Raw genomic sequence first — 72089 nt, 5'->3', positions numbered from 1 at the left:
TAATTCGTTTCCACAATTTCCAATATATTCTCCTATTAATTAGCTGCCACCTTTTCCAAAATATTCTCCTATTAATTAACTGCCACCTTTTCCAAAATATTCTCCTATTAATTAGCTGCCACCTTTTCCAAAATATTCTCCTATTAATTAGCTGTCACCTTTTCCAAAATATTTCTATTACTGCTAATGAATTATTCGTGCTAAGAGGCTTGCTTTTCATACTCATATAAATAATCTTCTTACCTCCAAACAAGGTTGGGTTAGGTTAGGTTTGGTTAGTTTAGGCTCGGTTGGGTTAGATTAATTTAGGTTTGGTTTGAATGGATTTGGTTAGGTTAGGTTTGGTTTGAATGGGTTGGGTTAGGTTAGGTTTGATTTTGTTAGGTAGGTTTGGTTTTGTTCGGTTAAATTTGGCTGGATAAAAAATGCTGAAGGGGTGATAATTTTTTTAAAACGAGACTTTCGTGTCCAGAGACCAATTTGTCCCGAGACCCAATTGTTCCAGGACCAATTTATTCCGAGACTCAATTGTATCGGGACCAATCTGTCTCGAGACCAAAGTGTCGCAAGAGCCATTTGCCCCAAGACCAAATTGTCCTGAGACCATTTTGCCCAGAGACCCAATTGTCCTGAGACCATTTTGCCTCGAGTCCCAGTTGTCCTGAGACCATTTTGCCTCGAGTCCCAGTTGTCCTGAGACCAATTTGTCCCGCGACCCATTTGTCCCAAGACCAAATCGGCGAGACCAAATTGTCGCGGACCGAAGAATGAGGGTCTCTATTAGAGAATTCCACTGAGGTGGTCTGAGTTCAACGCCGAAATTCGACAATCTTCCGAGCAGTCTAATATGAACATATCAAAGAGGAGTAGAACAGCAATCTGGTGAAACTTTTTTCGATCTTTGCCTCTGTACTTTAGTTATGCGCGCTCGTCTTGTTTTGCCCTCTAAGGAGTTGAAATATGCGACCAGTCCATATTTAATCGCATAAAGGCACAATTATAGGGAGAAATCCTAAAATACTTTTCCTAAGCTCCATATAATCCTGTTGGCATAAATAAATATAGTATTACATTACAATGTACACAAAGCGCTTCGACTTAACTGAACCTGTCGAAAAAACCGCTTACATTGATGTCACTAATATCCGCCTTAAACGAAATGGGAAAATAAAAACCTGTATTGAGTAGTGCGAAATTACTCTTAAGCCTCATCAGTGTAATTTGGCAGATGGGCGTTCCCAGAAACCTTGGACTTTGCTGTTTGAGTAGGCTTTATAATCAAATACTACAACTAATATCTCGATTAGTTTGCATTGCTAAACAGATCTTCAGGATAACTAACGATGGCTTAGTAATAAAAATAGTATTGCTATTTACAGTTTTGGACCCAACTTTAAAGCTAGGTTTCTTTAAAGATATATCAAGCAAAAGTTAATTAAAATAAATCAAGGCTGGTGTTCCTAACGTTTTCAACTAGTTCTACGATTCGAAAGACGAAACGACTGTGGATGTGGCTGTTGCGCCCACTGACGAAATATTTAGTGTTTACCCTAAGTGTCCTCGAAGACTGAACTTCCGAAGTATTTAAAAGATGATTAACTTCCTACCCAGACAAACGTTTTCGAATGGTGAATGTAACAAAAGGTTTCACCGTTCGTCTTTCAATATCATTTTTTCCTATTATGTACACAGGCAAATTCAATCAATTACCCATTGGCTAGTAAATTTGCGAAGGACTACCTATGCATTCAAAGTTCCTCAGTTGCTTCTGAAAGAACGTTTTCTAGCGGTTCGAACACAGAAACGTGGTTCTATGAAACCGGAAATCATATCCAGCAGCATGTGCCTGAATTCATGGTGATATCATAATTACGAAGGAAAATGATTTATCTTTAAAAAACTTAGAAATAAAACATGTGTGCATTACGTAGCTGTCCTTTTTCACTCGCTTCCTACTACTCATACCCCTGCTTATTGTGTTTACATTCTTAAAGGAAGGTTGAAAGAGTTGAATGTCAGAAACGAACAGACCTTAATGTTTTCACCATTTCTTTTATTACCCAACCAATCCAAGGGAGTTCTGCGGTCTCTATTTTCACATCTCTTGCCATGTCTTTTTATAATATATATACTATAACAAAAGATTCTACCTATAACTATTTAAGCCATCATTCACAAATAATGTGTTCCAGTTATTTCGAAGAAAAATTGACCATGTTTCATATCATCACCTTATCTAAACATTTAATTAATATATTTGTATGCTATGATGTTTTTTGTTTCCATGTGTCGAGTAAACAATTAACTATTAGACTCGGTGCAACGTATTTCGAGATCCATTACGGCTAGCAAAACTTTGAGTAATATAAACAATACGATATTTATCCGAAACAATAAAACCCAGTAATAAAAAATATAAGCGTATAATATTGTTTCCATGTTATCCGTTTCATGTAAAATCTATTAACATTTGTTATGCTTAGTCTATAAGTAAACCATCTGAAAAGGAATTGTCGATTAAAAAACGGTTAACCTAAGATAATGCGTATCCGATTCCGAGCCCCAATTATTTTTAACATTCAAAATAACCCATTCAATCTATTTGGTTGTTTTCAAATCACAGACCCATGCGGAAAATAATGCTTCAAAAATAATCTGAAATCTTACACTATGGGGCATGTATTGTTTACTTTTCTGTAAAGACCAATAATACAGCAATCACGATGATGGCGAATAAATCGCGAAATCCCCCAAAACGTCACCCTTTAAAAAAATGCAATGGTGATTCATATCTTTATATTTTTAATTAAATTAATTTAAAAGCACTAACTGCTTGAAATTTTAGACCCTCATACCGTGGCTTATGATTTAAAATAAACATACAAAAGTGGTGGTCTTGTCTTTTAACAAAAAAAATTGAAAATATCAAAAGTCTTAAGTGTAGCTCTGAAAAAAAATCACGAGCAACAGATGTTGTTGACCTTTATAATGTCATCGTGCTTTCAAACGGCTAGTTTAATTTCCGGATTCAAAGTATTTTCGATATTGGAATAACAAAATGTAACATATTAGGCTTAACAATTTTCAAGAATTTTAACCTCTCAAAAGCTAGTGATAGTTATAATCGTCTCTTTAAAACTGAAAATTTAATATCTGATCTGCAGATCACTTATACCCTACATTTTCGGTATCTATTAGCAATATTATTGAAAGGTCAATATGGGACATTTTCTTTCCTTTAAGGAAACTGGTAATTTCAATTTAAATATTTTGTAGGTGAAAGTCAACAGAAAACTACAACTTCCCTGTTATGGCGATGTTAGTACATACCGCTGAAAATTACCGTTTACGGCTTACCTATTTTTATTATTCTTAAATAACGCTATATATTTCACGATGCCTTTTTTCACACAAACAAATATATTTTAATTTACCTTTTAATGTTTCCTCGTTTTCTACTGGAGGACCGAGTTCCCTTCGTTAAGAGAAGTGAATTGGAAATAATTCTGTTCCAGTTTCTATTTTTCCGCTTATTTTTCAATTTAAACGTATATTTAATGCCTCGATGCTTCCATTTCGCAATATTCTATTTTAGCTGTGCGTGTGAAACTTTAATTTTATTCGTTTAAGTTAGTTTCCGCATTTTAAAGCTTTCTGTGCGTGATGAAATGCAAAAATAGTATTGAAAATATGAGTAAACGCTACTTGATTTTAATAAAGTTTTGTTCAAGGTATTTAGTTTTACTGAAAACTTTACGATTGGAAATTTTGCAAAAGATTGAAATTGTTTCCTCTGCTCATTTTCACAATATTTTCTCGAACTGGACATATTTTCCAAAATCTAGATCTTATTTAGTTCTTCTAATCATTTTCATCTAGGCTTGAATCAAACGACCATAGACCAGAGAATTGTTTCTCTGATGATGTGCGGAACAGAGGGAAACGGTATTATGGAAATAAAAAGTGAGAGAATAGTACGGCAGTACAGGGAAACGATCTCCCCTGCGACCCCTCTTGCCGACCCCCATTTGTATTATAGGGAAAACTCCCCCCTCCCCTCCCTCCATTTTTGTACTCTTTTTCTGCGACCCTCCTTGCTGACCCCCATTTGGTATTATAGGGAAAATCTTTTTCGGGTTTATAGGGAACCTGGACGACCATATTTTCATCCACCCCTCCCCCCATTTGTACTACAGGGAAAGTATATATTTTAGAGGCGAAACTCTTTTGGGTTTATAGGAAAAGGTATTTTTTTCACCGCTAGATGTCGGTATGGTCAACCTTATTTAAACGTTGGTAAATTCCTTTTCATTTCACCTTGTTGACAACCAATAATTAGCTGTCCTCTTTTATTCAAAATTCCCCTTTTCTTAACACGTAGAGAAGAAGAGTATTTTTGTTTATTTTACTAGGCTAAAGTTCTTTTTCTGAATTAGAGACGCCCTAAATACCGGTACATCCCTTTGGTTACGATTTGTTCACAACCAATAATTACCGGACCTCTTTAATTTCAAGTTCCCCTCCCTTATCTTCACTGTTTACTACTGACAAATTCGAAAGGGGCGTATTTTTAAGGGCTAGTAATTTATCGTTTGAAGGAAACTGTTGCTTCTACACGAAATAATAACGTATTTACTTTTTTTATTGTTGACATGATGGTAAATTCAAAGAAAGGTGTTATTAGGTAATTAATTTTGCCAGCTTCAACATGTAAGGAGTCGCCGTAGAGAGTGCGAGGGAAGGGGAAGTTATGAGACGCGAGTTGTTGTTTTGGACGGTCAGTTTTTCAGTGAGCCCCCAACTGGGCGATCACTTTTTCATACCAATTGATACTACAGGGAAAATATATTTCAGAGCGAAAATCTTTTTGGGTTTATAGGGAAAGATATTTTTTGCAGCTAGAGGGTGGCATCGTCACGATTTTCTTCGGGGTGAGAGGGTACTCTTTAAGCTTAGAATTTTTCATTTCGGCTCTTGTTTAAAAGGGTATGTTGTAGTGGAAAAAACAAGATGGTCAAGACCCCAATATAATTATCCTTTAGAAAGAAAATAATGCTTTTAATTCTTTTCAAATTTTTATTTGGGTAAACATTGAATAGGATACACCAAATATATATTTTGAAGCATTGAAATTTAATTAGATTAGAGATTACGTAAACACCAAAATATTGTTGTACACAGTACAAATATAAATAAATAATAAAATTTCTTTGTATTAAATACAAATATCAAGACGTAATAACTTTCATACAACAATTTAAATATCAAGACCTAATAACTTTCATATAACAATTTAAATATCAATACCTAATAACTTGCATATAACAATTTGAAGTAAAATCGTCACCTTAAGAAATACAAATGAAAAAAAAAATGCTTTTCAACAACAAACCTTTTACGAAAAAATAAATATATTATAGACATAAAATACCATTAAAAACTAATAAATCAAAAAAACTTTTAGGCGATTTTTTGATATTTACTCGATACGTAACCCCTCTCCTCCTTATTTAGTTTATACACGAGTTTGTGTCTTGGGCGACTCACCATTACGATTATAAAAAAATGTCTTGGTTTGGACCAAGGCCGAAACAACAAACGATATGTGTGAGGTTTATCAATTGACTGAAGTTTCAGATATTGAAATTTTTTTCTAGTTATTTCTATCCACTCAATCTTTAATCAATATTTAATTCAATCAACTGATTTTACTGTTAATCGATCTAGTCCCTCTAAATTAATTGAAAAAATTACATATCTACGCTTTTTCAAGAACAATTACATTTTCCGAAAACATTTTATCATGAAATTAATTATTTTGAAGGGAGTACGTGTTGAGGAATTAGTATTGAATATTTGAAATGTTCTACTGGATGTCTAAAAAGAGCAAGCGAACTTTGGTATAACTCGAATGGAAAATGTAAATATTTAAAAGATGCCAAACCAGGGTGTTGCGCGAATTTATACATTTAATTTCGTATATAGAAATTCTTCATTTCTATTGCCGCCTCTATGAAGGTAAAGTTGCACTGGAACTTCCATTTCCGTACTTTCAGCGCACTTTTCTGTGAGGTGCGTGCGAGTTTTAGCTGTTTTACCTTGTCAGGTGGTGTGGTTGCCATGTTAGCAGCAGATTGGGCCGCTTTAATTGAGGTTTGCGTGTTTCTTTTGTTCTGGTTATTTCCAGAGGTAGTGGAGGTTGACTGTTTGGAACCAGCGGAACTTTATTGGTTACCTTCAGTGGTGGCGGAGTTAGTTTCCTGGTTATTTCCAGGGGTGAGCGCGTTGTTTGCGTCCGGCATACGTATCGCGTGGTTTCGCGCGCGGTTTTATCTAAATCGTCCCGATTATCCCGGGTTTCGGCACCATGTAGAAAAGCGCTTGGGAGAGCTAATATTTTTTCCATCCACCGGACTGAAACAATGGATGAATATTTATGGTTTTATTGTTGGTAATTGGTAATTAGTTCTGGTTAGTTTAGTGATAATTATTTAGCGACTCGTTTAACTAAACAATAAATTTAATAGTAAATGATAAAATTTTAAGGTATTACATGACCATTCGGGTCCAACGATAAAAAAGGGGTATAATTTTAAAGTTTTAAAACTTGGAATAATTTTCCGCTTAGGCAGTTGACCATTCGGGTCCAGCTACAAGGTAAAAGTGAGGTATACTTTTTAAATTTACAAGGTATTTTTTATTCTGCAAGATCTCCTCTCTCTAAGCTAGCCAATCATCTTCGAGCTTTTTGCTGTACACGTGCATTCGGTTTTTGGGCACTTGGTGTTTTTGGGTTTTTTGGGGACGTTCCCCTTTCGCTAGCTCGAGAGAGAAGATCTTCCAGATTACATTTGACAAGGTTGACAAGCTCTTTTACAAATTTTTCTTATTGCTACAATGGTTATTTTTGTTACTTTAAAGGGTTGGTGGTTTCTTTTGAAATTGAAAGTTCAAGGTTCTTATTTTTTTTTTGTTATATTTTATTTAAGGTATTTTTTGGGGTTAGATGGTTTTTTTTTTATTATTATTTATTTCACTTGCACGTGATATGCTTAAGATATACAGGTTTGATAGTACTTATACAAATTTAAATTTAATCAATATCTTATTTTAGAAACGCGAAAATTACTTTACTAAATTCTCAACAGTATGTGTTCTTTTGGAAGCCAATTTTAGGCTACATGTCGTAGGAAAACAAAATGATCAAGAATCTAATAATGTATTTTCTTGTTATTTGATAACTATTTTACTTAGTCTCATGAATTTTATTTAATGGTAAATGTTCTAGTTGAAAACAAAGTGGCCAAGACCCAAAATATTAGATTTAAAAGAAATTTATTTAAAAAATATTTAGAAATCTTTTTACAGTTTAGTTTTAAAATATATTTGCTTGGAAACTAAATATATAAATATAAAATGGCTTTAAAGTATAAGTAGAATTTTTTCTTTGCTAATTTTTCTTTAAATTTCACATATGGATAATACAATTCATAATGAAAAGTAATTTTTAATTGAAAGTGTAGTGGAATAATTTTAGATTACGTATTAAGGGGTCGTCTTGCAATTATATTTTGTAAGCTTATAAATAACAACAAATATAGGTTCAGTCATGCATTGAATAATTAAGGTATTAGAATAAAAAAATTATAGATTTTTGGATATTTTAGTTATTTGTCGGTTTTAAGTTTTACTTCTTTAGGGGGTATTCCAAACTAAAAGTCTTCGTCATATCGAAACCTGAAGATTATTTCGTCGATAGATAAAGGATGTTTATATTTAAAAATATAATCAGCGCTCTAGTAAAATCATAACTTTTAATAGAAAATAAGGCATTAATTGTTCTAAAATTTATTTTAGGATGTTTAAAAACTCATACAGTAATCCTTAAAAGTTACGGCTAACTTAGGTTTGCCAATTCGTTTTGTCTCTTGGATAATGATTTCTATGCACCGAAAAAGATAAACAAGCCACGAATACTACAATATTTGTCTTTCTCAAAGAAGGTATTGTTAAAAAAAAATAAATGAATTTTGGAAGTTTATACATGGAAAATATTTTTGGAACATATGCCATCTTAAACAAGATGGCCCCGGCCATAAAACTTTTTGCCTAGGCTAGCTAAATTTATTGTAAGGTGACCCGGCCTAAACCTTACAAAAATCTCATAATTTTTGGCACTAATATTTGTGCCAAAAAAGTTAATTTAACAACTATTTTATATGCTTAAATGCATTTATCTTTTTTGGTTTAAAACCATTTAAGAATTAGAAATGGAACGCTCAGCCAGCCAGCCCGCTAGGGTCGGACCTATATTTTGCAGAACCTCTAAAACAGGCAAAAGTAAAAACCTGGATAAAGGAAGCGCGTGAGGAAATTTTTTTTCACGCTTAGTGGATAGGCAACTCCCTATCTTCGACGGCGGCTTATTCGATATTTAATGTGTTACAGCTTTTGTTCTGCGTGCTGACAACATACGAAAGAAATATTTCGAGACAACAGACAAAAAAATACTCATCTTCAGGATTTAAAATGTCGAGGTTTTAAATAATGTAAATCAGTATTTCCTTTGTCTGTTGTCTGCACGCACAAAGCTGCCGTCGGAGATAGGGAGTTGCCAATCCTCTAAGCGTGAAAACAAATATCCTCACGCTCCTCCTTTATCCCTGGTGAAAACATCACTGAATTTTTAAAAAAAATTCTTCCCTCTCGTGGAACCCTTAATTAGTATTACCATCATTAAATTTACTATTTAAATTAAATAAAATTACTATTTAAATTAAATAAAATTACAATTTAAATTAAATAAAATTACTATTTAAATTAAATAAAATTACTATTTAATTTAAATAAAATTACTATTTAAATTAAATAAAATTACTATTTAAATTAAATAAAATTACTATTTAAATTAAATAAAATTACTTAAATAATAAATACATTAGCAATGTATAATTATTTAACTTTAAATCATCACGATCAATTAATTTAAATTATAATGCTAAAAATAGCTAAATTTGAAAATTTGATCTTGCTGAGGTTGCATAGTTTACAGACTAGGAGGATTCATACCATTTACGCGAGGAGGCCCAGCTTTAAACTCACCCAGTGAGTCAGGCCTCCTTGTGTAAATAGTATGAATCCTACTAGTCTGTAAACTATGTATTCTCCCTAATTATCTTAATGTTCTTTTTTTTGAGGAGCTTAAGTTGTAGATTTTTTATTTGATTTATAAATAGTAACGTTATTTTAACCTTCAATACCCTTTTATTTATAGTTGAGTAACTAAGTTTTTAGAATGATAACTTAATTTAAATCAGGGATAGATAGACTTTTTTAAGACTTAAAAAAGTCTATCTATCCCTGTTTAAATGTTATGTCAGTTTGTAAATCTAGCTAATTGAATTCCCCCTTTCCCACAGAGAAGGTCTGAAATTTAAATCACTTGGCAGAGACTAGAGGTCGTTAACGTTTAGTTACAGATTCTCAATGGGTATTTTAAAAACTAGGTTTCATTAAAATTGAAATTCTAAATTATAATTAAATACTTTTTGTTTGATACGTTCTGGGGTTGGCAACCAGTGTGGGTGAGTATGGGGCTAAACTTTACTTTCGCTCGCGCATTTTAAATACAGTTTTTTTAACATTTTTCAATAAATATCATTTATTCAAAGTTAATTATAGGCGAATTTGTTAAAATTAAGGTGCGGAAACTAATTAAAATATATATTTTCCATGTTTTTTAATATTTTACCCTTCATATTATAGATTGGTTTTGGTTAGATTATTTTAGTTTTCCAAATAATATCACACCTTTTCCATAATATTGTTGTTTATCTTCATTTACTTCCCAAATAATATTACGCCTTTTCCAAGATATTGTTTATCTTCTTTTACTTACCAAATAATATTATGCATTTTCCAAAATATTGTATTTTGTTATCTTCATTTAAGTTCCGAAATAATATTGCCCCTTTCCAAAATTTTATTAGGTTCAGGTTAGGTTAGGTTAAGGTTTGGTTTGGTTAGGTTCAGGTTTGGCCGTCATTTAAAGTGTTAGTGCCACGTTTTTTGAAAAGTGGCTAATTTTCGATTTAAAACATCAACTGGGTTATAATAACAGTAGATCCAAGGTAAAAAGTCTTATAGAAATTTATTCATTTTGTAATATGAAAAAGAAAATTGATATTTCACATACCTCATTAAGACAGAATAAATTATAAATATACCCCTGGTGACGTCATAAGAGGTTGACCAGCGCGAGACAGATTTCATTACGAGAGCTAAGCCTAGTTTTTAAACATCGCGCGCGCGTCAAATTCGATCACTTTTGAAAGCACCACCTATCAATTAAAAAATAGGACTTGCGGAGTCGTGCGTGCCGCACCTGCCGCGTGCTCACGCGCGCTCTAATCGTGACGTCACCAGGGGTATAAGGAGTACCGCGAAATTTAACTGTCAAAATAGTTTGAAAAAATTCTGCGAGTAGGTTCCGAACACCGGGGTTTAAATAATATTTGAAAAATTATAATGCATTATATAAATAGATATTCTGAATCAGAAAGATTTGATCTTTCAGATGGGAATAAAAGCTTTTAGTTTTAAAAATAGCGATTTTTTGGTGACTCTAACATTTTAAGGGTTATATTTTCAGAAATCCTTCTAATAAACTCTGCCGATATGGGCGACAAAAGCTATGAAAATATTGATTAAAATAGTTTCCGCAACTTAAATGTAGTTAATTAACATAAAACTGGGTCCTGTAAATAGATACAGTGCAATTGTACCCTAATATCACACACATCCTGTGAACGCTGGCCAACATTTCCTATCACTGGTTCATTTTCAGCTTCAGAGCAAATCTCTTCTTCTAACAATACATTATCAGCTTCAGATGTAGAGTCTAAATTACGAAGTACCAAAGAGTTTCAAAATAAGCTAATAATATATGACAAAAATCAGTATGGAGTAACTGATCTTACCAATAATATTTATTATGAACCAGTCTGGGTGAGTATGGTCAAACAGTGTTGAAGGACAACCTATCAAATGAATTTTTATTTTTATATGTAACATCATGACCAAAAATATTATTCTAAATTGGTATTATCATAAAACCATTCTACTTACCCGAGACGAAATGCATTGAACATATTCTAGTCTGTTCTCTTAAAGGGAGGGTGAAGTGGAAAATCAAGTGATTTTTTATCGCTTCTTCCACCAATTTTAAGACCAGTCTGCATAGTGAAACATTCAGGAAATACTTCCGAATGATTTTAAAATTCAAATGAGGTTCAGATTTTAAGGGTAATTTTAAACAAGGACTGCCGACCAATCGCGTAACGCCCTACCTTTTTGTTAAGAAAATTCTCGTGGCACGTTCCGTGTTGAATGAAATTTATCACGAGATTTGATAAAATTAGGCACGAGACACGGAGCGTGCCACGAGAATTTTGTTGACAAAAAGGCAGGGCGTTACGCGACTGGTCGGCAGTCCTTGTTTAAAATGATCCTTAAAATCTGAACCTATTTGAATTTTAAAATCATTCGGAAGTATTTCCTGAATGTTTCACTATGCAGACTGGTCTTAAAATTGGTAGAAGAACCGATAAAAAATCACTTGATTTTCTACTTCACCCTCCCTTTGAGGACTCAGGTCCAAGGCCCAACTTTTGTAACCAAAGGTTACGTCGCTTAGCGGATAATTTGTGCGATGCTTCTCCTTGGATTTTTAAAATGTCCGGTATTCGAAAGAAGCGCGTTTTCTGTTTTACTTGAGCAGCTTCTACAACTCTTCAAAGAACAAATTCTAACCGTTTTATTCTTAAAAACTGGGTACACAACACGTTAAACCGACGACCCTATATCTACCAAAATGGCGTCGGTACAAGACGAAGGGAAATCGGAGCTGGGTCAGTGTTAATGCAAAACCGAACTGAAATGAATTTGAGTTGATAGTGACTCTATTTATGACATCTCATGTTGCCCTCTATTGAATCTCTCAACAACTATCGATAAATTTATTACTTAAATAATATAATTTTTTTAATTATAATAATCATATTAGCTAATTATAATTATTTAACTTTAATGAGTATGTTTCATTGATTTAAATTACATTGCTAAAAATTATTTCGCGCGCGCTACGCAGCCTACGGAAAATTCTCTCTACTCTCTCTCCTCTCCCACTTACAAAATCCAGTTGCAGCTGGTTTTCGCGCGTCGGGAAGGAGAGGGAGGGTGGGTGGGTGGGTGGTGGATCCACATTCTTCTACCTCTCTCTTCTCTAGACTCTAACTTTTTTTTTTTTTTTTTTGTTCCTTTAATAAAAGTCGAGCTAGGGCTGAGTCAGCCATACAGCTCCCTACATACAAAACAGGTTTATATCACATTATCGCATATCACATTGTCATATCGCAGTAAAAAATAGGTAGTTAATTTTTTTTTTTTTTTTTTAAATAGGTAGTGAACTCTTAAAGTTGCAAGTGAGCCCTTAGTCGGGTTTTAAATAGAGCAATGGACCGGACTGATATCACATCCTCGGGGAGGGCGTTCCAAAGGGGAATTGTGCGACGGAAGAATGAATGTTTTAATACATCGGTCTTGAAAGGTTTCAGAAACAATTTGCGGGAGTGACCTCTAGTGTTAATGGAACGGGGTGCTTGAATAAAATGAGATTGGGAGGGGTCAATTAAAATTTTGAATAGACTAATAAGGTCCAGGTAAGAACGTCGAAGAGTAAGGGAGGGCCAACCGAGGGCTGACACGCGTTGTGCCCTTGGGCGGGATTTCAAACTGTAAGGAAGCCGAGAAGCACGGCTTTGGACCCTATCGAGAGACGCTATATCCTGGATGTGGGAGGGGTTCCAGACTTGGGAGCCAAATTCTAGAATAGGGCGCACATAACAGCTAAAGAGGCGAGAGATAAGAGCGGGTGAAATATTGGGGAAGTTAGCATTGATTACAGCCAAAAGACCATTAGCTCGCGCACAAGACTTCAAAATGTGAGAGTGGAAGGACAGGTTATGAGTAAGATGCACTCCGAGGTCCCGACAATCGTTTACCCGTTGGATGTTACAACCGTATAGAAAGTAAGGGGAAGGGGCAGAGAGATCTGAGGGTTTTCGTTGCATTGTAAGAACTAGGGATTTTTCTTCATTGAATATGAGACCATTTGATAGGGACCAAGCCTCTAGTTGAGAAAGGTCCGCCTGAAGAAGACTAACATCTTCGTAAGTACGGATCTCCCTAAACAGTTTGAGGTCATCCGCGAACAAGCGAAGGGAGGAAGAGACTACCCTTGGGAGATCATTAATGTATAGGATGAATAATAAGGGGCCTAGAACACTACCTTGGGGGACACCACTAACAACTTGAAGGGGTAAACTTAAAGAATTACCGACACGTACAGCCTGGTAGCGGTTGGATAGGTAGCTTTCAAGCCAAGCGTATATATTGTTTGTGATTCCATAAGCGCGAAGCTTAGCCAAGAGACGCTTGTGTGGGACCGAATCAAACGCCTTAGCGATATCGAGGTAAATAACATCTACTCGGCCGCCTTTATCAAGAGCCTCTACCCAAACGCTAAGAGCAGACAGTAGGTTGGTCTCCACTGACTTATTGGAAAGGAAACCGTGTTGATAATCGCTGAGATACGGGGTTACATGACGAAGTAGGGCAACTCGGAGACTTTTCTCAAGGACCTTACATACGACTGAGGTGAGACTTATAGGCCTATAGTTTTTGGCATTACACTTTTCCCCTTTCCCTTTATAAATCGGTGTTACATGAGCAAGCCTCCAAGCCCCCGGGACTGAACCATGCACGAGAGTGTTAGTGTAAATTAAGTTTAAAGGAAAGGCTAGAGAACCGGCACAGTTTTTAAGGAGACGAGAAGTGATGCCATCCGGTCCTGAGGCACTCTTAATATCGAGGGTCTTAAGAGAATTCATAATGTCCTCAGTTGAAGGAAAGAAGTCTTCCATTTCAGGGGCGATAGTGGGAAAAATGTCATTTAAATTTGTAGGAGCTTAGTTAAAGTTTTTGACTAGTGTCTCATTAAGGCTCTGAGCCATGAGGAAATTAGAGTCTGTGCTGTCACCGTTTGGCAGTTTTACATTAAGACGGGTTGGTAGCGATTTAATTTGTTTGCGAACAAATCGATAAAACGCGCGAGGATTTTTCTTTAGGTTTTTGAATTTGCGATCCGTCATATTAGATTTGGCACGAAAGATGAGGGATTTTACACTGGATACTTGGGCTTTGTACTGGGGCTGGAGGTGAGAAAAAGTGCGGTGGTCACCAGTGGAGCTAGCTTTACGGAGCTTTTTCCATAGTCTTTCTTTCTTCCGCATTGCACGTTTAGTGGATAAAGGGATCCAAGCACGCTTATCACAAGTCGAAGTATCGTAGATAGGCACATGGCGCGAGATGCAATCAAATAGATTGACCGTAAAGAGAGTCCATGCCTCATCAATGGGGAGAGAGCCCAGGGGGGACCAGTCTATTCTGGCAAGAGCGGTGTTGAGGGCCGGGAAGTCAGCTCGTGTGTAGTCATAATTGTTTTCAAATGGAATTGGAGAATCAAGAACGCACTGCAGTGGGTAGGCAATTTGAAGTATCACATGGTCACTGCCTCCAAGAGGGGGTAGATGGCTAATACATGGCACGACTGTTGCGGAGGTAAGGACGAGATCAAGTACATTACTGCCCATTGCCTGACTCTGGCTAAACCTGGTAGGAAAGTCTACGTGCTGGGTAAGGGCGGAATTGTGGATGAGGTCGAGAAGGAGCTCATGTTCTGGTGATGCGGGCCGATTTACGGTACAAGTTGACCAGACAATTTTTGGGAGGTTAAAGTCGCCCACTATCAGAAGGTTTGAGGTAATTGACGAGCGATCGCGAATATTATTAAAGAGATTAGTAGATTGCATAAGAGGGGTGTTCGGGGCACGATATATACATCCTAGAGTTACCCATAGCGAGGAGGTGGGTAGGTAGAGTTCCAACCAAAGCGATTCTGGGAATTGATCTGGTAAACGTATTTCATGAAAAATAATGTCGGATTTGAGGTAGATCAATATTCCACCACCATGACGGTCAATTCTATCCTTCCGTAGGAAGGTGTAGCCGGGAAGATTAAAAACAGCGTCAAGCTGGGAAGGAGAGGCCCATGTTTCCATGACGCAAATACAGTCTGCATCCCAGGTTGACGATATCGTGATAAGTTCGTTTCTTTTGTTAAATAAACTTTGGGCATTGAGGTAGAAAATCTTGAGTTTAGCTTTAGTTAGTGGAGGCGCATTTGTTGCTACCGGTAGTAAGGATGTGGAGGGGCAGAGAGGCTGGTCACATTTTTTGAGGCCTGATTTCCTGGACCAGTGTTGGTGGAGGCGGGGCCCGAGTTTGCGACTTGGTAATAATCATTAGACATGGGGGACCCATCGTGAAAGATACGGCCCTGACGAATATAGAGACCAGTTTCACCCCTCGCCTGCCTCTGGCGGAGCTCCGCAACTAGAGATTTATGCCGCTGTCGTTGAGGAGCCGTACGATCAGGGGATACTGGGTATGCGAACTGGTACCTCACGCGCCAGTCCTGAATACATCGGACAAAGTATTGTCTGTGACTGACCGAGCAAAACTTAAGACGTAACGGACGGGGCCGGTCTTGCCTAAAGGAACCGATGCGGTCAATCCCGATTTGACAACAGTCAGAGTAGGTAAAGTCCATATCCTGTAGTAACCCAAAGACATAGGAAGTATCGCCGTTGAAATCGTCATAGTCCGGTATATGGAAAAGGAGAGCATTAAGCTTTCTGGTATTGTTTTGGGGTTGCACAGAGGCGACTTGGGAGCTCTCAGTGGGATGACTGGAACCAAATTGGTCCGTTGCTGGAAACTGCTGGTGGTTAACGGGTGCAGGTGCATTCGCCATATCATTTGTATTAGGAGAAATGTAGACAGATTTGGGTAAAGTTGTTTGTGACTGAGTGGGGTAACTAATGGCTCCCGATTCCGTTGAAATTGATTGTGATTGAGCTTGAGCCATGGGCGTGGCAGGTAGAACATGTTCAGTGTTTGGAGAGATAGTTGGCAGCTTAACTTCGCTGCGGCTGGAATCGCTGGATAGTCTATCAGATAGAGATAATTGTTGCACTCTCAACTTAACTCGCTATATATTCTAAGCGAGCGTGGGTCGATTGGTAGAGTGTTTGGCGTCTTCACTGGCGTCAGAGTATGGATCGGGACGTCGCAGGTTCGCCTCCCGGCACCGACAGGAAAATAATTTCAATTGAAATAAAATACGTTACGCCACCTACGATGTGTAACGTGAACTACGGGTGAATTTCGAGTTGAAAATACGCGGGAAATTTAAAATTCGAAATATTCATTTATGACAAAATTCATCAGGTCACAACATTTCCAGTCACAACATATCCAGCCAGCCGTCCAGCCATCTGAGGACGGAACAATAAGTTTTTCAGCTCTAAAGAGCGGCAAAACTTAAAAAGGGGGATGTTTCGGAATCAACCGAGATTGCGCTAGGGTTTAAGAAATGTACTTCTCTCTGCATGTATAAGATCTACATGTATTTTTGTAACGAGTCTCAACTCATTTTGTTAACCATTAAAAGGTACTATTAATATCTCCAATAAACTTAAATTCATTATAACAAATAAGATAATGAAACAAGCCCCAACCCCGCTGACGGGTATCGAAGAGAAAGAAAGACAAAAAGTGAAAAAACCAACAGCCAGAGCGCGACTCGCCCAGATCGGGGCCAGGGTATAAAAGGACCGGCTCGCCTGTAAAAAGGGGACTTTTTCGAAGGGAGTCTTAGTGGGAAACATTTAGGCTGAAAAAGCTAAGCCCACTAAGACCTAGCTGACTGGGAAGAATTAAGCTGAAAACTAATATTGACGTTTGAAATGTAGGATACGCCTGTTGTTTTGCCATACTAAAATCGGTAGTATATAAAGGTCTCAAGTCTTAGCTGAGAATAAGAATAGCGAAACTGCGTGCAGCTTTGGTGGAAGTCCAACCATTGGGAGGCTAGGCGCGTACATCTTAACCGTAACGATGACGACGGAGATAGAAGCCAGTAAGTACAGACTGGTGTCCATGTGGGATGGACAAAAGACCAGATGATGGTGGTGTTAGAGTGACAATGGAGTAATAGCCAGTGTAAGAAGGATACAATTTTACAAATTTTCGGGAGATTGATAATACATTTGCTCCGATTAGCAAACAGCGAACGCGGTCCCCATGGGGTGCAACAACAGACAGACAAACCCACAGACAGAAACGTTGAAATTAGAACCTCTCCGTGACATACGTCACTCGGAGAGGTAAAAATCGAATGGTAAATTCTCAGGAAAGAAGACTGCGAAAATCGGACCGCGATTGGTAAATAATATTTTTACATATTTTGAACAGCCATGACGATATTATAAAGTCTGTGTTGTTAAATAGAGACGGGGGGAAATCAGAGTTGAAAGGCACTACTCCCTTCGGCGTCTATGCTTGCACCCATGGTGGATAGTACTTTACATTATCGCCTATTATAAAGTGACTTTTAGGTTATCCCTTAAATTATCTTTTATATTTTATTTCAAATGTGGGTGGGATAGAAGCGTTGAAAGCGAGTAGCCTGGAATTATATCTCAGATGTAGAACACTAGCGTTAACCAAGGTCTGCAGTACAGAGGCTTTTACATCCTTCCTCTACGCACTGTCACTTTTTATTCCAGAAAGTTGAAAACGTCAACTGCTTTGAAAAGGGAGAATTTTAAATGCTGGATGAAATAATCTCGATAAAATTAATTTTTAAAGTGAACCATTTTTCTGGCTTCTTGGCTATTTTGTGGAGAGAAAGACTATCTGCTCAGTTCCTAATTACCCATTATCCGCAGTAGGCACGTGACCAGGGCCACCGATTAATTAAAACTCACCACAAAAGCCAAGTTCTCACTATCATCAATTGAGGTCCACTGTTTTGGATTTTATTTAAGAAGAGCTGTGTATTCTTTACAGCCTATACGGCCTTAACATAGCTTAATTCTTTGTAACTTGAGATTTAGATCTATCGTGTCTTTCGTCAATTTGAAATGAATTCTTCTATTCATTTGAGGACTAGACTATCTTTACAAGGATAAATGGTTCAATAAATTTTACTCGTTAAGTTTGTATAGTCTGTAAAGACTGTAATCAGCAATTCAAAGATTATAATATAATCTTCCCTACGAATAAGTACAAAATGTACAATTAATAAAAGAACGGTTTTATCTCTCATTTTGTTATTCAGCTCCAGTGTAGAGGTATTTGTTTAATAAAATCACTTTTGTTTTGCGAGCGACACTCGTTCAAGGTCTTTGAATGTACACTGTACCGTTTCGAAACATTACCATAACGCTTTACTTGGAAGGATTTTATACACGCTCGGTTTAAGCAGATTGCTCAAAGTTAGTGCTATTCATCTTCAAATGGGTTCCTTCATTTTGGATGACTTTTGTAAATCTCCATTTTGGGTATGTTACGTGGTTATTATTTTACCAAGGATCGGATTATATTAATTGATAGCGTGAGCAATTAATTATGAAGTCTGCAATTATTTTTAATAGGACGGCAATTTAACATGGTACACTGATAATCCAGATTTAACTCCGTGCTTTCAAAAGACCATCCTGGTCTGGGTTCCATGCGCTATACTCTTGTTCTTTCTCCCATTGGAAATTGCGTTGATTGCCAAGTCGGAGCGGCGAAGCGTCCGTTGTTCTCATCTTTCCATTACGAAAAGTGTAAGTCCTGATTGAGCGAGGATCATCGTTGTATGGCAAATGCATTGTCAAAACGAACTTGTTGTAACCTTCCGTAGTAGTTTAGGGACCTCCCAAGTTTCAACTCCAGGGGTGTAAGGTTAATATAGAGGATTAGCACCCTGTGTTACCTATAACCTTTACCGAACTATACAGGGTGTTTCTGGAAAGTCTGGCACAAATTAACAGGCATGTTCCTTGGGTCAAAAGGAGTCCGAAAGGTCCTATGACGTTTTGGGGTAAAGCGCTCCGTTGCGACGTTATGGGCTCTCAAAAGTAGACCGAAAAACAAGGAGATTTTGCAGAATTATAGCACTAGTATTATGGTTTTGACCCAATTGTTTTCGATTATTGAGCATAAGGTAATGATCGAAATAAGTTCAAATGTAGTGGAAGACCGTGAACGTGTTAAACGGCCAAAAGCGTTAATCCCTTTGTTCTTATTAATGATTGTAATTAAAGGTAAGGAAAGTAGCTCAGATATCGGTTACTTGTTTGTTCAGATGTACTGGTAACTGACCAGTCTTTTATTCTTTATTTCAATTAGACGCATTACTTTTACAATAATTCGAATGAACCCCTTAAATTTTACCATAATTCGAATGAACCCCTTAAATTTTACAATAATTCGAATGAACCCCTTAAATTTTACAATAATTCGAATGAACCCCTTAAATTTTACAATAAATCGAATCGATTCCATTAATTTTACCATCATTTGAATCGAACCCATTACTTTTACAATAATTCGAGTCGAACCCCATTACTTTTACAATAATTCGAATGAAACCCTATTACATTGTTCTACAAAAATTGTTCAAAATGGGCACCATCAACGTTTAAGCATACTTGCGCGCGGCGTTTGAAAGATTCACGAACACGTTCGAAGACCCCTGGCGTGTTACGGATGCTATCACATCCATCAATTATCCTTTGTCGTAAGTCTTCGACATCGCGAACTTCACTTTGGTATACCAAGTCCTTGAGATGGCCCCAAAGAAAAAATCGCATGGGTTGAGATGGGGAGATCTTGCTGGCCACGCAACAGTTCCACCTCGACCTATCCACCTCCGGGGAAACACGACATAAAGATATGCTCTAATTTGAAGACTTTAAATGGGGCGGTGCGCCATCTTGCATGAACCACATTATTTGTCGCAGTCGTAACGGTACGTCTTCTAAAAGGTCCGGTAAATTGTCACGCAGAAAGGTCAAGTACGCCTCTCCATTTAGCCTCGGTTGCAAAACGTGAGGCCCAATTAAATGATCTCCTACAATTCCGCACTAGACGTTCAAACTAAACTGAACTTGATGTTTCATGACAGTGGTCGCGTGCGGGTTTTGTTGCTTCCACTCGTGATAGTTATGTAAATTAAGTATCCCGTCACGCGAGAAATTGGCCTCGTTGGAAACTAGCAAAGTACGCGGAAAGTCTAAGTCATTTACCCGTGCCACAAACCACTGGCAGAAATCGACCCGTCTCGGATAATCAGCTTCGTTTAAAGCTTGTACCTTTTGCAAATGGTATGGTTGGAACTGATGTCCTCGAAGGATTTTCCAGACGAGTACATGGTTAACGCACAATTGCCGCCCGACGTTCCTCGTACTGGTTGTTTTATCTTCTTCGAAAATTGTCAAAACGGTGTCCTCTACATCCTCGGGAACAATCGCCGCACGAGGTTCAGTTCAGGTCCCGACGGTTGAAGTTTCCCGGTTTCTCTCAAGCGTCTGTCGACTGCAGTAAATGTTTGTCGATTGGGAACTTGTCGTTGAGGAAAGTGCTCCTGGTACAAGCGCCGAGCTTCCACCGCATTTCCCCGAGCCAGTCCATACATAAGATATCTGAGTACTTTGCATTCGTGAAGTAGACCATGATTAGTTCCAGATAAGCTTCCAAATGTGCACGTACGCAATGCAGCACGTTAAGGTACACAAATTTAAGCCGTCTGTAAAAAACCTACAACTTCTGACCTTGAAAACAACCCTAATGTTTAGAGCAACACAGCATAATTTGTTTTTAACGGAGGTGGATAGGTCGAGGCGGAACTGTTGCGTGGCCAGCAAGATCTCCCGATCTCAACCCATGCGATTTTTTTCATTGTGGCCATCTCAAGGACTTGGTATACCGAAGTGAAGTTCGCGATGTCGAAGACTTACGACAAGGATAATTGATGGATGTGATAGCATCCGTAACACGCCAGGAATCTTCGAACGTGTTCGTGAATCTTTCAAACGACGCGCGCAACTTTGCTTAAACGTTGATGGTGCCCATTTTGAACAATTTTTGTAGAACAATGTAATTGGGTTTCATTCGAATTATTGTAAAAGTAATGGGGTTCGATTCGAATTATTGTAAAAGTAATGGGGTTCGATTCGAATTATTGTAAATGTAATGGGTTTGATTCAAATTATTGTGAAATTAATGGAATCGATTCGATTTATTGTACAATTTAAGGGGTTCATTCGAATTATTGTAAAAGTAATGTGTCTAATTGAAATAAAAATAAAAGACTGGTCAGTTACCAGTACATCTGAACAAACAAGTAACCGATATCTGAGCTACTTTCCTTACCTTTAATTACAATCATTAATAAAAACAAGGATTAACGCTTTTGGCCGTTTAACACGTTCACGGTCTTCCACTACATTTGAACTTATTTCGATCATTGCCTTATGCTCAGTAATCGAAAACAATTGGGTCAAAACCATAATACTAGTGCTATAATTCTGCAAAATCTCCTTGTTTTTCGGCCTACTTTTGAGAGCCCATAACGTCGCAACGAAGCGCTTTACCCCAAAACGTCATAGGACCTTTCGGACTCCTTTTGACCCAAGGAACATGCCTGTTAATTTGTGCGAGACTTTCCAGAAACACCCTGTATATAAGGGTCGACTGCTTATGATAATAAGTCAGTCATTATCCACTACTAAGATGTAGTAGTTCGCTCGATCGTAGGGCTTTGACTCTGGTATTGGACTTCATCTTCGTCATTAGTAATTATGCTTAAACTCTTAGGTTCCTTAATTTGTACTAAATACAAGTCGGTATTAAGTTTATTATTTGATTTAATTATTATTTAGTTTAATAAAAGTATGAATGAAACAAAGTAACGGGAGTAGTTTAATTTTAGTCTTAGGCAAAGCTTTTACGACACCTGGGGCGAGTTTGCACGACCGGACTAAAGGGGTCCGAGGGGGCACTGGCCCCCGGGCACAAGGCGTGTTGCGGGCGCTTTGAGTTAAACTATTCCCTCTGAGCACATTTCTCGGCTTAAGGGGGCGCTTACTATCTCGGCACCCGGGTGCAAAATAGCTTAATCCGGCCAAGGGGCGAAGCTTTACAATTCCCCAGTTGGTCTATATTTCACTCTGTACAAGGGGGAAAACCGCTCCACGTAAAGTAGCAAAAGAATTACAACAAGTTGTCAAACCAAAATAAACCTCTCCAAGTCGAGAAGAGGGCTATTTACCCACTTAAGAGGTGTTTCTTGAATAATTAAATATAATCAGGAGTCTATCACAACTAAGTTGGAGTACAAAAGTAAGGCGAGGAGGTCAATCCCCCTATGTGCAAAGGATGTGCGTACTAAAACTAAAAACAAGTTAGTTAAAGGTTTTGAACCTAACTTAATGGATTTTGAATACGTGTCTCTACGTGATAATCGTTCGTTCTATAATTGTTTCTAAATCGAATCAAGTGTACTATACTTATTATTTCGTGAGTTCCAAAAACCAAACCAAGGCTCAACGAAAAGGTAAAAGAGATAGATTGTGGAAAACATAGAGTAAGATAAAATATTAAGTCCCGCCTTGGTTTCCGGCATCCCCACACCCATGAGGGGGGATTGTCGACTATCACGCGCGCAGCAGACCCCTTTTTAGGCCTTCTTAAAGTAAATCCCTTCTTGGTTACATGGATGAAAATTTATTCATTCTTTACTAGTCACCATACCTCCATTTCTGAGCGAAGTGTAATGTAAATATTAACTTAACAGTAGAACTCGCAGCAGACAGCGCGCAGTCTAGTTACCTTTTTTAGTGGTATACTAGAGTTCGTTCTGGTGTAGTCACCAAAAAAGTGTTTACTTTAAAAAAAATCGAAATCGGATGGGGATGAAAAGCCCAGAACACACGATTCCGGTCTCCATCCATTGCCAAAGCTAGGGTAGAAAGACCTTGAAAAGCCGGCACAATACTCGTGCGATAGGGAGATTCTCCCCGATCGAGTAAAAAGGGAGAAATAATTCCATATCTAGGTAAATAAGTTAGTATAGTCCTCTTGACTCGGAGAGGTAATATTTTGTTTTTCCCAACATGTCTTTTTAAATATGAAAAAACCATATTGTTAATTTAGTCATCGGAATATGAGCGATATATTAAAAATGGACGGCAAGTTAAGGCATTTTAGTCGAGATTCATTTATATAAACCATTCCTGTAATTACTTGTAGAGAAACCAACGCGCAGGGGCGAAAGGTTTCTTCCCATTCGCCAAGAGGCAACGCCAGATGGAGCCAATGTTTATTCACTCGCATTGCCTCAAGCGGAGCCCCTTGACGGGCCCCTATGCCTAGTAAAGTTCCCTCCACCATTGTCAATAATGGAATGATCTATTAAAACTTAAGAGACCAGGTTGAAGGGCAAATGGACGGTGTGTTCAGGAAAGCTCACCGCGGAGTCACCAATCTTAGCCGTGTCTAACTGAATGGGATTTTATATCTAGGGTGTTCACGTCACGCCGCTCATTGGTTAGGCAGCGCGGTCAGCAACAAAATAACTCGTTTTTTAAACCGCGTGACGTAAAACTCGTAGTTCTCAGTTTGGCGAAATGAAAAATAAAGGAATTATTTCATATAGCTCTTAATTATTCTAATGGGACAACCTATTTAATTGCCGTGAAACCAGCTGATCACGCGAGAATTTTAAGAGATATGTTTGTCATTCTAATTTTAATTACAAAAGTTGTTGTTATTAATTCTAGAAATATGAATTCATCAAAGTTAAGCCTTGGTAACTTGCACGCTTTATCACGCCGCCATCATTTTCAAAACACCGATGACTGGGGGAAAACGTTCATAGCTTACACAGAAAAAAAAGTGTTCAGAAACTAAACACTTGCCTAATCACGACAATGCAAACCAAACCAAACCTAACCGAACAGTAACGTTTTGGAAAAGGCATATTATTTGAGAAGTCAGTGAAGATAATCATCAATATTTTGGAAAAGGCGTAAAAATGTTAAATGATTTATAAAATATTATTAACCTAACCTGGTTTTGAACAAAAACGTTTTATTGGACGAAAGTGTTTTTGTTTAATGCTTAACCCAAGTCCAATTTTCACTTTTTCTGTATAATATTATATTATATACAGTATTTAGAAGACACGGTGTTGAAAACTTCCCGAGGTCGTTTTTTATTATCATCTTGTTGCATAGTCGTCAAATAGTGGCGCTTCCAAGGCAGTAAGAATGTATTGAAAACGTTAGCATTTTTGAGGTCGCTTAATTCGACAAATAGCGTCGTTTGAATTGTAAATACCAAAACCGCGGTTGGGCTAAATTCATTCGAAACTTTGACGGGATTCGGTCTACTGGAATTCTGTGCAATGGGAATATGCCTATTTAAACCAATCTAGCCGACCTGTTGGAAATATTGTTCTATTATTGAAGCCAAGAAAGCTTATTTATTTTTCATGTCGAACCATCACTTTAAAGATATATTTTGCTCAAAATTTGAGTAAAGGAAGTCCTTTTCTCAATATAAAATGAAAGTCATTGTGGCTTACATTATGAATATAGCCACAAGGTGTTAGATTATTCACCTTGTGGTAAAATATATCTCCACTTTTTAATTGTTTTTCTAAAATATTATAATTCTTCATAAAATAAAGATTTTAAAATTTAACCATAAACCAACGTATTAAAAGCATGTAACATTAAATAGCACCTGGAGAGCGTTGATGTTTAGCTTACTGTTAAGATTATTCTGTGTTTACCTCTTAAACGTGATAAAATAAGAAGTGTTTCTATTTGGAAGACATTTTAAGGATCCTTAGAGAAACAGAGATGTAATTAGACATCAACATTGAAGCAATAAACATTACCTCAAATCAATGTTTAACTTCAAAACATGTTTACACGTTGAAAACATAAACACCCTTTTTTCTGTGTACCGGTTAAAATTTTTCAATATCCGGTTTTTTACTGGGTGAGCTCTGCTGAACGTGATTTTTTTACCAACGTGCCGCAATTCATCCACTCGTAGTGCATTCTTTTTTTTAAATTTTATTTCCCGCCCCCAAACTAGCGTTCTAGATCGTTACTAAACCTCATTGACTGTCCCTTTAAAGGTGAATATCCGTAAAGTTCCAAGAACATTTTTTTGTTTTGTGTTTTCAGTTCCTGGTTTTGATTCTTGCCGCAATTTGCGCCTTAAAATTTGGAAAACAAATATACTACGGCGAATTCCAAGTCGTTGACAATTTGGCGGTTGTTCTTCAATTTGGAACTTACGTAAGACAAATTAAAAAATCCGTATCTAATGTTTTGATGAAATAAAACTAAGTCACATGTTGCAGACCTGGATTTTATTCCTCATACTTTGCGGCAGAGGGGGTGGGACTGTGTTATCGGGAATCCTGACAATGTTTTGGTTCCTTTTAACACTAACACAAACTATAACACTGAGATCCACTATCATGAAATACTATTTACAAGTAAGAGATTGTTTATTCTACATTTTAAATTTGTATTGCGGCAAAATAAAAACGTTATTTCAGAACGACAAAGATTACTATTTCGAGTTGGTAATTGATTCGGTAACTTACCCTTTAGTATTGGTTACCCTCGTTTTACACACACTCAGTGACACCGCTCCGCAGTTCGAAAATCAAACGTACGCAATCGAATGCAAAATGGTAATACCCAACACTTTTTTGTTTATGAAATATAAGTTCGACACTGAGGTTCTTGCCTTCTCAGTAAGGTTTTAGTGCCATATACTTATAGACAGGAATGCATACAGCTAATAGTAATCATTGTGGCCCCATAAATATTCCATGCAAATTTCTATAGGGGTTTGTGGGCCGGGCTCGACTATTATCCGTCACAAATCTTAATTCTTATGTCTTTATCAAAGTATGCTACTTTCTTGATTAGTAGTAACGCGAGGTCGGCACGTGCGCGCTCAAGGTTCAACGAGCAGCGATATAGATTATTCGCAAGGTAAAATTCGTCTAACTCTTCCCACAAAGTCCGTCTGGATACGTTGAGAAAATGGTTACACAATGACTCCTATTGAACATATGCACAAAATTTTTCTATTCAAATTCCTTACCAAACATATTTTATATTTTATATTATTTTCAAACATAAAGAAATCAAGGGAAGATGAGGCATCGTTTTGTTCACGGGTAGTTCATTCATGGCTTACCAGGTAAATCTTGTCCCGTCCACGTGTTCTTATGTATTGCCCTTACGTTATTACTGCGCACCTTATTGTATTTTGATTTTAACATTCAAGTTTTTCTCTTAAATTTTAAACGAATTGTAGCGCCCTGTGGAAAGGCTGGAAGAATAACCTGGAGCCATCGGATGTGTATGACTTGAATTACTCGGAGCAGGCGTTGACTGTCTCGCGCATTTTTGAAAAGTACTGGAAACATCCTGCTGAGACAAAAATTGACGGCGATAAAATGGAAATGAAAAACTTGTGGGAAGAACGAAACCGAACCGAGTATCACAGCGAGTCAATCACTTGGCCTTTGTTAAGGACAGTCGGGCCTTGCTTGATTGCTGGAGTGATCTTACAATTTCTGTCCGACGTAGTGTCTGTAGGCCCTGCCCTTTTGACAGGGTAAACCATTTCACCTTTTCAGCCCTATAAGAGACGTCATACCTATATAAGTGATTTATGGAAAATCAAGAATATATAAGAGTATATTGCAACAAAAAAGGTCACGTAACTCTATTTCCGTATTAGCTAGGCGTGGTTGGGCTGGGGAGGGCGTGTTAGTTTCGTAAGTGCTAATGTAGTACAGTATTCATGTTTCCTAACTCGCTACATTGAAGTGTCAGGAGATGTTTTCAACGACAACTATAATTAAATAACATTGACCCAACGTTTTTACATAGTGCCCTTTCCGCCTGAAAATGAATCTCTCAAGTGTGGATAGAAACCGATTAAGTCAAGATCCACCACCACCTTAGAGATCGTAATGTGAAAGAATTGCGAGTACATTAGTTCTATGGTATGAGTTAACAGCAATTTTCCGACTTCGGATGGACGTAAAACAAGTTGGCATGGACCCTTGTTTGGAAAAGATCCTCTTCCCGCTCTTGGAAATATTGGAAAAGAAGTAAGATTGGCATCGTCAAAGAATTCACCCGGTTAGATTGCAGCAACACTCAAGTTTAGGTTTAATTTGACTGACCGGTGTAACGAAGGTGATTTTTCGGAAAACGTATATATTGAAATACTTTCTGTATAGACCGGTTTGTTGGGTTGGCGCGGAGAGATGGGGAATGCGGGCACGGTTGCTAGATTGAGAGATTTATTTTCATTCGGAAAGGGCACATATATCTGACACTTCATACGAACACCTAGTTGTTATAGGTTTTTATCTACGAGTGTGAGACAGACTGAGGTTATCACTTGTCTGAAGGATCAGATATTAATTTTTCTTTTTAATTGAAACTTAAATGCATGCTTAAGAAAAAAACAACGTTCCATTACCGTTTTCCGTTGAAATAAATTATTTTACTGGTAATCAATTTCAAAAATTTACTTATCTCGGCTTTTCGACCACAATTCCATTCCCCGAAAACATTTTATCATTACATTAATTACTTTTGGGAGAGTACGTGTATGGTTTTGCGTTTTAAAAGGTTCCTAAAGACGTTACATCCCCATTCGTGACCGGCACGCTTCGAAGTGGAACATTTTAATTATTCTAAAACCAATGGCGTCAAATTCAATAGGGACAGTAAGATTTTTACTCGTGGTTTTGAAAAATGATGTAATATCAAGTGTACTCTAGTCAACCGTCGTATTGTTCTTTCTCATAGTTCTGGGCATGATCAGTGTTACTGCCCAATTTCTCTCTCTAGTTTCTAACAATGGTTAGAGACTATGTCACGGCACAACGTTATATACATTTATAAATTCTAAGTTCTAAGTAGCACAAAAGGAAAAAGAATCCATTTTTTTATATTTTGGTTTGAAATAAATAAACTCATGATAGTAGTTATAACGAACAGAAATTCAAGGGAATGGCACCGGTAATGAGCAGCAAAAAGAGAGGAAAGTTTGCTTCAAGTTAGCAGAGTGTGAACTTGTTTTTTATAAATTAGTAAGGCTTTGACATAAGTTAAAATCAGTTTTGGTGTGGTGGCGCAACAATCGCAAAACCGACCTATTTTGTACATGTACTGCATTGTAATATTTTCACTTCTTCGTTCACTCCTCCCGCCGCCGCCGGCTCATAGTAACGCGATCGGTTCGATGTAATTTTTGATGCACTTAAATTAATTAAACTAACTCTTTGAACTTAATCTTAAGTCTTTTTGTTATTTACACTACACAACCACGCAACAAAATGGTAGCAGAGCGTGGTTCGGTAAAGTGGTGTGGTTCAACATGATAAAGACTTTGAACTGAGTGACCGAGGCTTAACCGGGCGGGCCTAGGATGGCGGATTCCGACGAAGAAGCAAACACGCCACTACACGTCTTTCCGAAGTTGACATCAACGAACTATCGTACATGGAAGTACAATATGGAATTACTGCTGATGAACAAAGGACTTTGGGAGATAGTTACGAAAGTGGAGGTTGCAACAACAGAAGAGGCATCAACGAGTAGAGCGAGGAACCTGTTTCAACAAAGAGAATCAAAGACCTTCTCGACGATTGCTCTCGGAATTAGTCAAAGCGTAAGAGACAACGTAGCGGGAATCAGGATCTCACACGAATTATGGGATAAACTAAGCAAGATATACGAACCCAAGTCACGCGCACGCATTGGAGGTTTGTTAACTGAATTTTACGCCTTGACCTACCAAGGAGAGCCAGTACCGGATTTTCTGGGACGAATTAACCAATTACAAGCATCATTACGAGAGGTTGGAAACACACTGGCAGATAAAGACGTGGCTTATAAAATGATTGGCACATTACCGTCTTCCTATGATGCCCTGGTACAACAAATTTACCAACGAAGTGATGAAGACTTTCTCCCCGGACCGATAGCGGAGATCCTTATTGCAGAATATGGCCAACGGCAACAAAAGGAACAGCAACTTTATACAGCCAATGCTGCGTATGCAATTCAACATGGAACTAGAACGAAGGAAGCACAACCGAAAGACAGGCCAATAAAAACGTCATTTATGGGGAAATGTTTCAGTTGTCAACGAAGAGGACATAAAGCCGCTGATTGTCGACAAAAGCAAAACACGCGACAGAAGTCAAAGCTAGAAGAGCCAAGAAGAACAGCTTATTTTGCTTCCGCATTCAACACAACGACTGCGTCAAAAGATTGGATAGTAGACTCTGGAGCAACTAAACATTTCTGCAATCAACGTGAGTGGTTTTACACTTTTACGCCACTTAAATTGACAGCAAACGTTGGAGAAGGGACAGCCAAAGTCGAAGGGAGAGGAGACATGAATGATGAACGAAGGAATATATTCCACTTGAAGGATACCCCTGGAATGAATCTAAACTTACTTTCGAAGCGCATAATGGACCAGGCGGGCGATAAAGGGGTTCGTCATAATTCTAAATACACCGTGTATTTTCCGGATGGCCAAAGAGCATTTATAGCGAAGCTGACGCAAGACAACCTTTATCAAGTTGATGCTACCGTTATACTTGATGATGCCATTATTAACGAAACAGGAAGCACAATACCAGAAGCTTGTACGGTAGAAAGCAGGAAATCAAGGGCACTCGATTTATGGCATGAACGCCTAGGACATATAAACGAAAACGACTTAAAGTACATGACTCAACATTCTATGCTTAAAGGATTGGGACCAATAAAAGGAACATTAGGTATTTCTACTACCTGTCAAGTAGCCAAAAGTACAAGGCAAACTCACCATAGAATTGAAGGAATCCGAAGCAACGACATACTGGAACTGGTTCATTCCGACGTCTGGGGGCCGGCTCCGGTGACCTCGGTAGGGGGAGCGAGATATTATATCAGTTTCATTGATGATAAAAGCCGATATATTACTGTATATCCCATGGCAAGAAAGAGTGAAGCGCTAAAGTACTTTAAGCAATACAAGATGTTCGTCGAGAAGCAAACTGGGAAATCTATTAAGGCAGACAACGGACTTGAATACTGCTCCAATCAATTTCAGGAATATTGTATCGACGAAGGTATAAAACAGGAAAAAACTAATACTTACTCTCCAGAGATGAACGGCACAGCTGAAAGAATCAATCGTACATTATTGAACATGGTACGGGTCTTTTTCGAAGACGCTAAACTCCCACAAAACCTATGGGCTGAACTGGTGGTAACAGCGGCTTACATCAAAAATCACACAAGACATGCCAAGCTCGGAGGTGCAGTACCCATAGAAATATGGATGGGGCGTAAACCAAGCGCCAATCATTTCAGAAGAATAGGGAGCATGGCTTATGTTCATGTACCACAACAAAGAAGACCAAATAAATTCAGTCACAGAGCGAAAAAGGGCGTGTTGGTTGGTTACGCAGCAAGCACAAAAGGTCTACGAATATGGATCCCTGAGGAGAGAATAGTAAAGGAAACCAGACATGTACGAATAGATAAAGTAAACACGGCATGACCCAACTAAATCAGGATCGGGGGAAACACAAAATGGAGTACGTCAGATGGAAAGTAGACGATGTTGATGATGATGATCAGACGCAGGAAGATACTGAACTCGAGGATAATCGTCCAAACAATGGACAGAACACCGATGGAGAGGACCACATGGAGAAAGAATTCTCAGATGCGTCAGAAGATCTAGTCTCATCATCCTCGGACGACAGTGCTACCAACGTTAAGGAGAGTACGGAAACCAAGGGACCCAAGTTGCCCGACGGTTGGGTGAGAGATGTTGTCATACGGACATCTGGGGCCAAAAAGGGATTGGCAGATGTATCTTACTACGCACCTAATGGCAAGGAAATACGTACACGACCAGAAATGAGACAATATTTGGATGACATGAATTTACCACATGACCCTACTTTATTTGATTTTTCGAAGACATCGTTATTGGCTACATATCAAACTAATGATGCACACAAAAAGGAGGAGTGGGCAGCGTATAATTGCGATATTGAAATACCGGCAAATTACGACCAAGCCATGACGTCACCCCAAGCACAACAATGGCAAGAAGCGATGAACAACGAGGTAGAAACACTTCATGAGAGACAAGTCACAGAAGTAGTTGAAAAACCAACAAAAGGGAAAATTCTCGGCTGCCGCTGGGTTTATGCGGTGAAGAAGGATCTGCAGGGGCGTATCATTCGATATAGGGCACGACTCGTCGCTCAAGGGTTTAACCAAGTTGAGGGGGTAGACTATGACACAGCGTTTGCTCCGGTCATCCAGCTTAATACGGTTCTTCATCGCCTTATTCGTTATAAGTCTTGGATGGACGCACTGCCATATGGACGTCAAAAACGCGTACCTTTATGGTAATATTGACAATGACATCTATATGAAGCAAATACCAGGATTCGAGACCGCGAACTCCTCAAGATATTGTCTAAAGTAACTAAAATCTCTATACGGTCTACCACAAAGCGGAAGATTGTGGTTTATGGAACTGGACGCACGATTTCAAGAGATGGGCTTTAAGAAGATAAAAGGGACGAACTGCATATATTTTCTCCCGATGGAAATGATCATACTGGTATACGTTGACGACCTACTGGTGTTAGCAAAGAATGAGACGGTACTGGAGGAAGTTTACAAGACAATTACAAAGTCGTTCGATGTCACACGACTGGGACCAATCGCAAAACTCCTGGGGATTGAATTTCACTTTAACAACGATGGTTCTTTACATATGAACCAAGTAACATACGCCAAATCACTTGGAAAACGATACGGATTAAACGTCGATGACCCAGTTAGTCTACCTATGCCATCCGGTATTACTCTGACGAAACAGGATTCACCAACAGAAGAATCGGAGAAAAAGAAAATGTCTATATATCCGTACCGGTCGCTAATTGGATCATTGTTATTTCTGGCCCAGCGAACAAGACCCGATATCCTGTTTCATGCCATCGTACTATCGCAATGCAATTCGAACCCTGGGTATAATCATTGGATGAAACTTTGCCAGTTAGCCAGATATGTCATATCCACCGAACATTACGGGCTAAACTACGATAGTCGACAATTCCCCACTCTATCAATCAGTGACTGGGGGTCGGACAAAGACACAAGGAAGTCTACAAGCGGATACATCGTATGCCTTGGATCATCACCAGTATCATGGCGATCTATTAAACAAAGGTCGGTCTCGCTTTCATCAATGGAGGCGGAGAACGTAGCGCTGTCGGAAGCAACAAAGGAGCTGTTATGGCTTCGACCCATCTGTCTAGAACTGGAACAATTTGGAATACGTTTCGACAAGCCAACGATATATTGCGATAGTCAGTCGGCAATATTTTTCTCCAGAAATCGTGTCGAAAACCAACGCTCAAAGCATATCGACATACGATATCACTTTGTTAGAGAAACGCTAGAACAGGGACATTTTAATCTACAATATGTGAAATCTAATAATAATATAGCTGATATCCTGACAAAACTGTTAAATAAGACTAACTTCGAGAATTGTGTAAAAATGCTTAAATTATGTTAACGATATTGTTTACCTGTTCTAATTTATTAATATTTAATTGATAATTTATTTTTGCTGTATTTGTACATGATGTCAAAGAGGGGGAGTGTGAATTTTTTTTATAAATTAGTAAGGTTTTGGTGTGGTGGCGCAACAATCGCAAAACCGACCTATTTTGTACATGTACTGCATTGTAATATTTTCACTTCTTCGTTCACTCCTCCCGCCGCCGCCGGCTCATAGTAACGCGATCGGTTCGATGTAATTTTTGATGCACTTAAATTAATTAAACTAACTCTTTGAACTTAATCTTAAGTCTTTTTGTTATTTACACTACACAACCACGCAACACAGAGGGACATGGTAGTGAAAATAGTTATCTAGAATTTTGTTCGTTCAAACCTTAATATATCATAAAAAATTCAAGTGAGGAGGCGGCACTACCTAGAAAGATTGATTTTGGCAGATAATAGCGAAAAAACCTATGTTCTACACACACTGGGACTATGGGAATTTCAGGGCCGCTGGTCGCACATGATGAAATTTCAACACCAGTTTACATCAATTCTCCCTGGTCGTGCTAGTAGCAGGTTAAGCTATAGTTTGCTCAGGTCCTGTTAGTCTCGAAAGGGTTATATAGTCCTTGTTACTTTTAAAAGGTTGTTGTCATGGCTAAACAGACCGCTATTACAGTTTTTTATTGTTTTATAGGTTATTTTGACACGTTATCTCCCAAAAGTAATTAATGTAATGATAAAATGTTTTTGGGGAATGGAATTGTGGTCGAAAAGCCGAGATAAGTAAATTTTTGAAATTGATTACCAGTAAAATAATTTATTTCAACGGGAAACGGTAATGGAACGTTGTTTTTTCTTAAGCATGCATTTAAGTTTCAATTAAAAAGAAAAATTAATATCTGATCCTTCAGACAAGTGATAACCTCAGTAATCAAGACATTTTTGATTAATATCTGTTCCTTCAGTCTTCATTTTAATTAAGAATGTTAAGAAACTGTTTTACATTTTCAAAATCTGCACTAAGCAGAAACAAATATAAAGGGGACCATAACTTTAGCTCAATCAGACATTTATTTATAATGATACTTAATAAAAACGTAAATCAATAAAAGTTTGTATTCTTATTGTAATTAACCTAATACAATTTTTTACAATCATTTATTGAAACGCGAGGTGCCCCCCCTAAAAATTCCAGAAATAGGACCAAATTGACCATTTTACAAAATTTATAAAAATGCTGATTTATGTCCGTTTACCATTTAGCCAGAAGTAAATAGCAGAAGTGGCCCAATAGACTAATTTAGCGAGGCGTCACTTTCTGGAAAATTTCGCGCCGTCCTAACTAGGTGATTTTGGCGGGAAAACGCGGATGAATACATGGATTTCCAGGATTGGTAGTAGTCGTCTGCTTCGTAGTATATATGTACGCATATATTTCAGAGGAGTTGCACATTCATCAGACAAATCAGTACCTTGTAGTTTTCTTTTAACAATCTGTGTCGCTGAATGTTGTTTAGTGCCAAGAACACCAATTTCCAAATTAGTTCCAGGAATTTTCAAATTATTATCCTTAATTTCAACCCCTTCCCTATCTGCAAGCTCGCCAAGGCTTAAGTCTTCCGTAGATATATTCTTAGTTTTCACATCTGGTTTGGTTTGACTTGCTTTAGTTTTTCCTTCAAATACAGTTTGTGTCTTCTTCTCACTTTGATCTTTGTATGTAAGATCACATTGCGTTGAAACATTCATATTTAGATTTGACGAACGGCACGCGAGTTCTAAGTATAGAATTTCACGACAGACGACTGAAATAGTTGAGAAGCTTATCACCAGGTAGCGATAAAATGAAAATGAGAACTACTTTCTGGGCTCTTCCTGATTGGCTTATTTAAAATATTTAGCGCGGGAACCGTTTTTGAGGGTTTCGCGACGCCTTGCTCTAGCCAAAGGTAGAAAGGGCCACTTCTGCTATTTACTTCTGATTTAGCTCAAAATTGTCATAAGCCCAATATGAAATTCGGATATCCTTAAAACTTCACAAAGACGATCCGAGATTGTCAATTCCAAACTTTTTTGTAGCATAAACTAACGTCTGTTTGATATTAAGCTTAAAACCTTAAAAAAATATAGGCAGGGCTACCCTAAAAGTTCACAAATATGATCCAAGATTGTTAATACGCCTAAAAAGTGCCATCTTCAAAATATGTAGCCGGGGAAAAGAGAGCGTGATCGAGTGGGCTATGCTTTTGGTTGGAAGTTGCGTGGGTTGGGACAGGGATAAGGGAGTAGAGATGTATTGGAAATGATGATGGGCGACCTGCGGCACCGTATCTCTCCCAATGTACCTCGCACACGCCCCTACCCTTCGGTAGGTGATTGCTAAGTGCTGCGCAGTAGCGCCATTTTATTTGTATGAGAACTAGCTTCTATTTTGAAGATAGAGGGAGTGCCTTTTATAATTTCGTCTAGTACGACCCTACCTAACCGCTGAGGATGCTGGGAGGACTATGGTGCCGTAGGTGGGGGTACACAGGCAACGCTATAGGTATGGGGTTTCCACTCCAATCCTCTCTCCTTCAAGGTTGGGACTCCAGGCATAGCCGACTCCATCACGCACTCGACAACGCAAATACACTCGCGCCAGCGTGGGAAATAAGGCGGTGACACAAGGCAAATGACCAGTTTAAAAATTGCCTGGTCCAGTTCAAAAATTAAATCGGAGGGGGGGTCAGTGGTCCACGAGACTACTAAGAAAGTTTAAGGGTAACCAGACTCCACACATTAAAATTCTAATATTTTAATTATCCACTTCTTTAGTTTAGCAGACGACGTGCTCTGGTCAATGGTCACGGACCAGTTTTTTTATTCCAAGTCAGGAAAGTCGCTGGCCTAATGCCCAGTTTAAAAAATGCTTATTTGGTCACGGGCCAGAAAACTCACGTTTCCGACTGAGGAGAGGCGAAATAGCCCGGCCTCCTTTTACTTCCTCCTCCCTTGCATTTTGAAAGGGGGACTGGGACTATGGCGCGCGAATGCTTAGGCATCTTTTACCTTCTCCCTAGTGAACTAGATATCGCTTCTTGGTAAAACTTTATATAACTAAAACCATGAGTTTATAACATATGTTCCATAACAAGGTTCATACAACTTTTGGAAAACAAATTTCCAGGCTTTTCCCCATATTGAGCTTTCAAGGTTTTTCCCGTATATGGAGTATCCTATGGAGCAAATGTTAACGAAGGAGGGAAGGGGCAAATAGGACTATTACATAATCAAAGGATATCCCCGTATCTCTAATATAACCAGAGTTACGAGCTTCCAAAATTTAGTGTAATGTTAATCCTATGGAGGAGGCAAAGTACCTACAAGCACCCGGGGCAAGTACCTACAAGCACTCACAAGCACCTAAAAGTACCCGGGGCAAGTACCTACAAGCACCCGGAGCAAGTACCTACAAGCACCCGGAGCAAGTACCTACAAGCACCCGGAGCATGTACCTACAAGCACTCACAAGCACCCGGAGCATGTACCTACAAGCACTCACAAGCACCTACAAGTACCCGGGGCAAGTACCTACAAGCACCCGGAGCATGTACCTACAAGCACTCACAAGCACCTACAAGTACCCGGGGCAAGTACCTACAAGCACCCGGAGCAAGTACCTACAAGCACCCGGAGCAAGTACCTACAAGCACCCGGAGCAAGTACCTACAAGCACCCGGAGCAAGTACCTACAAGCACCCGGGGCAAGCACCCAGGAGCACCCGGGGAAAGCACCCAGAGGCACCCGGGGCAAGTACCCACAAGTACCTACAAGCACCCACCAGTACCTACAAGCACCCACATGCACCTACAAGCACCCACATGCACCTACAAGCACCCACATGCACCTACAAGCACCCACATGCACCTACAAGCACCCACATGCACCTACAAGCACCCACAAGCACCTACAAGCACCCACAAGTACCTACAAGCACCCACAAGCACCTACAAGTACCCATAAGTACCTACACGCACCCACAAGTATCCACAAGTACCTACAGGCACCCACAAGTACCTACAAGCAACCACAAGCACCTACAAGTACCCATAATTACCTACACGCACCCACAAGTACCTAAAAGCACCCACAAGTACCTACAAGCACCCACAAGTACCTACAAGTACCCACAAGTACCCACAAGTACCTACAAGCACCCACAAGTACCTACAAGCACCCACAAGTACCTTCAAACACCCACAAGCACCTACAAGCATCCACAAGTACCTACAAGCACCCACAAGAACCCACAAGAACCTACAAGCACCCACAAGTACCCACAAGAACCCACGAGAACCCACGAGAACCCACAAGCACCTACAAGTACTCACAAGCACCCAAAAGCACCTACAAGTACCCACAAGCACCTACAAGTCCCCACAAGTACCCACAAGCACCCGCAAGTACCCACAAGCACCTACAAGTACCCACAAGCACCTACAAGTACCCACAAGTACCCAAAAGTACCCACAAGTACCTACAAGCACCCACAAGTACCTACAAGCACCCACAAGTACCTACAAGCACCCACAAGTACCTACAAGCACCCACAAGTACCTACAAGCACCCACAAGTACCTACAAGCACCCTCAAGTACCTACAAGCACTCACAGGTACCCACAAGTACCTACAAGCACCCACAAGTACCTACAAGTACCCAGATGTACCTACATGTACCCAAAAGTACCTACAAGTACCCACGAGTACCTACAAGCACCCACGAGTACCTACAAGCACCCACAAGTACCTTCAAGCACCCACAAGTACCTACAAACACCCACAAGTACCTACAAACACCCACAAGTACCCGGGGCAAGCACCCACAAGTACCCGAGGCAAGCACCCACAAGTACCCGGGGCAAGCACCCACAAGTACCTACAAGCACCCACAAGTACCTACAAGCACCCACAAGTACCTACAAGCACCCACAAGTATCTACAAGCACCCACAAGTACCTACAAGTACCCACAAGTACCCACAAGTACCTACAAGCACCCACAAGTACCTACTAGTACCCACAAGTACCTACAAGTACCCACAAGTACCTACAAGTACCTACAAGTACCCACAAGTACCTTCAAGCACCCACAAGTACCCACAAGTACCTACAAGTACCCATAAGTACCTACAAGCACCCACAAGTACCCACAAGTACCTACATATACCCACAAGTACCTTCAAACACCCACAAGCACCTACAAGCAACCACAAGCACCCACAAGTACCCACAAGTACCTACAAGCACCCACAAGTACCCACAAGTACCTACAAGCACCCACAAGAACCCACAAGCACCTACAAGTACCCACAAGCACCTACAAGTACCCACAAGCACCCAAAAGCACCCACAAGCACCCAAAAGCACCCAAAAGCACCCACAAGCACCTACAAGTACCCACAAGCACCTACAAGTACCCACAAGCACCTACAAGTACCCACAAGCACCCACAATTACCCACAAGCACCCACAAGTATCCACAAGCACCCACATGCACCCACAAGCACCTACAAGAACCCACAAGTACCCACAAGCACCTACAAGAGCTCAAACGCCATGTTTTTCTTGCTTAATATCCCTCTAACGGCGTGAATCACGACAAAAACGCCGTAAGTCCAATTTAAAAAATTAGGGCTAAATAACAGTGGTAAAACGCTGTAATTACAATACCCAAAAGAACGTAAGTCAAACTATGTGTTAATAATGATAAAATTCAATACTTTAACTTAATTGATCTTTATGAAACTTGAAAAGTCGGTAGAATGAAGTGTTATCTTTCATTTAAGATGGTTCCCAAACGTAACGAGTGAATAGTTTTCCTTTTATGCCTTCTGAAAAAATGCTCTTTTTTATAAAATTCCCATGTTATGATATGGAAGAATATTGTATCTTTCACCAAATGTCGAATTAATTTTATGGATTCTAAACCACCCTTAACAACTTTTTTCATTACAGAATTAACTATTAGTTGGATCTCTTTGAAATTTTAACCACAAAATAAGGGCCCAAATTTTATTTCACTGGCAAAATTTCAAAGCAGCAAACACAATACGAAAAAAGTTACGGCCAATCAAAGAACCCTCCTTTAGCATTAGAGGCGGTATCAAGTCTTACCTAAGAGAGCGACCGCTCTCCTAGAATATCATGTGACATACATTATCTTTGTAGTATAAAAAACAATAGAATATATACAGGGTGTTACACTAGTTCTAATATTAATAGTATACAGGGTGTGATATGTTTATACAACATCCTTCTTTCTCTCCCTTCTACATTCGTTTTCATAAGTTCATCCTAAACGGCGGTTTTATGTTTCTTCCGGATCTAGTTCTTATTAGTGATCTTTGGTCTGTTATTGCTGCGTTTGGATCTCGTGTTGTTGAGTCTCTTCCATGATTGAAAGTTGGGACTCGTACTTACATACTTGTCTCGCAGCCTGAACTGATGTGACTCTTCGAAGTGCTCGGCGACTCTATTTCCTGGCTGATTATGTCGTGATTCGGAACGCTGGAGCTGGTCGTTGCTGTTAGTGCCGTGTTCGCATCTGTCAGGCTGGTTAGTTCCTGGCTAATTATGTCATGATTCGGAACGCTGGACCTGGTTGTTGCTGTTAGTGCCGTGTTCGCATCAGTCAGGCTGTTCAGTTCTATGTCCGGAACTGCCGGGATGGTTGGTGTTGGTGGTGAGGATATCGATGGCGAATTGTCCAAAGTTATGTTCTCTGATGTCTGAAGCTTTGTGTTCGGCATTTTTACAGGATGGAACCGGTTTCTGCGGATGTCTCCCTTCGAGGTTTCAATGACATAGGAACGAGGCACTCTGCCTTTCTCTTTGACTTCACCTTCTCTCCTTAAGTCAATGATCCAGACTCTGTCTTTTATGTTGATATCTGGTAGTCCCCTCACTCCATGGTGACGGTCGTAATTGCGCTTTTGTATTTCCTGGTCGGCTTCATGTCGTTGTCGTATCATGGTACTTGAAGGAACTGCTGACTTGAGTAAGGTTGGTTTTGTGGGAATGGTCGTTCTGAGGCGTCTGTTCATCTGGAGTTCTGCAGGGCTAAAGCCGTTACTCAGTGGCGTCGACCTGTAGGCCAAGAGTCCCAGATGTATGTCGTCACATTTCTTCAACCTGACTTTGATTGTTTTGACCGAAATCTCGATGAAGCCGTTGCTTTGTGGGTACCGGGGATTGCTCGTAATGCTCTGGAAACCGTACGTCTTTGCAAAATTGACGAACTCTCGGGTCTTTGTAAAATTGAACTGGGGTCCATTATCACTTCGGATAACCTCGGGAATCCGAAATCTGGCGAAGATTATCTTTAGCATTTTAATGATTGTTCCGGTAGTCTGATCCTTGATCTGCGATACCTCTGGGAATCGAGAAAAGTAGTCAACGACTAACAGGTACCACAGTCCGTCGTTGTGGAAAAGATTTAAGGCCACAACTTGCCACGGTCTATCTGGGATTTCGGATGGCATCATGGGCTGGTGTCGATTTGTCGCTTGTTTTATGCATGTTTCACATCGTTGTATCTTCTGTTCGAGGTCTCGTGACAGACCTGGCCACCATACGGACACCTTGGCTCTTGCGCGGCATTTTTACAAGATGGAAATCCTACACGTGACGATCGACATTATGTCCAAATAAACTTTAATTAAAACTATAACCGAGTGTGTCTTCATTCGCAAACACAACATGTTGTCAGAAGTGGGATAAGAACTGCCCCGTTACTCATTAACGATGGGTCTTTTATACTCATATCAGTAGACTAAATATCATGTGACATACATTATCTTTGTAGTATAAAAAACAATAGAATATATACAGGGTGTTACACTAGTTCTAATATTAATAATATACAGGGTGTGATATGTTTATACAACACATTCGCACATACGAAACTAACACGCCTCCCCACACCTACCCACATTTAGCTAATACGTAAAATATTTTGCATAACTTGTTTTGAGTGGCCTCATCACTTTGCTGCTCTGGAATAAATAAAATGGCCTATACCTCGGCCCGTCGTCTGCTAAAGTTTGAGGACGATAGTAATTGTGTCGTGGGTAAACTCTGCTGGAGTTTAATAGAACGATTTTCCATTTTTTTTCAATCTCTAAAGTAAAACACAGAACACTGATATTCCCATTCCAAAGACTAATAACTAGACACTCGGATGGTCTATAATATAATTATATTAATATAATAAGATTACGAGAATAATTTGAATAAAATTTCTGACTCGTTAATGGTTAAACTGTCAAACCGACTTCTATCTTTCTAGTTCAGTAGTTCTAGAAAGTTGAATATCGGTTTCCGAACCTTATACAGACGACATAAATGAGACTCGCCCGAGAAAACCCGTGGAATATGGGAGTGCCTCCTAAATCGCGGGCAGTAATTGCCCTATAGGATCGGTTTACCAAAATTCAAATGCATGTTTTGGATACAAAACTTCAATTTGTTTTATACTATAATTTTCTCTTCAAACTTCATTTCTGTTAAATATGAAGTGTTTCGTTGCTCTTATTGAAACGTAGAGAAAGGTCCAATCATACGAGCAATAACCTATTTGTTTCTGTCTGTTTGTTTTCATTCCGCAGAATACTATTTAAATCCGCAGAATACTATTTAAAACTGATTCTAGCAGAGGTTGAGTTAACCAGTTTACACGCTTATGTTTTTCAGTTCCATTATTGATTACTCGACGAGCGAAGATCCTTTGTGGAAGGGGATTTTCTACGCTTGCCTTTACGGTTTGGCCGGTCTTGCGCAATCTTTGTTGCAAGAAGGCAGCACCATTTTCCACACCAAACTAGGACTGAGACTCAAATCCGCCACCATGCACGTTCTGTACAAAAAAGTAAGTTAGTGTTATAGTGATAGTGGGATGCTAGTACATTAAGGAGATTCTTCGAAGCAGACATTTCGCTTGACGAGCAGCGATCGACGTGACTTGACAATGGGCGAAATACTGAACACGATGTACGTCGACACAAACAGATTCCAAATTCTGTCGCCGCAACTGGGCCTCTTGTGGTCGGTCCCAGTACAATTAGTACTGTGCTTGACATTCATGTATCAAGAACTGGGCTATTCAGCCTTTGCTGGCATCGTCCCTATTGTCGTTGTTCTTCCACTGAACTATCTTAGCACTGAGAAATGCAAGCAATTACAGGTAATAAAAGTTATCCAACCAAAGGAGCACTAGACCGTTGTGGCGGAACTATACGCATAAATAAATAACAATCAGCAGGGGAGCTCATCAATTTAATATTAACGGTGATTTGTAATAAGCGTTTTCAAAACGTTAGCATTCAAAAAACTGTAGCCGGAGGAAAAAGCCAAGATGGAAGGTATTCTCCCTTTTCACGTCTGCGCACTGGTCTCTGGTGGGCAGTAATTTAGAATTTCACGCCCTATAGCACACGATGTCCCAAAAACGGTCGGGTTAGAGTCTCAGCAGTCGGTTGGGAGGGAGACCTTTGACTTTTCGACTGAGGCCAAAACACGGTGTTGTTCGACAGCGGTTTTTAGGCTCTCTCGTTACTGTAATTTGGACTCTAATTAGATTCAGTCGACGGCACCCCTTTTGATGGTCCTATTTTGGTTCATTTCAGTCCAACACACCAACCAATCGACCTACTCACCTTTTGATGGTAATTTATTGCTTATTTTAAATCCAACCATTGGGCCGACTTTCCTTTTGATGGTCATATTTTGATTGAATTCAGTCCAAAAAAATCATCCATTCGGCCGACTCTCCTTTCAAAGGTCATACTTTGGTTGAGTACAGTTTAAACGATCACTAAATCGGTCGACTCTCCTTTCAATGGTCATATATTTAGCTATTTTTATTTAGCTCTGCGACTTGCCTGACAAGATTCAAATCGATAAGCAAAAGCAAAACTTTTCATCCCTTTTTAGCCACATCGTAGTACCCTAACTATACAGAACTAGCGAAGGCTGTAAAGGAATAGTATCTCATTTCTCGTAGTGTAAGGTTAAGTTGACCTTATTGTTTAGGTTTTTAAAAAAATCTTTTTAAACCACGCTCTATCTCACGCGCCAGCACGCGCTACATTTTATTAAAAGTTTCAATTCAAATCTCGCGCTCAATATCACCATTTCAATCTAATTGAGATCGCGTGATTTTTTAAAACCTTTTCGGCCTGCTTTTTGTCTTCCTAAGCCTAAAACTAAATGATCACAATGCAATAGCTGGAGAATTTTTGTAATTATCTTGTAATTATCAGACACATTCACGCGGTTTCAACGAATATTTAGCATTAATATACAGTACGTGTAATGTATTTACTATTTTCCGACCATTCCAATTATAAGTTACGATTTAGTCAAATATCATATTATTATTCTAAAAACATTGGACGATTGAGTTTGACAATCTCAGAACTAATTGATTTCCTAAAACCCTTTCTCCTCAAAAAGGAACAGATATTGTACAAAAACAAGTTTTGCTTCGCAGTTCTTAAAGAACTACATTTATATACAATCCTTGGCGACACTTTTTCAAACCCACAAAAGGCCAGATTCCAATTATAAGTTGCGATTTAGTCAAATATCATATCATTATTCTAAAAACATTGGACGATTGAGTTTGACAATCCCAGAACTAATTTATTTCCTAAAAAACGTTTCTCCCCAAAAAAGAACAGATATTATACAAAAACGAGTTTTGCTTCGCAGTTCTTAAAGAACTACATTTATACACAATTCTTGGCGACACTTTTTCAAAGCCACAAAGGTCCAGAAATTATTATATTTATTGCAATTTGATTTTAAGTTTAATCGATATGAGATATTTGGTTTTAATTGCATAGTTCAAACATTTGTTATGATATACTGACATTTATCATACATTCAGAAAAGGTGTTCTTATGTGTGTGTTGTTACACTTTGAGTTTTAAACTTCAATTTGAACTCAAGTCATTTGGGGGGGGCTTAGTCTGGAAAAACTATTTGAAAGATTTTATAAGAAATTAATAACAAAATTTTGCATAATTGGTTCATTGGAAAATGTGTAGATCTTTATAACTATCCCTAAAATTTGTGTCAACGTGAAATTATTCGTATTTTGAAGATATACAAACTTCTATTGATAAAGAGTACGGAACCGAGTAATTGACTATGAGACAATTGTGGATGAAAGAATTTCACTCTTCTTAAGTTTACTTTTCGTTTCTTATTAGTCCCCACTTTTCATATTGAAATTCATCTCTACAAAGATGAAACTTCACGAACTTATAAATATAATTTTTATAGACTATATTGCTAAAGAATTTTAGGGGTCTACGAGCCGTCTTTTGGTAGGTTTTACCTATTATTTTGAGGGGGCTAACTTTGTAATTTGGGGGGTACTAGCCCCCAAAAAAGGCCTGGCGACGCTTCTGGCTGTTTGATTCGAAATGCCGCGTTTATACCCGTTTTTGTAGTAAAATTTGGAATCATAACAAATGTTTGAACTACGCAATTAAAACCAAATTACTCATATCGATTAAACTTAATTTCAAAGTTCATTTAATGATTTACATATAATAATTTCTAATTTCTGGCCCTTTGTGTGTTTGAAAAAGTGTCGCCAAGGATTGTGTATAAATACCGTTTTTTAAGGACTGCGAAGAAAAACTGGTTTTTGTATAATATACATATTTCGCAATAAATATGACGCTAGTAAACACTAAACACTGATGATCTATTTGTCGGGGGAATTAACGCACCAACGTGACTACCTGGCCAAGTGCTATTTGGGATAAAAGCGAATGCAAATATCTACCCGTGGTAGATACCAGCTTTTCGATCATTTCACTCGAATGTGATTGAGAAGCGGCCAAAAACAGATCGTTTGAAAACTGGTTCCGATTCCACTTTAGCGTTTTGCTTAAGTTTTGGAAGCAAAGGCTTCATGAAAAGCTTGATTGAAAACAAGTCATATGCCTATTTTATGCGATATTTATCAATATCAGTCCCAAAAATCATCCAGCCGGCCGCCTCGTCACGTAATGGACGATTATTCAATTCAAATTTACTACTGTAGCACAACGCAGTCGGTCGGACTAGTCGGATGGCAGTCTGCCCGACCTTCGAACAACTAGTACATGTTTGGTGATGTGGATGGCCAGTGCCAAGTCGAAATTCCCTACCTGATCCAAGGTCGAACGACTCTTGCATTTTGAGCAGAAACATAAATTGTCCTTCTCCTAATTGGCATGGTAGCCGACCAAGAAGTGTAGTAAACCGATTCCATATATCCAAGCAAAAGGTTTCATTAGCCGACTTTAGTTAAAGGCCCGTTCACAAAGGCGCTTTTAACTCAAGCTGAATGCTGACAGAGCAGAATGCAGTTCCGGCTTCCAATTTACTCGATAAGCGTCTCCGCTTCAGCTTCCGCAAATTTGTTCACATAAACGCTGGTTTGGTCGCGCTGATTCTGGAATCTAATCACTGGCGTCAAGAAATTAGAGGACGAACACAAGGAGCGCAGCCAAAACTTATAATTTCCTTTCATGAAAAATAGGATTTTTTAGGAGAAAAACTGTGTTTTTAACGGCACATATTGGAATAAAAATGCTTATATATAGTACTATTTTGGAGTAAATTATGTAGAAAAATCTCATAAGTAAAAATTCTATACTTTGAAGAAAGAAAATTAATTAAAATATTATTTAAAAACATTTGAGAAAGCAAAGAAAGCTCCGCAATTTCGGTGTCTAGTCAAATGGGATCTTGATAAAAGAGCTAAATATGATGCTAAACCATATTAAAACTTCGACATAATCAAAAATATCGGATATTTTAGGACCTTTCATGAAATTGTAGGATTATATAGGACATGTCCAAAAGTATAAGATTTAAATAGCAATTGTGAGAAGATGGAAATAGAGAAAGTTTTGCTTCATTGTTAAAAATATAAAAGCTCAACCAAAATTATCAATATATTTCGTTCTCTGTTCAGCTTTTAAAGCCTTTTGGGCTTCTTTTTTATTATAGAGACATGTTAACCGCACAAGCACGAAAAGTTCGCTTCTGTGCGTTTTAGCAGACGAAAAAAATAACGCTGATCAACTATATATCTAGCAGCGATAGATCAAGGCTGACTCCGACAATCAGTCTCTGCTACCAGCGTACGCCCGTATGAAACCCCTCTTAAAAGCGCCTTTGCGAACGGGCCTTAAGCTCTTTTAAGAACAGTCATGGAAGACGCTGAGAGCGAACTCCGCCTACTCTCTCAGTAATCAGCTTGAGCTAAAAGCGCCTTTGCGAACGGGCCTTTATGTCTGCCGACGATTGGCCATCCGACATATGAATGCCGATTTAAAATCAACTGGTCCGGCCGTTATTCATAGGTTTGCGGCTTTGCCGACTAAACATTTGCTTTCCGAAACACCGTTCTGTTGAACTAAGCATAACCAATTATAATAGACCAAAAAATATACAGTGTAAAGTAGATTAGACGAACACCTTCCTTTGTCGACCATCCCAAATACTGCAAACGGATGATGTAACTATACTAAATTATAGACCTCTAATATACAGGATGTAAATAAATTATTTGAATTCAGGTTTAATTGTATGCAAACGAAATGTACAAAAGAAATATTGGGGAATATGCTGAAAGGAACAAAATGTTTTAAAGCATAGTCCTACAATTAGTCTTAGAACTTGGGCCTCAAATTACAACCTCTAATCTGTTTGGTAAGCACCCTAACGTAAATGTTCGATGTGACTACGTGGTGGATGCGCTCGTCAAGACGACTATTCAAGTCTTGCAATACTTTTCCAAGCACTAAACTCAGGAAGTCCAAGTAAATGTTTTCAATGATGTTCTCGTCGAAAGAATATCGGAATATTTCGGTTTCCATAAGTGCCCACCCAAAAATTAACCTTTCATAGCAATTAATTTTTGGTAATGGTGTCGAAACCCGTGAGGATTATGTTGAGTCCAGAAATGTACGTACGTTATGCCAGTTAACCGTACCATCCATGTGAAAAGTAGACTCGTCAGAAAACAGTACCTTACCAAAAAATGATGGTATGTGATGTATAAATGTCTACCATTAGGATAAAAAACTAATAGTAGACTTCGGATTAAAAAAGCATGTATTAGTCAAGACAAAGTCGTAAGGGTTAAAAAAGTATTACGGCAGCTATATATAGATAAAAATACTTTGTTTGCGCGCCACTAGTTGAATGACAAACCGGAGCTAGAGTAGGACTGTTAACGCTGATTTGTAATCTAATCTTTTAATGTAAATAAAAAGTTAATCCAAGTAAACTCAATTGATTTTAAAACTACCATAAATATAACATGGTGTCAGAAGTGGGGTACTGAAGATTCACGCCTGTCGCCTAGTCTCCTCTCGTCCGCCGCCTTGTGATGGCCTCCTTCAAGAGCCCGGATCCGTTCACGCCTGGCTCCAACCCCGCTGAGGCTTTGGCTTCGTATAAAGAACGCTTGCAGATTTACGCCATCGCCAGCAAGTTGAATAAAGAAGAATCCGAACAACAACTCAATGTCTTTCTCCATGTCATTGGTCTCGAAGGGCACCGCATCTATAAAACGCTACCGTTTCCACCCACACCTGCATATCGCACGCTGGCGCAAGTCTACGCCGCCTTTGACGCATACTACAAGCCTTACCAAAACGTCACCTACGCCCGTTACAATCTTTTTACTACAAAACAAGAGTCTGGCGAACCTTTCGACGCCTTTCTGACCAAAATAAAAACGCAAGCGGCTCAATGTGACCTAGATAAGCCGAACCTCGCAGATTCCTTATTGGCAACACTCATCGCTATTGGGACAACTAATCCCGAAGTCCGAAAACGATTATTGAAGGTAGAAGCTCTAACACTCAGCGAAGCCATACAGATCGCACAGGCAGAAGAAACCTCCTTGCGACAGTCACAAATTATACAACCAGACAAAACTTCTCTCAACACACAAAAGGATCAGCTTGACGAAGAAAATTCTGTACTTCATGAAATGTGGCGACACAAGTCCACCCATCAACCACGTGAGCAACATGACCGCCGTCGACGGATGTTACACACGCAACGATCGATAACGTACACCACGCCCCGGGCGAATCACACCAGTCGTCGAACTCCAACCTCGCACTCAACCAGAGCTAACAACCTTCATGAGCCAAGCCAACCAAACACCCTGCGCTGTTCAAGATGCCCTCTCCGTCATTCAGGTCGCCGTTGTCCGGCAATGGAAGCCTCCTGTAGAGCTTGTAGAGGACGTAATCATTGGGCAACTGCATGTGGGGCAGTGCATACACTCGACGAGTACACGTCCGAGGACGAATATTTTCAACCTGACGTCCACGAGACCAATGAGCTTACTAGAACATTCCATCACACACCTACCGAAGATCGCTCCCACGACGATCACCTCTACGCTAATTCTCTCACACTATATGCCACACAACCAAACTCAATGACAAAGGACAAGGATCAACTGTGGCATGCCGTAATACAGATTGAAAACATAGAACATCAGTTGAAAATTGACGCAGGATCGCAAGTCAATGTCATCTCGGAAGATACCTACAATAAACTACAACCGAGACCACCGTTGAAACCAGCACAACACACCATCAAAGCATACTCGGGACACATCGTTGATGTACTCGGCCAGATTCAGGCTACATGTTACTCGGCAATGGCATTCCAAACACTGGATCTATACGTCACACCACGGAATCAAACCTCGATCTTAGGAGCAGCAGCATCTGCCGCCCTTGGCCTCATCACGCGCCTCCCATACAACCTAGGCATCAGCAATGACGAAACGAGCAATGACGAAACGAGCAATGACGAAAAGAACGAGCACCAGGACTCCCAACATCAAATTGCAAAAATGGAAGCGACTGCAACTCCAACTGAGGTACAAAATTCGACACCTCAGCAGCAGATAATACAGATGTTTCCAGACGTTTTGACACAGTTGGCAAGCTCCCTGGGCAATACGACAGGAAAATTCGACCTGACGCAATTCCGACTCGCGCTCTTGCACGAAAAATTCCGATCAAGCTAGTACCTAAGGTTGAAGCAGAACTCAAACGCATGGTGCTGGCTGGGGTGATCATTCCCGTCACCGACTATACAGAATGGCTACACCCAATGGTGGTGGTTCCCAAACCTAATGAGGAAATTCGTATTTGCCTCGATCCACGAACTCTGAACAAGGCTCTACTACGAGAAAAATACCCAATGCCAACATCGCAAGAAATCCTTGCGGAACTTTCCGGATCACAACTCTTTACCGTTCTTGATGCAAAGTCAGCATTTTGGCAAATTGAGCTCACCAACGAGAGTTCTCGACTCTGCACTTTCTCCACACCATTCGGGAACTATCGTTACACACGCCTACCATACGGCATTGCAACTGCCTCCGAGCACTGTCAGAGGATAATGAACAGCATATTCGGAGACATTCCAAGGATTCGAATTTCTACAGATGACTTTCTCCTCCATGCCCAAACCAAGGAGTCACACAACATGACTTTGTACTCCGTTTTGCAGCGGGCACGGAATGCTGGATTGAAATTCAACTCCAAGAAGATTCAACTCGCTGTTCAGCGTATCAATTACCTGGGTCATATCATCACACCAACGGGAGTAGCTGTCGACCCGGAAAAGATTAAAACCATACGTGACCTACCTTCCCCAACGGATAAGCCTGCACTCTTACGCTTAATGGGGATGATAAACTTCCTGGCCAAATTTATACCTGGATACTCTGAACGAACAGCTCCGCTACGACCTTTACTGAAGCAAGGCACGATATTTAATTGGGATGAATCACATCAATGCGCTTTCGAAGATCTTAAGCAGACCATATCTTCCTCTCCCGTATTGACATTTTACGACCCACAATTGCCGAACACAGTCTCCGTGGACGCCAGCCAACATGGTGTTGGCGCCGTTCTCCTCCAACAGGGTAAACCCGTCGAATATGCCTCCATGACGTTTAATCCCGCGCAAACTCGCTACGCGCAGATAGAAAAAGAGATGCTCGCAACTCTGTACGCATGCGAACACTTTCACTACTTCGTGGCTGCAGCACCAATTACGGTACACACCGATCACAAACCACTCCTAGCCATCGTTAAGAAGCCATTTTATCTTCTCTCACCTCGACTTCAACGATTGACCCTGCGATTCTACCTTGATCTACGTACCAGGAACAAAGCTCTATATCGCCGATACTCTATCACGAGTGCCACATCCTGACTGCAAAATGTCCACCGAATTCCTGGAAGGTCCATCAGCCACACTATATGCTGTTTCTCCAGGAATGGGGTGTGAAACACGTTACCGCAAGTCCCTATCACCCGCAGGCCAACGGAGTGGCGGAACGGATGGTGCAAACCCTCAGAAACTATCTCTACAAAGCACAACCCGAAGGCAAAAACCTCGAGCAAATTCTTCTAGAATATCGAACCACACCACTATCAGCCACACTATATGCTGTAACGGTACTATCGGACGACAGGTTACAGAAACTCCAAAACGCAACCAAAGAGGACACCACGCTTCAGCAGATACAATACTATCTCGAACAAGGCTGGCCAACAAACCTGAATTCGCTTCGGAACAACGCCGTACGGGCCTACTGGCCCATCAAAGAAGAGCTTCATGCGCAAGACGGTCTAGTATACAGAGGAGAACGTCGGGTAATTCCCGCATCGCAACAACATGAGACAATGCAACAAATACACGGCATACACCAGGGAGTGACAGCTTGTCTTTCTCGAGCGAAGTTCAACGTATACTGGCCATCCATGACAATTGACATTACTAACTTCATACAACAGTGTAATGAGAGACAGCGCGCAAACACTTCACTGCCGCTTCAACCGCTGGACATACCCCCATATCCATGGCACACGGTAGCATCAGACCTTTTCAAGTTCCAGTCAAAGGATTACATATTACTAATCGACTATTACTCAAAGTACGTCGAAGCCCAGCAAATCTCATCTACAAACGCTGAATCAGTCATCAAATTCAAGATGCCACATTTCGCACGTCATGGCATCCCACAACGTTTAATATCCGATAATGGTCCGCCTTGCTCCTCCTTCTTGTTCACCAAGTTTCTCCAGGAATGGGTTGTGAAACACGTTACCGCAAGTCCCTATCACCCGCAGGCCAACGGATTAGCGGAACGGATGGTGCAAACCCTCAAAAACTATCTCTACAAAGCACAACCCGAAGGCAAAAACCTCGAGCAAATTCTTCTAGAATATCGAACCACACCACTTGCAAACCTCCTCACCCCTGCGGAAATGTTGATGGGGAGAAAACTCCGTAGTCCGTTAACAGTAACTAATACACTCCTCAAGCCAAATTTTCCAACACGGGTGATACAAACTGGGCTACAACAACGTCAACGCACGGTGACATTACAGGCAGATACCAGACCACACAAAAGCCTACGTCCATTGCCAATAGGAGAGAAAGTTTGGTACCTCACAGGCCCTCGTACTTGGAAACAAGCAACAAAACGTCATACGGCCAAAACTGCGGACTCATACATAATACAAACTCAGAGCAACCAAACGCTTCGACGAACTCGCCTTCAACTCCGACCACAGAGCAGAACATTGACAAGATTTCAACCGGTAGTGGACTCCGACCCCAGTGTAACACTACACCAACGATGCCAAATACCTCCAATGGTTACGCGAATTCAACCCACAGCACGTGCCAGCTTCACATTCTCCACTCAGCACAACCACCTAAGTGTGCGTCCACAAGTAGCCCATCATACAGAACAGTCATTACATCAACCTCGCCGCAGCAACCAGACGGAACTGCCAACTGCCAACACTAGCACATCACGACACGGCACCAACGAAACTCGGACCGAAGACCCCTCTACAGTCTCACGAGCGGATATCACATATAACCACCAACAACCAGATCAAGCACCACAACAAGACTTGGCAAACAACACAAGGGCACATCCGCTAACACTTCAAGAGCAACCACAGCAACCAACAAGAACATCCGCCTATGGAAGACCATTAAAAACACCTGCGTGGTTCTCTCCGGGATAATAATAATTAAAAAAAAAGTTGATGTATAAATGTCTACTATTAGGATAAAAAACTAATAGTAGACTTCGGATTACAAAAGCATGTATTAGTCAAGACAAAGTCGTAAGGGTTAAAAAAGTATTACGGCATCTATATACAGGGTGTTTCTGAAAAGTCCATCACAAATTAAGGGGCGTGTTTATGGGACCAAACTGAGCGGAAAGTACCAAAGAACATGGGGTGTACAACATTTTGTTACGGAGATATGGCCTTCCAAACATTCGCCCCTAAAACAAGGAAATATCCAAAAATGAGGAGTAACACTTAAGACCGACTAACCAGCTTGTTTAAAATTACTAGACAATTTCAATAGCCTTTAATCGAACAATTGATTTCTACCTTTACTAATCAGAAGCGTATAAATGAGTAGAAGTATGCCTACGGTGGTAATGTAAAATTAATCCCAAGTGACATGATGTTTCAAGATCTTCAGAGCACCAAGTAAAATGGTTCTGATTGAAGGGACTTTTATTAGCACAGCATAAACAACGTTATTTTCAGGAATTAGTCCAAATGTCCACGGGCGGCATTACAAAAACGAGGCAGTCTTTCGAATGATACTTGGACATGTTGGAAGATCCCTGGCTTGTTCCTGTTATCTCAAACCGTAAAAAGCTACGCAAATCTTCATCATCACGGACAACACTCTTGTACGTTAGGTATGACCTTGAGAAAACCTAAAAGGACATCTCGAATGTATTTGAAAAACCCATCTCCAATTAAGGGGCGTGTTGTTTGTTTCCAACAGAGTAAACTCGCCCAGAGAACAATTACAATGCAGAGCCACGTTTCGGCGTTAATGGCCCACAAAGGTGGTCCCAAAAACAAGAACAAACTTTAATTTGTTTCGTCCAGTAAGTGTTTCATGTGTCATAGATAAAACGCCATGATTAATGCACGAAGAAAATGAATTTATTGACAAGTTTTAACATTTAATTGCAACTAGTTACAAAAATTGTTCAAAGTGTTCACCACCCGCGTTAAGGCACACATTAGCACGTCTTACAAATGATTCCCTTACACGTTGAAAAATGCCTGGAGTTTCGCGAATTGTTTGACAGCCGTGAATTATTCGTCGACGTAGCTCTTCAACATCGGGCACTTCAGTCTGATAAACTAAGTCTTTCAGGTGGCCCCAAAGAAAGAAATCACAAGGGTTCAGATCGGGTGATCGAGCAGGCCACTCCACAGGTCCACCTCGACCTAACCACCGCAAAGGGAAGGTCGCGTTAAGATAATTTCGGACCGCGATGCTGAAATGTGGTGGTGCACCATCGTGCATGAACCACATTCTGTTTACCAAACCTAAGGGTACGTCTTCGAGTAGTTCCGGTAAATCGTCCCGTAAGAACTGCAAGTAAGCCACACCGTTTAACCTGGGCTCTAGGAAATATGGCCCAATTAAATTGTCACCCACAATACCACACCACACGTTTAAACTGAATTGTACTTGGTGACTTCTAACGCAAGTTGCGTGGGGGTTTAGCTGGGACCATTGATGTTTATTATGTAAGTTAATAATACCATCCCGTGAAAAGTTAGCTTCGTCAGTAACCAACAAATCCCGTGGGAAATCGATATCGTTTACTTTAGCCAGAAACCACTGACAAAACGCCGTGCGTCGTGGGTAGTCCGCTGGATTCAAACCTTGAACTTTTTGAACATGGAAAGGATGAAACCGGTGGCTTCTGAGGATTTTCCACACGAGCGTGTGGTTTACGCCTAATCGGCGACCAACTTGGCGGGTACTTGATTCAGGCTCGTCCTCGAAAATGGTGAGAACTTCGTCTTCTACGGCCTCTGGGATGGCTCTCGCTCTAGGTTGAGGTCCAGCCGGTTGGATTCGTCCATCTTGCCTCAAACGTCTGTCCACAGCCTCGAACGTCAGTCGATTTGGTAGTCGCCTCTGCGGAAATCTTTCCTGATACAAGCGTACAGCTGCAGCGGCATTCCCCTCGGCTAGTCCATACATTAGGTGCATATCCGCATATTCGGCATTTGTGAAGAAAGGCATTGTAACAGACTTCGTTGAATTATGAGTTTAATAAAACAAACACATGTACGTGAAACCTCTTTTATTCCTTTCTTAAAAAACATAGTGCTCTGTTTTAGTGCTCTGTTTTTTAAGAATAGGCGAAGTTCTCACTATTTTCGAGGACGATCCAAAAACAAGCAGCCGCCAATTGGTTTGCTGATTAAGAAAAAACCACACGCAACTTGCGTTCGAATTCACAAAGTACAATTCAGCTTAAACGTGTGGTGTAGTACACTGTTAAAAAAAACTGTTCAATCTTGGACAAAATCATGTGCAGAGTAGTGACTCTGAGACAGCACAGATTTTTAACCAAATCTGTACAAATTAAATCATGTGCTAATGTGCACATTAATTTGATTGCGCGAAGTTACACAGAAACACGGCCAGGTTTGAACGGACTACCGACAATAAACGGCAGGAAAATCAACCATCTTGGAACGGACATTCGACCATCAACGGCAGGATCATCGACCACTTTAGACTGGAAATCCGACCATATTTGAACGGAATACAGACCATATTTGAACGGAATACAGACCATATTTGAACGGAATACAGACCATATTTGAACGGAATACAGACCATATTTGAACGGAATACAGACCATATTTGAACGGAATACAGACCATATTTGAACGGAATACAGACCATATTTGAACGGAATACAGACCATATTTGAACGGAATACAGACCATATTTGAACGGAATACAGACCATATTTGAACGGAATACAGACCATATTTGAACGGAATACAGACCATATTTGAACGGAATATCGGCCATATTTGAACAGAATATCTATCATCTTGGATCGGACAACCGACCATCGACGGCTTTTAATTGGAAAACCGACAATTTTTGCATGGAATATCGACGATGGCACGTTTATACCACTCCCAACCTCCATGAAGGATAAATATAGTAAAGCAGACAAACCTTTAAACCAATTATTATACTTCTTAAACAGAAATAAATCAGACAAAAGTACAATTTGGTGAGATATTGCTTTATGCATTGGTGCACAGGCTTCATGGTGCACATAAAGCAAATGACCAATATTTCTTAAATGTGTATTTAACTTTCGGTTCACTCTGAACCGTTAGGACCTCCTCAGAAAGGACGCGAAGCGACACCTATTTTGGCTTCGTCCTTCGGTGCATTCAATAAAACACCTCATGGAAAAACTAAAGTTAAGAATTATTTACCATTGTTTCTTGGGAAGTTGAAATCTATGTTTACACTTTATATAAATGTAGTAAAGCTAAATTAAAACGTAAACACCCCATTTAAAATATTAATATCAAACGTTTTTCTTGGAATATCGAAATGAATGAGAAGTTTATAGCTACAAAACCACTAAAAGAGTCGTAATGCCGAAACATATTTACAATATCTTCATTTAATATTTTGCGAAACGAAAATTTTAAGGTTTTGAAAGAGTTCTTTTCATACCAGCACAAGGTAAAAACAAGAAGGTAGTATGAAATAAGGAGTAGAATCTAGAGGCTTATTAAGAAATATGAAATGCATAGGCCTTTGCTTTGCGCCTCAAACGTTCTTAAAATAAGTTCTAAATGTTCACACCCTAGCTTTCGTTGTTGATTTTCTATATTTCGAAAAACCAACTTTCAACACACTCTCGCCCTTTAACAAATAGTCAGGAAAAAATTGAATTCTTTAAAATAATAACATTTTAGGTGGCACAATAATAGAGTAATTTCGTCTCCCTGCCTTTGGCTTATGGTTAGTTGTGATACTACTCTGTTGAATGAATGTTAGTTTTGAACTAAATATAATTTAACAAATTTACATAAGATGAAATAATTTGGTTTGTAGACTTTTTTGCCGTTTAATGTCACATGAATGATGGAGAATGCAAAACCCTACATTCTAAGAAATATTTATTCCAACCTGAAAAAATTATTGTGCAAATCCTCAACACATTGGGAGCACACTTTTTCGTTCAGTTTTGAACAGTAAATAGAGGTACCAAAATTGAACACCAAAACGGTGTGATAGGTTGAGCACTTTCATGCTCTTTGTTGAACACTGTGTGGTAGGATTTCTTCTTAGGGATGCAAAATTTGGAACATATAATGTGTAAATTTTGCATGGTAAAAATGACAATGACAAATTGGTGGCAGTTTTAAATAGTGTATCGGACTATTTTATTTCATATAATGCAAACCTTTGATATTGGTCTTGATTCCTTTCCCATCTACCGAATTCCCAATCAACCGGAACCAAAATGGAGAGTTTCCATTAGATCGTACTACCGCACCTTGGACGGTTAACGAAAAGTAGTAAATAGACTCCAGGGACTGCTCTTGACGAATTTGGTCACTGTCATTTTCTTCCGATAATAATGGACTAGCAAATAATTTCATTTTCAAACAATTTGAAGTCTTTTATAAATATAAGGGAAAGGTGAAATACGCAATAATCCTTGACATTTCCTTTCATATTATTTTAAAATGATGTTTGTAAAGACCAATTTATATTTCATTTAGGATAATTAAGCATTTTACAGTAAATTGTTGAGATATTATCGGATACTATTGGATTTTTAATGAAGGTTTTGTTAATAAACCTCATAGCGTATTAGGAAAACTGTCCGGATTGAACACCTTCAATGTTATTTTGAACGATTCTGCACACCTTTCGCGATTGAACGCCTATTATTTCCAAACTGTTCAAGAATGAAAAATTGTGTTCAAGTTTGAATGCCCATTGAACGCTTTTTTCTTAGAGTGTATCACGATCTGTGCAATCTTAAAGTACACTTGACAGGTCATTTGATTCCCTGGCCAAAATTTGTCAGAAGTGTGCAAATTTGGCGTGTTAATTTATGATTTGTGCAACTTGGGTCAAAAGCGTGTAAACTTGGTATGCCATTTCGGGATTTGTGCAACTTAGGTCAAAGACGTGCAAACTTGGTATGCCATTTTGGGACCTGTGCAAATTTGGTAAGACTCGTACAAACTTGGCAGACCATTTTGGGATCTTCCCACCTTTGGTCGAAAACGCCCAAACTTGGATTAGTTCTGGTCGGTTTTTTTTTAACAGTGTATTGTGGGTGACAATTTAATTGGGCCATATTTCCTAGAGCCCAGGTTAAACGGTGTGGCTTACTTGTAGCTCTTACGGGACGATTTACCAGAACTACTCGAAGACGTACCCTTAGGTTTAATAAACAGAATGTGGTTCATGCACGATGGTGCACCACCACATTTCAGCATCGCGGTCCGAAAACTTGTCAATAACATTTTCTTTGTGCATTAATCATGGCGTTTTATCTATGACACATGAAATACTTACTGAACGAAACAAATTAAAGTTTGTTCTTTTGTTTGGGACCACCTTTGTGGGCCATTAACGCCGAAACGTGGCTCTGCATTGTAATTGTTCTCTGGGCGAGTTTACTCTGTTGGAAACAAACAACACGCCCCTTAATTAGAGATGGGTTTTTCAAATACATTCGAGATGTCCTTTTAGGTTTTCTCAAGGTCATACCTAACGTACAAGAGTGTTGTCCGTGATGATGAAGATTTGCGTAGCTTTTTACGGTTTGAGATAACAGGAACAAGCCAGGGATCTTCCAACATGTCCAAGTATCATTCGAAAGACTGCCTCGTTTTTGTAATGCCGCCCGTGGACATTTGGACTAATTCCTGAAAATAACGTTGTTTACGCTGTGCTAATAAAAGTCCCTTCAATCAGAACCATTTTACTTGGTGCTGGGAAGATCTTGAAACATCATGTCACTTGGGATTAATTTTACATTACCACCGTAGGCATACTTCTACTCATTTATACGCTTCTGATTAGTAAAGGTAGAAATCAATTGTTCGATTAAAGGCTATTGAAATTGTCTAGTAATTTTAAACAAGCTGGTTAGTCGGTCTTAAGTGTTACTCCTCATTTTTGGATATTTCCTTGTTTTAGGGGCGAATGTTTGGAAGGCCATATCTCCGTAACAAAATGTTGTACACCCCATGTTCTTTGGTACTTTCCGCTCAGTTTGGTCCCATAAACACGCCCCTTAATTTGTGATGGACTTTTCAGAAACACCCTGTATAGATAAAAATACTTTGTACGCGCGCCACTAGTTTAATGACAAACCGGAGCTAGAGTAGGACTGTTAACGCTGATTTGTAATCTAATCTTTTAATGTAAATAAAAAGTTCATCCAAGTAAACTCAATTGATTTTAAAACTACCATAAATATAACAGTATGCAAGAGATGGACAGTCGTCTTGAAGAGTGCCTCCACCACTAAGGAGACATGGAAAATTTACGTTGAAGTGTTTATCAAACAGATTAGAGGTTGTAATTTGAGGCTTAAGTTTTAAGATGAATCGTAAGACTATACTTTAAAATACAGTACTTACTGAATAGTTACTTGTTAATTTGAAAGTATTGATAAACGTGACGTCGCTATATTTTTCAAGATAATCGATAACTTAGGCGGTTGGGCCAGCAAAAAACCCTATGCTTTTCTAATGGGGTAATTAGCGAAAAACTGTGGTTTTTTTACATTACGGGAGGGTGTGAGTTCTTTTGGCCTGCCGGCCCTCAAGAATAAGTGCGAAGAGGAGAACATACATTGCGAGGTTGTTGCAAATACCAACGCTTTTGGAACAAGTGTATTAAAGAAATTGTAGAGAAGCCATCGGCGGGTGAGTAAAAATAATTTGAAATACCTCACGGGTACCACGTGACACAAAATTACAAAGGCCCAGATGGAGTAGTACAGGACACCTAGATCATTGTTTTTCGTGAAATTAGTAGTTTTCGAAATTAAACGAACTAATTTTCTTTGAATGACGCCTTTCCCCAGTCACGTTCCTATGACGTATTTCAAAAAATTTTTGCCCAACCTGAATTCTTTATAGACCCTTATATAAACTACAACAGTTCGCTTGATGGGCTTTATTGAGGCGAATAAAAACTTTGGAGTTTCTGTGAATGTTTCTTTAACAATCTCGTTTATTAGATTGAGCTGATGAAACTGAAGGACAGCAGAATGAAAATGATGAGCGAAATCTTGAACGGAATTCGTGTCTTGAAATTGTACGCCTGGGAGAGATCATTCCAGAGAATCGTTCTTGAAATCAGGAAGAAAGAAATTGCACTCATGAAAAAACAAGGCATCTTTCAAGGAATGAACTTATTTGTAACTGCTCTCATACCGGTTTTGGTACGAACTAAAGAATTTACAAGAAGTATTTTATTATTATTATCGATCATGGGGGCACATAGAGGTGTAGAGATATCAGCTCCGTATTAGTTTCTTCTCCAACTTTCTTACTCGACTCAAAAATTCCGATGTCCCTGAAATCTCAACGCTTTCGTCAGGCTCAAGAAAGGCGGTAACTTTTCACTTCAACGATGAAATAAGAACATCAGTTGAAGTTCGTTTTACTGTTGGTCGACAAACAACAATTAACTTTTCAACTTCAGAACTTTCAATCTATTTTAATTATATATATATAAATATATTTGAATTTTTTCAGATTACTTACCCGTGTTTCGCCATGTACGTATTAATTGACGACGAAAATGTTCTCACCTCGAGGAAAGCCTTCGTCTGCTTTCAGTTGGTTCGATTATTAGCGACGTCAATGCATGCGTTTGCGGATTTAATAAATACCCTAGTTTTGGTAAGAACGGTGTCAAGGAATGTCAAAAGATAATTCTAGTATTTGCTTCTTCTACTAAAACTTATTCTTGCTACCGATGATCAAAGATTTAAAAGTTTTTTGATTTTAGGAAATTAAATCGATTGGTGCTTTGAAAATTAACAAAAGTATATGTAACCTAGCAAATGATAAGTAGAGTTCTAACCTAATCACAGGCAGTTTTAGCTACGTTATTAAAAAAAACATTTTGACCTTCGTTTACCTATGCTTAACTACTCGACGGATCGTTTTTGTACATTTCATCGCGTAGAGTCAGTGAGTGAAGAAGGCTTACTCTAAGCGATATTTTCGTGTACAGTTTGTTTAGGGAATTTAATGTCTTTCACCAAAGCCGATTAGGCTTCACACGTGTGTTAAGCCAAATGAGCTTTTTCTTTTACTAATTCTTGTAACTAATACGACGGAAAAGCAAAGTATAACCATGAATTTATTTATTAACATGAATATATATGTGTATCATTAGCCTTTCTATCATGTTATTCAGGGATGGGAGGGACCTTTCTATTTCATACGCGTTTAACGTCATCGCGGTAGCCAATCAAAATCAAGACACCTGGAAGTTCGAACAGCAGACGACCAGTTTAACAAAATTGTATGACAAATTTCGGTTTTCTTCACCAAACTGCGTCAACTGAATATTTAAAATGATCGCCAATACGTGTATAAATATCTCAACACGAGTTCCGAAAGTGATAGTGATCTTTTAAAGGAAATTATATTAAGTGCCTGCAATGTTTTTCCTAATCTGAAACTGAAAACTGTTGGTAAAGTGCTAAGCCTTGGCCATTATGAAAATTAATGTAACGGTTGAAAGTAAACTACTAACATTTTAAATCGTGAGAATTGATGATGCTGGTTTTTCCCTGCTGTTGGAGTTAAATTAATGCGGTAGTTGATCAATTTACAAGCATAATTAGCCTTCCGCGTGACAAGAGCTTTAGCTTTAAAAACAAACCGACAGAAATCCTCTGACGTCACTCAAACTAAGCCCCTCCCATCCCTGAATATGTAGTTTAACTAGTCAATGCAGATATATATTCATGTTAATAAATAAATTCATGGTATAACTTCTATATATAAAACCAACCTACTCTAAAAAATGAAAAGCAGAGAATAATACATTTCAATCATCTTAATGTTAAACAATTTTATTTTTGGTCGGAATTTGCACAACAATTCAGGGGACTATATTTCCGCTTTTGTCATGAGAACGCCCAAAATACAACTAGCCACAGGTAGAGTAAAAAGGCCTAGGCGTAGCTATATTGATTCCGTCGACTCGAAGTAGGACGGATTAAAAGGGAGTTGGAAATTGGGCACACGGGTTAGACCGGAAACACTTTCGCCTGCTTGATCGAGACTTTTGGTTTCTTATACATACTTTTGATATAATGTATCATTCGATTGTCATCGTTCTACTGTAAATGAAAGTTTTGAAATTATAGTTGGCGTTATTAAATAACGGCTACTAATTTCATGTTTTAAAACATTTAGTACAAAACATTTTCGACACGAAGTGGTATTGTTTTTAGAAAAAGAATCGTGCAAGATTATTTTGACTTTCCTTTTAAAACATCTCCAAATGACGAAAATCCACTAAGTGATTATTTACAGACACATGTCTCGGTAAAGAGAATTGGAAACTTGTTGAATCGTAAGGAAACCAAGCATTACGTGGAGCAGATTGCTAGCGACGCCCCATATGGTATGTCAATTGATTAGGGATTTGATAAAACGAGATGGGTCTTTTGTTAATTCCGGAAGCTATTCCTTTACAAGCGGATGAATTTGAGCTCAGTATTAATCATGGGTAAAGGTAGGAGTGCGATCTTTAGCACACAGAAAGACACAGTTGAAGTAACTTCTTCCGGGGAATTGGAATGAACAGAAAATATCCTCTCATAATCATCAGGTTTTTTCCGGTGGTAGCCTTAACCTTCGGGTCCAAAGGAATTCTGGTCCTGTTTAAACAAGATATAAAGGCCTCAATTCAATTCTTATTTTTTTCCGGACTTTTTGAACTAGCATCTCACAATTGATCAATGTTAAAAATTTCAGCAATTGATATCCACAAGGGAACGTTTCATTGGAACCTGGAAGAGCCGACAAAGGCGTCTCTTCAGGACATCAATTTGAAAGTGTCCCGCGGTTCGTTGGTGGCTGTGGTGGGTCCGGTGGGTTGTGGCAAGTCTTCCCTCTTGTCCGCTCTGGTGTCCGAGATGCAGAAAACGGAGGGGGAGGTAAGAGTGGCCGGGAGAGTGGGATACGTCACTCAACAACCATGGATCCAAAACGCATCACTCCGAGACAACATACTCTTTGTTGACGACATGGACCAGGAAAGGTACAACAACGTCATAGGGGCATGCGCCCTACAACCGGACCTCGACCAGCTGACCGCTGACGACGAAACGGAGATCGGAGAAAGAGTATGTATTATTTAAGCAAAATGTTGTGTGAAAACAATTGAATTTTAAACAAAAATCTAATTTTGGCCGAAGTGACGTCGGGATAAAAAAAATTAAGTCATTTATTGTAAAAAAGAAGTGTATCTTGCTTTGGCAATCTTCTGCAACGATACTCTATTTATGTAGGGAGTAGTAGAAAAGCAGCCTTTATTAGACTGAATACAGTGCATCCTAACTCTAACAGCGAGAGAAAGAGAAAACGTGGTTGCTGTGTTCTCCTCAACATTAACAACCACGACTAGGATACGGATAAAATACTAGAGTTTATTGGTTACATTGGTAGCAAGTTGGGAAAACCAAAATATTACCTCTCCGTGTCAAGAAGATTATATAAACTTAAGTATCCAATGAAAACGTTATTATGTTCTTGAGTTGGGGTTTCCCATTTTTGTTGTTGTTTTGAAAAATATATCGCAATGCACGGGCCTTGATAGATATAGGAGGCAATGAATGAAATATATCACAATGCACGGGCCTTGATAGATATAGGAGGCAATGAATGAAATATATCACAATGCACGGGCCTTGATAGATATAGGAGGCAATGAAGGAAATATATCGCATGCACGGGCCTTGGTAGATATAGGAGGCAATGATAATCTCTCTCTTTGCACGAGATGTTTATCTTTAATATTTAAATAAATACAATTATTTTTAATTATTTTAATCTTCAATAATTAACATTAATAATAGTTAAATCGTTTAAAATAAAGTTATACCTATTATCTTCTCAAACTTTGCTAATATTGACGTTTAAAGTGAAGGGTACCCCTCTTGCATGCTTTTTTCAAATTTGGGGTATATATACGATTCGTTTCCATTATAATAGTAAGGAAAAAGCGCAATTGCGAAAACCTTTGGTGGCGATCCTACCTTAGGGAGGCTAGACGTTTCTCGTAACCCTAGCTGATCGCCGCGTATATTCTAAAACCAAACGATGATAATGGAGTAGAAGCCAATGATACAGATTGGTGTCTATGTGGAATAGACGGAAGACCAGTGGATGGTGGTGTTAGAAGCCAGTGTAAGTGCAGACTGGTGTCAATGTGGGATTGACAAAGAACAGAAGATGGTGGTGATTAGAAGCCAGTAAGAACAGACTGGTGTCCGTGTGGGATGGGCAAAGACCAGAAGATGGTGGTGTGAGAACTCAAGTAGAGGAGCCATTTCCGTGACTGTGAAAGCAGTTCGGAAATGGCGAACACGTTTGCTCCGATACGCAAACTGCGAACGCGGTCACGTGCGTGTAACAACGGACAGACAGATAGACACACACACAGACAGACAGACACACAGACCCGGCCGTTACAGAACCTCTCCTGGACTACGTCACACGGAGAGGTAAAAAGATTATTACAAGTTCAGAGAACCGAGTTGCATAGTGATACATCCGATAGTGTGCTCTATCGTTATCGCGTTGGCCTTTTATATACCCGGCTTATCTAGTAGTAGGTCAATTATAGGTCATTTAGTTTTTTTAGATAAACATAACAGTGGTTATCACTTTTCACGTGGAGAGTTGCATTAAAGTTCCCCCAAACTCTCATTAATAAAAGAACTTCCCTCTCGTGACAATCCTGCTTGCACGAGACGTTTTTACCTCTCCGAGTGACGTATGTCACGGAGAGGTATTACACTCAACGTGTGTGTCTGTGTGTGTGTGTGGGTGGGTGTGTGTGTGTGTGTGTGTGTGTGCGTTTGCATTACTATACTTATGAGGACCGCGACGAGAAAACACACCAATCCTGTGGGGACCGTAGTCACTTATGGGGACGCACACCCCGGTCCCCATTAAACCCAAAAAAAACATATGCTCAAATTAATTATTTTTTGATATTAATTGCTTAAAATTAGTTTTTACGGTGGTCCCCACAAAGACGGCAAATTACACATTGCCGATTTTGTGTCACACACGGACTGATAATAGCGCCCCCTTATCGGTCCTCGCAAGAACTAGAAAGCACACACTACTACTTCCGGTATGAGTGAAGGCCCCATAAAAGCGGTATTTTAACAATGATCAGAAAAATTAAACACAAACGCACCGTTTTCTTTATTTTGAGAAGATAAGCACATGAATACTTTCTATCTTAACTAGCTCTTATATAAAACGACTATGGAAAGGCACTTGTGTTGCCAGTATTACTGTATTATTAAAAATTTAAGAACTTTTAATTTCAAATGATAATAATAGTATGAATAAAATTATAAGGTGTAGTCAATATTTATGTAGGCCTCTAAGATAAGACAGCATACCGTCTCTAAAGTATAATATATATATATATATATATATATATATTCACCTATAGATTACTAATTACCATTACGTCGGAATATACCAAAACTGAAAGGTTCTTAAAGTCCATAACGGAACTAAGAAATCAATAGCTGAATACTTAATGGGTAACTTGAAGTGTACTATACAATGCCTTATTTTTAATATATTTAAAAGTTTAGTTAATAAAAAAACGTTGGGAATAGGGTCCCCATAGCGGATGTAGTAATTCAAATTTAAACACAAAATGTGATTTATTACAAATTTCAATTTGACAGAAAGACATCAGAAACACGAAGATATTTCTACTTCGTTATCGATATCTAATTAAATCGCATTATTTTCACCAAAAGCAAAAAACATGAAAAACCGTTGGCTCAAAGGTCCCCGTAATGTACTTGAAATACCCAAAATTAGACACAAAATGATGTAAATTATAAATTTCATTTATAAAGGTTTTTTTAAACAATTTTAGATACGACAACTTACCAAGTTTATTATTATTCATTTATATGAAAAATAATAATACAACGTTAAGAAAAGGGTCCCCATAGCGGATGTAGTAATTCAAATTTAAACACAAAATGTGATTTATTTCAAATTTCAATTTAACAGAAAGACATCAAAAACACGAAGATATTCCTACTTCGTTATACGATAAATCGCATTACTTTCACCAAAAGCAAAAAAGATGAAAACCGTTGGCTCAAAGGTCCCCGTAAAGGATTTAAAAATCCAAAATTGGATACAAAATGGTGTAAATTTTAAATTTCAAGTAAAAGGTTTTTTTGAACACGACAACCTTCGAAGTTAACTTTTATTCATCCATATGAAAGATAATAAAAAACGTTGTGAATGGGGTCCCCTTAGCGGATGTAGTAATTCAAACTTGAACAAAAAATGTTAATTATTACAAATTTCAATTAAACAGGAAGACATCATAAACACGAAGCTATATTTACTTCGTTATATGATATCATGAAAATTCGCATTATTTTCACTTAAAGTAAAAAACATAAAAAAACCGTTGGATCAAAGGTCCCCGTTAAGGATTTAAAATTACAAAATTAGACGGAAAATAGTGTGAATTATAAATTTCAATTACAAAGGTTTTTTAAATAATTTCAGACACAACAACCTTCGAAGTTTACTATTATTCATCCATTTGAAAAATAATAAAAAAACGTCGGAAAAAGGATCCTCATAGCAGAAGTGGTTAGTGAAATTTAAACACTAACTGGAAATTATTACGAATCGGCAATCTAGCTTACTTACCCGCCATCGGTAATCTAGCTTCATTTTCTGCAATCGGTAATCTAGCTTCATTATCTGCAATCGGTAATCTAGCTTCATTTTCTGCAATCGGTAATCTAGCTTCATTTTCTGCAATCGGTAATCTAGCTTTACTTCCTTTATTCGGTAATCTAGCTTAACTTCCTTTATTCGGTAATCTAGCTTAACTTCCTTTAATAGGTAATCTAGCTTAACTTCCTTTAATCGGTAATCTAGTTTAATGATAATGATAATAATAATAATAATAGGCTTTTATTTAGGATATACCTTTAAGAATTTTCTTATTTACAAAAGTGTCCTGCTTTTAAGTTAAGATTTTAAAATTAAAAAGAGAAAAGCTCTAATTTTTCTGCTATTACTCAAGACTAGTAAGATTGTTCAAATAATTGTTTATCTTATCTCTAACAAGTTTATAAGATTGTTTTTGTTTGATGTCCATTGGGAGTCTATTCCCGAGCACTATACCCTCATGTTTCAAGCTTTTATTTCTATACTTGGAGATGTTTTCCGTATAGAAGTTATTTGTAGTGCGTTATTATTTTTTTGTTTGAAACCATCCTTGAATAAGGTCAGGGTAATAACTAATTGTTATTCTGTACATGAATTTCAGCACTTCTAGGTGGTAATTATGTTACAGAGATGTAATATTAGCTTTTGCGCTGGCAAATGTAAGTGAGTCAAATTTTTGCGCTTTAGCTATCATCTTGATACACTCTTCATGTTTTGCAGTTCCCCTGCTTTGTTCACAAAGCATTCGTTAAGCATGTTTGCTACAGTTTCTGGATCTTTGTTTTTATTGGAATTGTATTCCATCTCCGTTATAAGTTTGGTATTCTTTTGCTTGAGGTATGGCTTAATGGTTTTCCAAATATTGGTCGTTTCATTACTGCCGATTCCAATATTAATTTTGAACTATCTTGTCTTCTCTTTATGGATAAGAGCGTTGACCAAGTTTGTCTGTTTCCTGTACATATTTTGGTACTTTTCCTTATGAGCATGGTTTACTGTTCTTGTCTTTTTCTTGAATTTGTCTCTTATGTGAATTTGATGTTTTATATTTAAGGTTAGCCACGGGGCGTTTTTAGTAGATACATATTTTTCTCTTAGCGGAGTATGCTTGTCCAGGTGGTTAATTATATCAGTTTGTAACATCTGTAGGTCTCTTTCTGGGCTGTCAATGGATTCCTCAGCCTTGTTTAATTTTGTATGGAGTTCTTTTACGAATCTCGTCATATTTATTTTCTTATAGTTACTGGTGGAGGTAGTTTTCTTATGCAGTTTTATACTTATTTACTTCCTTATGATCCATGTCAGGTCATGGTCAGATGCTCCACATGCCTTTACTATGACCTCTGTGATTCGTTCCGGGTGATTTACGTAAATATGATCAATCAAACTTGTTGAGTTTAGGGTAATTCTGATCGGGGATGTTATCATTTGTATGAAATTCCTCAGTGTCTTGAGAGGTAGTCTTGCCTTTGCCGATAGCGTGGTGGCTTTGAGGTTACAGTTCGTGTCCCCTATGATCAGAATTTCGTTGTTTGTCTTAAACAGTAAGAAATCAATGTTACTCCTTAGTTTAATGCCATAGACTTGTTCAGAGCTGTATTCTTAAAGAAAATTAATTAGATTTCAACCGAGGTTATCGACTCGCGAACAGACAGCGCTTGGATTTAAGCTTACTTAACTTTCTACAGAGTATTTCATCCATAAAACTTTAAATAGAATTACTCCAATTGTTTTCAACCACTAAACGCTAAAAAATGCGAGTTTCGAACGTGCTGTCAATTTCTAATAAAACAGGGCATCATTGAAAAAATCGTAAATCGAGGTATTTTTGAAAAATTAAAACTAAATATACTTAAAATAAAAGTTTCTGAACGAAAAGTAGAAAAGGACCTAATATAAAGATCTTATGTTCATTTAAAAACGTTTTGAATCCTAAGGAATTTATAATTTTTGGAATATACGGTCCAGAATTTGGCTTTTTTTTTATGAAAATTCCATGTTATTTCAATGGGAAGTTTCGAGTTTTTTTTCCAAAAAGGCTGATTAATTTTATGTTAATGAAAACCACCCTTAGCAAATTGACCTTTTATAAAATAAACTATTAGACGGATCTCTTCGAAATTTTAGTTAGTTGATATTGTGAGTAAATTCTATTTTGTGTTTCATTTGACTTATTACATCTATGATACTTTTGTAACAACAATTTTTCACTTTCTTTGCTTTAAAGGAAAATTTGAAGAATTTATGATTCATCTTGAGTTTAACTGTGAAATTTTCATACCCGAGATGGCGATTTTTCGTCATTTTTCTTTTAATGAATATTAAAAAAACTTCCTTAACCAAACGCACGAAAAATGATTACAATTTTTGATGTAAACCTGTTTAAATGAAATGTTAATAAAATCCAGTATTGTGTCTAATTGTTACTATTTACACCTGTTATATGGACCCTTCTTCCAATGTGTTTTGTTTTTTTGCTTTAGATAAAAACTGGATAATTTCCGAAGGTATCGTATAACACATTAAAAGAGCCTCGAATATTTGATATCAACCGGTCCTGTTGCATTGAAATGCATAATACACCTCATTTTTGTTCAGTTTTGAACTCGTATATCCACTATGGGGAGCCTTTTTCATGCGGTTTTTCATTATGTTTCTAGTTAGTAGTCTTTGTAAGTAAATAAAATCAATTTTCGATATATTCCCGTTGAATTGTAATTTTAATATCACCCATTTTAAACTATTTTTCAGGTGAATAGTAAACTCCGTAAGGTGTCGTATCTAAAATTTTTAATATATACTTTTTTAATTGAAATTTATAATTTGCAACATTTTGTGTCTAATTTTGGATTTTCACAGCCTTTGTGGGGACCCTGACCCAACGGTTTTTCATGTTTTTTTCTTTAGGTGGAAATAATACCATTCATTAAGGTTTCGTATAACGCAGTAGCAAGAGCTTTGTATTTTTGATATCTACCTGTTTAATTTAAATTTGTGATAAATAAAATTTGAGTTCAAAATTGACTTACTACATCCGCTGTGGAGACCCTTTTTCCAACGGTTCTTTGTCATTTTCCTTGTGGATGAATAATAGTAAACTTCGTAAGGTATGATGTCTAAAAGTTTTGATATATACCTTTTTAATTGAATATTATAATTTACACCATTTTGTGTCTAATTTTGGATTTTAAGCCCTTTACGGGGACCTTTGACCCAACGGTTTTTCATGTTTTTTGCTTAAGGTGAAAATAATGCGATTTTTTGAGATATCGTATAACGAAGTTGAAATAGCTTCGTATACTTGATATCTTCCTGTTTAATTGATATTTGTGATAAATAAAATTTTCTATTTAAATTTGACTTACTACATCCGCCATGAGGACCTTTTTTAACGCTTTTTCATTATTTTTCTTTAGGTTGAATAATAGTAAACTTACTTAGGTGTCGTAACTAAGATTTTTGATATATAATGCACTATATATAAGGGCTGTGCGAGTCTTGATTTTTTGGTTTCGAGTCGAGCATCCCGCCTCTCTTTTTTCGGTTTTCGAGCTTCGAGCCGAGTCTCGAGTTTCTTATCGAGCATCGAGAATTTGGCTGCATGTCTAAAATCTGGTTTCGGGCAGGGATAGATAGACTTTTTTAAGACGGAATGGGTAACAGGGTTATTCGGGTGCGCGTCCTAGTCCACGACCCCCTTACCCGTGACGGAGGGGTATGAAAGAAGAGGCGGGTCTTATTTTCGTTATGGCGTTGTATGTATATCCGGGTCAAGTAAACGTCGTCTGCCCGTCGTCTGCCCATTCGTCTGCCAAGTTGGAATGGGCTCGGATTGTAATTTTTGGAATAACATTGTTTAAAAATGGAAGTTACACAAGACATAGGGCTTGCAACTAAAAAAGACGGGGAAGACCCAAGAAAATTAAAAGTGAGTTAGAATTGAGTAAAAGTCTTCATAGATATTACAGCACGAACAGGTTTTAACCAAACACTAAGCTCACAAAACTCCTGACCATTCACTAAGCCTTGGTTAACTTCATCAAATTCGTTTACAAAATCATGAGGATAGTAGAAATGATTGGCTTAAGAAAGAATTAGCGAACACTTTTCACCTTTACAGATGTACTCCAAATCCAAAACACCGGCACCAAATTCACTAACAACCTTCTTAATTGCTATTAAAAACAATTCCCGAACAATTACCTGGACCCTCGCATTTAGACGGCTCCATTTTGAACCCCTGTGAAGACGCTTATCTGTACAACCATAGCCCACTCGATCCGCACTCCCGCTATAGCGCGAGCAGCTTGCGTCGTGACGCGCGTGATCGAGTGGGCTATGGTACAACGCAAGAGGGGTCGTAGTCATGGCGACAGAGTTAAACAGGAATTACGTATTTTTGGCCCTCCCCGTCAGCAACGTCACCAATACGTAGTTTTTGTGAGCCAATAAGATAATTTAATTTTTTGGTTACGTGTTGAAGGAAGGGACTATATACTCGTCTATGAGTCGGACTGAAGTAAAGGCCAAACATTGTTTATTCCGTCTTAAAAAAGTCTATCTATCCCTGTTTCGGGCTTTTATCGCGCCTTAAATTTCTATGGCGAGCCTTAACGACTTTGAATTTTAGCTCTTAATTTTCAATGCTACTGTTTTATACATTCAATTACTTTCCTTAGGAAAGAACACTATTAAGTCGTAAATATAACAGATATACTTTTTAGACTATAAATACACTTGAATCCTATTATCACTTTTGTAATTCCCTTTAAACAGAGAAAAAAACCACATGAAAATTGTTAAACATAAAATTGGATTTATTAATAATAATAATAATTTTAGATATTCCTCAAAACATCGAGCGGTTCTAAGTGTAATAGGAGATAGCTCGTGAAATTTTTGACGAATATATGTATAACCGTTATAACAAGGGTCCTCAGAACGCGTATAAACAGTCAAAATTAAACACAAAAAGGGATTAATTTTCAATTTGAAAAATAGAGGTATATATCAATAATTTTAGCCTATTTTAAGTACACCATTGGGCATCTATTTAGTTAATCTAAAAACATATGAAAACCCTTGGAACAACGATCAGCATAACGGACGTAAACAGTTAGAGACGAGATGGGACATTTCTGGATTTCAAGTAAAAAAGATATTGAAAATACAAGGCTATATTAAATGTTTTGTACCTTTGAAACAAAATTTCAAATTTCTGTGCATAGCATTATGAAAAAACTAAAAACCGTTGATTCTGGAGGTAAAAAGTGAAAGTTAAAAACAGATCCAGATTTATTCCAGATTTAAATTAAACATTATATCTAAATTATGATTCTAATTTACTGCATGATTCAGAATCTTAAGAAATTATCTAGTTTCATCCAAATTCTAAAATTGATTTCATATGGAATTATTATAATTTTAATTTAATATGTTTATATAATAAATTCGAGGCTATTTTCAGTGCGTTATACGTTAGGAGATTTAATAATTTTCAACAAAAAAAATTTAAAAATCATGAAGAAAAGGGTCCCAAAATCGAATGTAAAACCTTAACACCAAAAACATTTTCGATTGATTTTTAAGTCTAATGAATTTGGAAGATAGAAGAAATACCTGGTTTGATTAAGTGTGATATTCATCTAAAGCAAGACCACGAAAACCTGTAGGAAAAAAGGTCCCCATATCAAATATAAAAACTAAAATAAAACACAAAGTGTGATTTATTCTCAATTTAGAAAAACAGATGTATATCTGGATTACGATTCTTACGTAGTGCATTACTTGATAACTTAAGAAATTATCTAGATTTTTTGAAACTAAAAAACATGAAAAATCTTTGGAACTAGGGTTGCCACTGCGGATTTAAAAAGCCAAAATTGAATTTTCTATTTATTTCAAAGAAAATTGCATATGTAAAAAATGATGGGTAAATTTTAGTGCGTTATACGACACCTTAATAAGAAATATAATGAAAAACCGTTAGAAAAGAGGTCCTAATACCGGATGAAGATAGTCAAAATGAAACAAAAAAATTTATGTATTGTAAATTTTAATTCAATAGGTAGATACCAAAAATTCAACGTTCTTGCGATACCCTAAACCTTACGAAGCTCACGTATTTTAATCGAAAAAAATTATGGAAAAACGTTAGAACGAGGGGCCACATAGCAGATGTAAAAATTGAAAATTACATACACTATGGGATGAATTATACATTTCAATTATAAAGGTATATATCAAAAACTCGAGTCTATAGATATTTCTTTTAAATCGAACTTATTGTTTAGGTTTAAGTTGAACCTGGTCCTTGGTCAACCTCAAAACATAGCTCATTTCTATAATGGGCACCATAGTGTCAGCCTTTTGTCCAATTCTGAGATTGCCTATACCTTTGATGGCTCGTTTGACGTGCGCTTGTAAGTTTCGATAGAAATGTATCCCTTAA

The 72089-nt window shown here is 38.5% G+C and overlaps 2 long non-coding RNA genes across 2 annotated transcripts; both read right to left on the bottom strand.

The window, feature by feature from the left end:
• Window positions 1-10815: 10815 nt before the first annotated feature.
• On the bottom strand, window positions 10816-11294 carry LOC149607120 (uncharacterized). Its single transcript, XR_016376971.1, has 3 exons — window positions 11128-11294; window positions 10980-11039; window positions 10816-10900 (listed from the first exon to the last, which is right to left on the bottom strand). It is a non-coding gene; the product is annotated as an uncharacterized LOC149607120 (long non-coding RNA).
• A 41457-nt stretch (window positions 11295-52751) lies between these two features.
• On the bottom strand, window positions 52752-57957 carry LOC149607119 (uncharacterized). Its single transcript, XR_016376980.1, has 3 exons — window positions 57405-57957; window positions 57210-57315; window positions 52752-53059 (listed from the first exon to the last, which is right to left on the bottom strand). It is a non-coding gene; the product is annotated as an uncharacterized LOC149607119 (long non-coding RNA).
• Window positions 57958-72089: the final 14132 nt, after the last annotated feature.

This window comes from Phalangium opilio, unplaced genomic scaffold, assembly GCF_054372755.1.
Source record: "Phalangium opilio isolate 3A_F unplaced genomic scaffold, DU_Popi_V2 ptg000352l_1, whole genome shotgun sequence".
NCBI classification, from domain to species: Eukaryota; Metazoa; Arthropoda; class Arachnida; order Opiliones; family Phalangiidae; genus Phalangium; species Phalangium opilio.
Note: the sequence above shows the minus strand (reverse complement) of the source record. Positions and strands in the feature narration are given on the sequence as shown.